The 72,089-nt window shown below is 31.9% G+C and overlaps 2 protein-coding genes and 1 long non-coding RNA gene across 3 annotated transcripts; all 3 read left to right on the top strand.

Annotated features, from left to right (window-relative positions):
- The first annotated feature begins 6,006 nt into the window (after positions 1-6,006).
- LOC143046843 (uncharacterized) lies at positions 6,007-20,729 on the top strand. The gene is made up of 6 exons (XM_076219906.1): positions 6,007-6,010; positions 7,055-7,201; positions 7,757-7,870; positions 9,998-10,114; positions 15,503-15,709; positions 20,389-20,729. The coding sequence occupies exons 1-6, from the start codon at positions 6,007-6,009 to the stop codon at positions 20,727-20,729; spliced, it is 930 nt and encodes a 309-aa protein (XP_076076021.1).
- Positions 20,730-30,646: 9,917 nt separating this feature from the next.
- On the top strand, positions 30,647-33,234 carry LOC143047070 (uncharacterized). The gene is made up of 3 exons (XR_012969393.1): positions 30,647-30,872; positions 31,299-31,439; positions 33,076-33,234. It is a non-coding gene; the product is annotated as an uncharacterized LOC143047070 (long non-coding RNA).
- A 4,593-nt stretch (positions 33,235-37,827) lies between these two features.
- On the top strand, positions 37,828-50,280 carry LOC143047072 (G-protein coupled receptor GRL101-like). The gene is made up of 5 exons (XM_076220043.1): positions 37,828-39,355; positions 45,880-46,001; positions 47,857-47,926; positions 48,281-48,510; positions 50,082-50,280. Exons 1-5 carry the CDS (start codon positions 38,119-38,121, stop codon positions 50,223-50,225), a joined length of 1,803 nt encoding a protein of 600 aa, XP_076076158.1. The 5' UTR covers positions 37,828-38,118; the 3' UTR covers positions 50,226-50,280.
- Positions 50,281-72,089: the final 21,809 nt, after the last annotated feature.

Raw genomic sequence — 72,089 nt, forward strand, 5'->3', positions numbered from 1 at the left:
TTAATTCCCCGAGGGTATCATAAGCCCAGTAGTCAGCACTGCTATGTTGACTTGAGTTATCATTGATATGTTCATTATTATAAAATAACTGTTAACAAAACTTTTAATTTTTGAAATACTAAGGCTTTTCCACCTCAGGAATAGATTACCTTAGCTGTTTTTAGCAAAACTTTTAGGAATTGTTTGTCCTCAATGCTCTTCAACTTCGTACTTTATTTTGACTTTTTAATATTTTTGATTCGAGCGTCACTGATGAGTCTTTTGTAGACGAAACGCGCTGATGTCGTGATAATAAAATTCCAATCCTTGTATCAATGATGAGTTTATTTACAACCACTGGGTCGATGCCACTGCTGGTGGAGTTTTAATTCCCCGAGGGTATCATAAGCCCAGTAGTCAGCACTGCTGTGTTGACTTGAGTTATCATTGATTTGTTCATAATTATAAATTAACTGTTAACAAAACTTTTCATTTTTGAAATACTAAGGCTTATCTACCTCAGGAATAGATTACCTTAGCTGTATTTGGCAAAACTTTTAGGAATTTTTGGTCCTCAATGCTCTTCAACTTCGTACTTTATTTGGAAATTTTAACATTTTTGATTCGAGCCTCACTGATGAGTCTTTTGTAGATGAAACGCGCGTATGGCGTAAGTATAAAATTTCAATCCTTGTATCTATGATGAGTTCATTTACAAACACTGGGTCAATGCCACTGCTGGTGGAGTTTTAATTCCCCGAGGGTATCATAAGCCCAGTAGTCAGCACTGCTGTGTTGACTTGAGTTATCATTGATATGTTTATAATTGTAAATTAACTGTTAACAAAACTTTTAATGTTTAAAATACTAAGGCTTTTCAACCTCAGGAATAGATTACCTTAGCTGTTTTTGGCAAAAGTTTTAGGAATTTTTGGTCCTCAATGCTCTTCAACTTCGTACTTTATTTGGACTTTTTAATATTTTTGATTCGAGCGTCACTGATGAGTCTTTTGTAGACGAAACGCGCTTATGTCGTGATAATAAAATTCCAATCCTTGTATCTATGATGAGTTTATTTACAACCACTGGGTCGATGCCACTGCTGGTGGAGTTTTAATTCCCCGAGGGTATCATAAGCCCAGTAGTCAGCACTGCTGTGTTGACTTGAGTTATCATTGATTTGTTCATAATTATAAATTAACTGTTAACAAAACTTTTCATTTTTGAAATACTAAGGCTTATCTACCTCAGGAATAGATTACCTTAGTTGTATTTGGCAAACCCTTTAGGAATTTTTGGTCCTCAATGCTCTTCAACTTCGTACTTTATTTGGAAATTTTAACATTTTTGATTCGAGCCTCATTGATGAGTCTTTTGTAGACGAAACGCGCGTATGGCGTAAGTATAAAATTTCAATCCTTGTATCTATAATGAGTTTATTTACAAACACTGGGTCGATGCCACTGCTGGTGGAGTTTTAATTCCCCGAGGGTATCATAAGCCCAGTAGTCAGCACTGCTGTGTTGACTTGAGTTATCATTGATATGTTTATAATTGTAAATTAACTGTTAACAAAACTTTTAATGTTTAAAATACTAAGGTTTTTCCACCTCAGGAATAGATTACCTTAGCTGTTTTTGGCAAAACTTTTAGGAATTTTTGGTCCTCAATGCTCTTCAACTTCGTACTTTATTTGGACTTTTTAACATTTTTGATTCGAGCGTCACTGATTAGTCTTATGTATACGAAACGCGCGTATGTCGTAAGTATAAAATTTCAATCCTTGTATCTATGATGAGTTTATTTACAACCACTGGGTCGATGCCACTGCTGGTGGAGTTTTAATTCCCCGAGGGTATCATAAGCCCAGTAGTCAGCACTGCTGTGTTGACTTGAGTTATCATTGATATGTTCATTATTATAAAATAACTGTTAACAAAACTTTTAATTTTTGAAATACTAAGGCTTTTCCACCTCAGGAATAGATTACCTTAGCTGTTTTTAGCAAAACTTTTAGGAATTGTTTGTCCTCAATGCTCTTCAACTTCGTACTTTATTTTGACTTTTTAATATTTTTGATTCGAGCGTCACTGATGAGTCTTTTGTAGACGAAACGCGCTTATGTCGTAAGTATAAAATTCCAATCCTTGTATCTATGATGAGTTTATTTACAACCACTGGGTCGATGCCACTGCTGGTGGAGTTTTCATTCCCCGAGGGTATCATAAGCCCAGTAGTCAGCACTGCTGTGTTGACTTGAGTTATCATTGATTTGTTCATAATTATAAATTAACTGTTAACAAAACTTTTCATTTTTGAAATACTAAGGCTTATCTACCTCAGGAATAGATTACCTTAGCTGTATTTGGCAAACCCTTTAGGAATTTTTGGTCCTCAATGCTCTTCAACTTCGTACTTTATTTGGAAATTTTAACATTTTTGATTCGAGCCTCATTGATGAGTCTTTTGTAGACGAAACGCGCGTATGGCGTAAGTATAAAATTTCAATCCTTGTATCTATAATGAGTTTATTTACAAACACTGGGTCGATGCCACTGCTGGTGGAGTTTTAATTCCCCGAGGGTATCATAAGCCCAGTAGTCAGCACTGCTGTGTTGACTTGAGTTATCATTGATATGTTTATAATTGTAAATTAACTGTTAACAAAACTTTTAATGTTTAAAATACTAAGGTTTTCCACCTCAGGAATAGATTACCTTAGCTGTTTTTGGCAAAACTTTTAGGAATTTTTGGTCCTCAATGCTCTTCAACTTCGTACTTTATTTGGACTTTTTAATATTTTTGATTCGAGCGTCACTGATGAGTCTTTTGTAGACGAAACGCGCTTATGTCGTAAGTATAAAATTTCAATCCTTGTATCTATGATGAGTTTATTTACAACCACTGGGTCGATGCCACTGCTGGTGGAGTTTTAATTCCCCGAGGGTATCATAAGCCCAGTAGTCAGCACTGCTGTGTTGACTTGAGTTATCATTGATTTGTTCATAATTATAAATTAACTGTTAACAAAACTTTTCATTTTTGAAATACTAAGGCTTATCTACCTCAGGAATAGATTACCTTAGCTGTATTTGGCAAAACTTTTAGGAATTTTTGGTCCTCAATGCTCTTCAACTTCGTACTTTATTTGGAAATTTTAACATTTTTGATTCGAGCCTCACTGATGAGTCTTTTGTAGATGAAACGCGCGTATGGCGTAAGTATAAAATTTCAATCCTTGTATCTATGATGAGTTCATTTACAAACACTGGGTCGATGCCACTGCTGGTGGAGTTTTAATTCCCCGAGGGTATCATAAGCCCAGTAGTCAGCACTGCTGTGTTGACTTGAGTTATCATTGATATGTTTATAATTGTAAATTAACTGTTAACAAAACTTTTAATGTTTAAAATACTAAGGCTTTTCAACCTCAGGAATAGATTACCTTAGCTGTTTTTGGCAAAAGTTTTAGGAATTTTTGGTCCTCAATGCTCTTCAACTTCGTACTTTATTTGGACTTTTTAATATTTTTGATTCGAGCGTCACTGATGAGTCTTTTGTAGACGAAACGCGCTTATGTCGTGATAATAAAATTCCAATCCTTGTATCTATGATGAGTTTATTTACAACCACTGGGTCGATGCCACTGCTGGTGGAGTTTTAATTCCCCGAGGGTATCATAAGCCCAGTAGTCAGCACTGCTGTGTTGACTTGAGTTATCATTGATTTGTTCATAATTATAAATTAACTGTTAACAAAACTTTTCATTTTTGAAATACTAAGGCTTATCTACCTCAGGAATAGATTACCTTAGCTGTATTTGGCAAACCCTTTAGGAATTTTTGGTCCTCAATGCTCTTCAACTTCGTACTTTATTTGGAAATTTTAACATTTTTGATTCGAGCCTCATTGATGAGTCTTTTGTAGACGAAACGCGCGTATGGCGTAAGTATAAAATTTCAATCCTTGTATCTATAATGAGTTTATTTACAAACACTGGGTCGATGCCACTGCTGGTGGAGTTTTAATTCCCCGAGGGTATCATAAGCCCAGTAGTCAGCACTGCTGTGTTGACTTGAGTTATCATTGATATGTTTATAATTGTAAATTAACTGTTAACAAAACTTTTAATGTTTAAAATACTAAGGTTTTTCCACCTCAGGAATAGATTACCTTAGCTGTTTTTGGCAAAACTTTTAGGAATTTTTGGTCCTCAATGCTCTTCAACTTCGTACTTTATTTGGACTTTTTAACATTTTTGATTCGAGCGTCACTGATTAGTCTTATGTATACGAAACGCGCGTATGTCGTAAGTATAAAATTTCAATCCTTGTATCTATGATGAGTTTATTTACAACCACTGGGTCGATGCCACTGCTGGTGGAGTTTTAATTCCCCGAGGGTATCATAAGCCCAGTAGTCAGCACTGCTGTGTTGACTTGAGTTATCATTGATATGTTCATTATTATAAAATAACTGTTAACAAAACTTTTAATTTTTGAAATACTAAGGCTTTTCCACCTCAGGAATAGATTACCTTAGCTGTTTTTAGCAAAACTTTTAGGAATTGTTTGTCCTCAATGCTCTTCAACTTCGTACTTTATTTTGACTTTTTAATATTTTTGATTCGAGCGTCACTGATGAGTCTTTTGTAGACGAAACGCGCTTATGTCGTAAGTATAAAATTCCAATCCTTGTATCTATGATGAGTTTATTTACAACCACTGGGTCGATGCCACTGCTGGTGGAGTTTTCATTCCCCGAGGGTATCATAAGCCCAGTAGTCAGCACTGCTGTGTTGACTTGAGTTATCATTGATTTGTTCATAATTATAAATTAACTGTTAACAAAACTTTTCATTTTTGAAATACTAAGGCTTATCTACCTCAGGAATAGATTACCTTAGCTGTATTTGGCAAACCCTTTAGGAATTTTTGGTCCTCAATGCTCTTCAACTTCGTACTTTATTTGGAAATTTTAACATTTTTGATTCGAGCCTCATTGATGAGTCTTTTGTAGACGAAACGCGCGTATGGCGTAAGTATAAAATTTCAATCCTTGTATCTATAATGAGTTTATTTACAAACACTGGGTCGATGCCACTGCTGGTGGAGTTTTAATTCCCCGAGGGTATCATAAGCCCAGTAGTCAGCACTGCTGTGTTGACTTGAGTTATCATTGATATGTTTATAATTGTAAATTAACTGTTAACAAAACTTTTAATGTTTAAAATACTAAGGTTTTCCACCTCAGGAATAGATTACCTTAGCTGTTTTTGGCAAAACTTTTAGGAATTTTTGGTCCTCAATGCTCTTCAACTTCGTACTTTATTTGGACTTTTTAACATTTTTGATTCGAGCGTCACTGATGAGTCTTTTGTAGACGAAACGCGCTTATGTCGTAAGTATAAAATTTCAATCCTTGTATCTATGATGAGTTTATTTACAACCACTGGGTCGATGCCACTGCTGGTGGAGTTTTAATTCCCCGATGATATCGTAAGCCCAGTATTAAGCACTGCTGTGTTGACTTGAGTTATCTTTGATTTGTTCATAATTATAAATTTACTGTTAACAAAACTTTTCATTTTTGAAATACTAAGGCTTATCTACCTAAGGAATAGATTACCTTAGCTGTATTTGGCAAAACTTTTAGGAATTTTTTGTCCTCAATGCTCTTCAACCTCGTACTTTATTTGGAGTGTTTAACATTTTTGATTCGAGCGTCATTGATGAGTCTTTTGTAGACGAAACGCGCGTCTGGCGTCTGGCTCAGTAGTCAGCATTGCTGTGTTGACTTGAGTTATCATTGATATGTCCATAATTATAAATTGACTGTTAACAAAACTTTCAGTTCAGTATTTGGCAAAACTTTAGGAATTATTGGTCCTCAATGCACTTCATCTTCGTACGTTATTTAGTAGCCTTTTTAACATTTTTGATTCGGGCGTCACTGATGAGTCTTTTGGCGTAAGTATAAAATTTATATTCGGTGTTTCTATAGAATATTTTTGAAACCTGAGGTTACATGGGTACTAAAGCTTGTCCACAGGAAAACAAGTGGTGAAAATTTAATTTGTTAAATTCCAGTGATGGTTATTTTCTTATATGGCATGAAATGTTATGTGAAATTTGTCTATAGTGCTGGACAAGATTAAACATGCCATGTTTGTGGGCGCTTAACACTCCCCTTAACCTTGAACGACAGTGCTGTAACCGTACAACATTAGAATAAACTATAAAAATCAGTTGCAAAGGCTTAAATCATCGGATTTGTACCAATAGAAATACATCTAACAAAAAACGCAGCCAGAGTGGACGTAGACGGGTACTTAAACATCCCAAAAACAGAAAGACACATCTGAGAGTAATTGCAGTTACTTAAACAATGAGATATTTTGTGAATTGACCCCATCAACTTTTTTTTACAATGAATAAACGTATTTGTTTTATATTATTTAATGATATCAGGTCTAAACATTTTTATTCTTAAAAAGGAAATTGTTGTATGTGATGGTATAACAAATATTTAAAACAAATTCCTTTTTCAAGTCTTGTGGTGAAAAGAAAGTTTCATTTTATGTATCGGAATGTGTAAAAATTGATTATTTAAATCCCCACTTAAAGGCCTCTGATAGACAGAGTGAGCATAAAATTATTGTTCACGATAGCCTATGACAAACGGACATGCATTAAGATCACCCTGTTTATTGTCAGTTGATAAGTTAAGAAATTGGTGTATAGGTTTGGCTGATTGTTGAAGATCGAAACGTGACATTTTGTCTTATTGGAAACAACGTTTTACTACTATATCTGCTCCTGCTTATATGGAATATAACCAAGCAACTGGTTTCATATTATAGCACTTCGGTTTTGTTTTTCTTGGATAATTCGTTATTATATGATTTTATCGAAATAGCAAAAAACCGTTAGTTATTATTATCCTGCAGAATGAAGGAAATATATAGTTAGATATATAATGATAACGTGTCATACCAACTTATCTCTTGGCCTTATCATTACTGTATATCTACCTTAAAATAATTTTTCCAGAGATTAAATATTTTCTGTTACAGATGGAGGAACAACAGTAATGGGCAATACAGGGATATCAATTCATAACCAATCTTTATTAACATGTGGAAATGGCGAGGTTATATCACAACTAGCAGTTTGTGATACTAATTATGATTGTTCTGACAGGTCTGACGAACAACATTGTGGTAAGAAATAATTTCTTTAATATATTCAAACTGAAACATTTGATACTGTAAATAACAATACCTTTTTTTTAAATTTAGATTAAAATAAGAGACCTGAATATACTAAATAATTTAAATGTGATCATTGTATATTCTACAGCTTATTATATCAACCAAATAACTAGATCGTCTCATGTTTACAACAAAAAAGATAGAATATAAAGGGAGAAAAAGAAAAATCTTGTAAACCACAGGAAGGCATAAACAAAACTACATATAAATGATTAAAAATTATCAAGCTTTCTTGTTATTACAAGTGAAAATTCCAAAATGTATAACCAAAATGCTAAATTTACGTATGTAGGTTCAAAGTTTTTATTTCTATTTGTAGGTGCTATATTTCATTAACACACGCACGGTAAAATAAATATATGTGGAGGTTGAAATGATGAAATGACCTAAATTGTCATTTTATGTATGAATATTCAAACGTTTTCTATGGTGCTTTTCTACTTTTTGAGAAAGTGATTCAATTCTATTTCTTTTAGAGATGAAACATTAAGTTTCTATTATCAGGTACAGAATGTTCAGGTTCCCAGTATCAATGTGCAGATGCTTCATGTATACATTTTACTTTCTACTGTGACCACATCAAACACTGCAAAGATGGATCAGACGAACAACACTGTCGTAAGTTGAATAATTATCCGAAACATAGCAAAATTGTATTAATATAAACACATGTATACATTTTACCTTCTACTGTGATCACTTTAAACACTGCATAGATGAAATGCATGGATCAGACGAAGAACACTACCGTAAGTTGGATAATTAAACAAAAATAGCAAAATAATATTGTGAACAACATATTTTGACACATAACATATCCTAATAAAAATGTATAAATAAATGTTTTTATTACATTGGTTGCAATGAATTACATTGATTTCCCAGTGAAATAAAAACCGATAATTTCACATGTGAAATAAACGTGGTTATTTCATTCTCTGACGTCATACAACAATAGGCGTTGTCAAGACGTCGATAATGGCGGATCAAAACAAATTGTGAATGCGTAGAAAAAAGATACAGTTCCTTACATGTTTTACTTTAATTTCTTTAAAAAAAAAAGCCATTTATCAATGTAATAAAAAGAATAACTAATTGAAGAATTCAAATATCGAATATAATAATTGGATAATTAAACAAAAATAGCAAAATAATATTGTGATCAACATATTTTGACGCATAACATATCCAAATAAAAATGTATAAATGAATAATTGTCTTAATGGAATATTATGAGAACATGTTACAATCTAACAAAATACCATGCTACATCTTTAGTTTGTTACCTTGGTTTGTCTCTTCATAATCGATTTATGAGATTTTGAAACCAACCAGTAAACCACTGTCAAACTAATTTCTTGGTAAAAAGGACGTAGATTGCATCCGTATCAGTTTCAAAAAGTGTAACCTTTTTTTTTTGTTACACCTCTGAGACATAGGAATGAAATAACTTGATAACTAAAGATTCTATACCGATGCTTAAAGGTCTAAAGTTTCATTCTGGACTAAATGTTGCCATTGACCTCATTTCTGAAGTTCATCGACTGCTTTAAAACCTGTATATGAACTACATAACAATTCTACCACAGCATCGAGTGAATTACTATATTTTCCCACTCGAGACAGTTACATTTCGAATTTAAACACGTGGCTAGCCGAGCCTTTTAAATATACAAAATTTAACTGTCGATAGTGGATTTACCGTATTGCCCGAAATTTGGTGGTAGAATTTTTTCTCTAATGATTTTTAGACGATATGCAGACAATCATTCTAATGCAATTATTTTGTATCAATGGTTCTGATTGGATGACAGTAAGCGTAATATTTTCTATCTCCTTGTCTGTAACTAAGGAAGCCGACATTTTGAATTGCAGAATGTATTGACATGTAATTTCTACAATAATAAGGGGGAAAAAATCTCATATGCTGCACCTTAAATCTTCTGTTTGTCAAATTTTATTACATTTTGAAGCAGCTAAGAAGCCAGAAAACGCCCGATGTAAACGTTTGACGCCGGAAGGATACTTATGACGTCACCAAGTTTAGGGACCAAAAAAGCTAACATCTGTTCGCGGAATTTTCTTAAATAAAATTTTACACTGAAAGAATGTTTGAAATTTAATTATGAAGTTGTTTTGCATCAGAAAAGAGATAACTGTATTGTATTTGAAGCTTTGCGGACGTCAACCGGTAGTTTTACTGTCGCAAATACCCGTTTACCCGTCTCCGCTCTCAGGTAAACTAAATATACGACAGTAAAACTACCGATGGACGTCTGCAAAGTTTCAAATACAATACAGTTATCTCTTAATTATCCTTTTTTTTCGAACATCTGCAAAAAGATGTGTTTGTTCTATGTGACGTCATCAGGCATGGTTGCCTTTGATGTGACAATAGAACTTTTTAAAGGAAAGCAAGTTTGAAGTCGAATTTTGACCAATGACAAATTAAGATCAAACGAACCACACGTATCAGGTCAGGAAAAGGATAATTCGGCGTAATTTGTGAAATTTTAATATAAATTCAATCATGGTTTAACGTAAAATGCGTAATTGACTCATTCCCAACTGCAAGTTGAAATTTTCTTGAATTCATTTCCCTACCTAATCAAAGGAAATGATAATCGTTGACAAATAGTAATATGATTGAGTTGAAATGAGTTTGTTCTTTGAAAATTTTCTACTAGATTCTGTTGATCAGTCGTCTCGAAAAATCTCAATATTCAAATCTTGATTTTTGTTTAGGATGGGGAAAATGTAAAGATGGTGAATGGCAGTGTGACAACAAACAGTGTGTTCCTTCAGCACAACGCTGTGACGTCACAATAAATTGTTTTGATGGATCGGATGAGAACAGTTGTGGTATATACACTTATATGCTTATTAAATTGCTACTGCACAAAAGGTTAAATGATCCACAAAAAACCGTTGAAGAATTAGGTTCAAATATTAACAGTCTGTAGAAAATTAAATATCATCATTTATCTCACATTTCTAGGGATACGATTGGTTAAAAGCAACCGTTTCGCTCTCTCCCTATATGGAATTACTGACCCCATATATATCGTATTAGGTCACAAGCACGCGATGTAACTCATAATATTGAGGAATTGATATGACCAGTGATTGCTTTCGGATAAAAAGATACCAAAGTCTAAGAGCAATCAAAAGTCAGAAAATAAAGAAAACATTGCAAAAATAATCATACTGAACAGACAAATAACAGTTCACAAAATTTTACCAGGAAAGCTAAAGATTGAGCAACAACAACATCATGTTATCTTTAAGCATATTTTTTCAAGATATTCCCTATATATACTATGTTATAAAATTAGGACTAGTATTATCTAAAATAAATTTTGTTTATCTATTTGTCGTCGTTTGGCATCAATTCTGTCAGTAATATTTTTATCACTGCTTGTTCTCTGAGTGTTCTATTTTAGGTACTGTAAATTAAGAAATTATTGCGTGCATTTATTATTGCAATTTTGTCAACTTAGAATAAAATGCGATTTTAATTTTTACGCTATTGAGAAAATCCTGTTTAATTCATATGAAAAATTTTAAAATGTGAGTTTAAATAATGCGATTATAACCCTGTCGGATTTTGCGCAATGATAAAAACAACGCAATAATTTCTGAATTTACAGTACATTATTTTTTAAAAATCATGGCACGAATTACACTTTATCTTATTTTGATATGAGTTATTAGGTTCAACCCACCATTATTTTTCTTAAATGACCTGTACCAAGTCAAGAATATGGCAGTTGTTATTAAATAGTCCGTTTCTATGTATTTTTGTGTTGGTTTTTGGAGCATTTCAGTGTTTCTGTTGTTCTGTTGTTTCCTCTTATAGTTGATGTGTTTCCCCCTCGGTTTTAGTTTGCAACTTAGATTTGTTTTCACTTAATCGACTTATGACTATTGAACAGCGGTATACTACTGTTGCCTTTATTCAATTCCCTTCTTAATGAACAGTACTGAATCGTTTTAATTCTAACCTTCACTGAGATTAACAATAAATTATATATAGCCTTATATTAAAACGTTTTGCTCGTGATTGCTCACACTTCATGGACCGTAGAATTTATATTTCGTTCTTATGTTGTACTGTTACACCACCCTCTCAGGTTACGGGATGGTTGGCATCCCGCTAACATGTATAACCCCGCCACATTGTGTATGCATGTCCCAAATCATGAGCCTATTATTCAGTGGTTGTCGTTTATTGCTGTGTTACATATTTGTTTTTCGTTCATCATTTTTTACATAAATAAGACCGTTAGTTTTCTCGTTTGAATTGTTTTCCATTGTCATTTCTGGGCTTTTATAGCTGGCTTACGGTATGGACTTGTTGAAGGCCGTACGGTTACCCATCGTTGTTAATTTCTGTGTCATTTGGTCTCTTGTGAAGAGTTTTATCATTGGCAATCAAACCACATCCTCTTTTTAATAATCATTATCAATGTGTGTCAATATTTTTTGTATTTTTTTCTTTTTTCTTTTTCTTTTTGTGTTTCTTGGTTTATGAGTGCTACTTCGTTTACTCCCTCTAAAATTTTCTATCAGGAAATAATAACAAAAATATTCTGCAAAAAATGTATACATGTCTTACAAATTCATTTTATGATTTAAAAAATGTATACAAAGATGACCAGCTTCTTTAAATTTTTAACCAAATCTTGATTTGGTCAATTATGTGTCTATTCTGTGTCTTTTGTGCTGTCCAATATGTTTGTCAATATTTTTTGGTATTTTTTTCTTTTTTCTTTTTCTTTTTGTGTTTGTTGGTTTATGAGTGCTACTTCATTTACTCCCTCTAAGATGTTCTATCAGGAAATAATATCAAAAATATTCTGCAAAAAATGTATACATGTCTTACAGATTCATTTTATGATTTAAAAAATGTATACAAAGATGACCAGCTTCTTTAAATGTTTAACCAAATCTTGATTTGGTCAATTATGTGTCTATTCTGTGTCTTTTGTGCTGTCCATTATCTTTGGTAGTTTTAATTTTCCTTTTTATGCATTTTAGTTTTTGAAACCTACTTTGAAAACCTCTACTGGAACACGAAACTAAATATCCATATTCTAAAGAAGAAAAATGTCTACAGGAAGTAATCTGTTCGTAATAAGCTACAAACCAATTGGCTCAAAAAAGCTCATAGTTCTCAACCTTTTTCACTATGCTATTCTATACTGTAGAGATAAACGATTCTTATATTTGTGAAGTATGATATATATATATATATATATATATATGCATGAATGATAAGTAAGTAATTCAAGGGACATTCAAATCACGAGTAAAATCACATGACTTTGTACACTAATGCATTATATCATTCAAATAGTTTAACATCTTTATTCAACAGAGAGAGATAAATCAGATTAATCTAAGTTTCATATAAGTATAATAGTGAAACTTTATAGTCCTATTTTCGCATAAAATGAGAGATCGTCCTATTTTTTTATTGTTTACTCTCCATGATTTACGTAAAAACATGTAACGCTGCATTTAGTAAACAAATGTGAACATGAACAACATTCAAACTAAAGTTATTTTAACCCATCGAATTCAGTGTTACTACCATCTCTCTTTGGGGTATATATTAACAAGATAGCGTCACAATGCTTCCATCGCACTTCAGCGTCAACCCATTGAAATTCAGTGTGACCATCACGGTTTAGAGTACCCTCGCGGTTCAAAAGTCCTACATATATAAAAATAAGAAGATAATGTATGATTGCCAAAACTTATTTGTGGAATTTCATGAATTTTCTATTGTGATTGTGTTCTCCTAAATATTGATAAATCAAACTTTTGAATTTCTCTGATTTTCGTAAGCGGTATAGATATTCCTGTGTTCTTAACAATTTCAGTCCTGTAGGTCCTACATATTGTCTACCACACTGTGACTTGGTTCTAATTACCAGATCTATGAAGCATTTGGTTTTAAATAATTGTCACGGAAAAAAGGAGAACGAAAGAGCTCCCCAGTTCAATATGTTCACTGTTCACCTTCCAGAATATTTGAAGATACAAAAATGTATATGCTGATAACGACGTTGATTTTATTTAGATACTCCGACTGTGAGGGGTTTTTCCATTGATGGCGGTTTAATCTATGTTAGAATTCGGGTTTAATAGCCAGTTGATATTCGTTAAGTTGTTATATAAAGTTTCTTTCCAGTTCTCAAAATCATTACTATTTAACGGATTTTGAGAAAATATGTTTCATTAATATTTTTTTCCCTAAAGAGCATAACATATAATACTGTCATTATATGATGTTTGACTCCTAAAGATGTACACCTCTCAGGAGCCAAACATTTCCACTTTTTTTCTTAACCTGATTTTTGGGTTTATAGGACTGTAGAAAAAAAATTGGTGAAGAAAAAAATCATATGGTGGTGCACTTCTTTTTTTGCTACGGCCATTTGAAAGTACCAAAATTTCTGATGATTTCCCGATTTTTCATCAATTTTTACCCATTTCTGGGCTATTATGATAAAAATATCAGTTTCCCAACTAAATCTTTTTATATTTTCAATAAAGATGAAGTTGACCAATCTGAAAAAAATTGACTTAAAAAAAAGACTATATGTAGGTGTAAATATAAGACAGTTTCATAACATTGTGTTGCTTTTTTGTGTCAAATTTACCATGCTGTCAATTTTGTTATTTTTGGATTTTTCTTTTTTTTAGAACAATAAGCATATTGTTTCAACTTCTTTGTTATAAATGATTGAAAAAATATATATCAATTTGAAAAGAACAAATTGATATGGGATGCACATGTTTCTGGTAAAATCATTTCTTGTACCCCTCATCCATTTTCTCAACATTGTGGCTAATGAGACTGATTTGATTGTTAATAAAATTTAAAAATTGTATTACCCCACAACTACTTGTTGAAAATACACAATTTTTCATAGAGTTCAGTTTGATTATAATGTTTCTTTAAATTCATTGATATTTCCACTTAGCTTATATCGCATGTTTTGGAAATAATTCCAGAACGAGATTTCAACGAGACTGAAACGTCAAAAGAATACATCCTTAAGATTCAATAACGAAAGTTTATCTTTTTTTTTCCAGTCAAGAATGAATTTTAACCGATGAATTAGTCGTCTATATTCTGCGGACAACTTAAACTAATGAGGAATTTTTGTTATCCGAAAAAAATAATTTTGTTAATATTCTTTATAATTATTGTTGGATTTGGTATCAATGATCAACGAAAGCGTCGTACATGTATAAGTTACAGATTTGTGTGTTCAGCAGTAAGAACGGATTAAAGTTTATGCATTTATTTCAGGCTGTAGATTTTTCAGGATCAATTTGTTTCAAATTGTAATATTTAGAAAAGGAAAATTTGACTGATGAGTGTCGATGGACGCAAAATGAAAACAAAGGTTTAAAAATTTTATAAAAAAAGCGACCAACCAATATAATAATATTATTATTTTATTAAAATATTTATATATATTTTTCGTTGCGTAATAAGAAACAATTCGGTTCAAAACCTTTAATATAATTCTTTTGGTGCCTTTTTCTAATTATCGACAAAACACCAAAACGAGTTATACAGTTATATTGTTATAAAAGTTCAGTCATGAGAGACAAAAAGCAAATTTTGCGTGAACCTTACGTACACGATATTAATATAACGAATTTTGTAGCATGTTGTGAATTTAACTTAGATTAAAGAAAATGCCTATACCAAGTCAAGAATATGACAGCTGTTATTCGTTCGTTTGATGTGTTTGAGCTTTTGATTTTTCCATTTGATTAGGAACTCTCCGTTTTGAATATGCTTTGAGTTCGGTATTTTTGTTATTTTACTTTTTAATTTCGTTCCTATTGTTTTAATATGTATTGTTGACAAATTTGATTTTAAATATAATCCTACTAAAAGGATATTTAAACCATAACAAGTAAATACCCCTTCAACTAGACAAAGGAGTAAAAAAGTCTTGTTTCAACAAACACAGAATTGAAATAGGGGCAACATTGCAAAGATGGAATCTTAAAGAATCGGCAATTCTACTTTCCTCTGAAAAATGAAACATATCTTACATATACATGTATTTAACATTTCGCAGTATTGTTAAGAACTCTGTACTAAAATTCATGATTTCAATAAAGATGAACAGATTGAAATATAACTCTTATTTTCCAATCAGATTAGCATCAATTGAAGAGCGACATGACGTGATTATATATATATTTATTTTTCAGAAACTTGTAGTTTTAACACTTTCCAATGTTATGATAAATCATGTATCAGTCAAGATCGTGTATGTGATACTATATCTGACTGCCCTGGAAAATATAATGAAGATGAGTATGGTTGCACATATAGTGCAATACAGACATCGTGTGAACAATGGTGGGTCATTGGAGCGAGATTAAATGGGATGTACTCTATAGATCAAGGAACAGAAGGTATATTATATAACCGCATTAAAATTTAGTTTTGATTCAAGTATTGATGACCTCAAGACACTTTATTATTGAGGCACAATTTACTAAGATGATGTTAAAAAAATAGATGAAATTGGATAAACATCAGTATAAAACGTATTCTACAAAATACCTAAGATTAAGAAAACCACATGGAGCTGATAACAGGGTTAGGGCTAGGGTGAGTGCTTATGCTTTATCGTTTTGTTTTTTCAATAACTATCTTTCTTTCATATACATGCAAACTAAAAAGGATGTCATAGCTAGGATATGTAACTTCGAATGTTCATTCCTAATAGAGGTAAATTAAAAAAAAATCAAAATGATTTAGAACTGAAAAGAATTACTTAACTTTCGAGATGTTTTTATCAAGTAGGGGGCTTCGAATTTGATGATAGTAAATAAAAAAATTACTTGGACACATCTGTTTGCTAAGATATTTCTATTATGGGTTCTCAATAAGTAGTCTAAGATATGTGCTTAGTGACATTTTTGTTGTTAGAAATGAGGGATGACAGTCACGTCCTCTCTGTGTTTTTTTATGTCTCTCTTTGCATCTATCTGACGAGTAAAGTCTTTTTCAACTGATTTTTATAGTTTGTTCTTATTTTGTGCTGTTACATCACTGTCCCAAGTAATGGGGAAGGTTGAGCGCTCACACAATTGTGTAACCATTCCATATTGATATTCATGTCATGATTAGAAAATACATGGAATAACACCAGTACAAACCCAAACCCAATTTGATATTCATATACGTTGCTATATATAAAACCAATCTCTTTTATTTTTAGAAATTTAACTATCTTATATTAACGTCACTTTGTGTAGCGTTGATTCATTCATGTGACGCGCATTTTTTACTTTTTTTGTGCTTTCAAACCCACCATTTTTTCATAAAATGTCCATTACCAAGTCAGGAATATGGTAGTTGTTATCAAATAGTCAGTTTCTGTGTATGTTGGCGTTTGTTTTTTGTGCAGCTCAAGTGTTTCTGTTGTTCCGTTGTTTTCTTTTATACTTGATGTGTTTCCCTCGGTTTTAGTTTGTAACCCGGATTTGTTTTCGCTTAATCGATTTATGACTACTGAACAGCGGTGTACTGCTGTTGCCTTTATTTAACCTCGTATTATTCTTTATCACATACGTTGGGTTTTGCATATGTAATAACCTCAAAGTTGCTATGGGCAATAAAGAGGTTATTGATTATTGCACCCTGATTCCAAATGACGTGTCGTCATTGTATCCTTAACGACAATTGATAACACTTTTGTAATAAAAAAAAATAAGATTTTACCTGTTATGTTTCATTTAATTGTTATAATTGAACTTGTTTTTTTCTTTTCCGCAGAACTTAAATATGTGATAAATATGTTATAACATGCCCTGGTATCATCCCTCGACCCAGATCAACCCTCGTCTAAAGCCTCGGGCCGATATGGGAGTCTTTGGACGATACAAGGGCCAATATGGAAAAGGGCATGTCATAATCTGTACTTATTTTGCCTGTCCGAAGTCAGGATCTGTCGTTAAGTGGTTGTCGTTGGTTCATGTCTTTCATGTTTGTTTTTCGTAAATTGTTTTGTTATAAATTAGCCATTCAGTTACCCAATTGAAATTATTTCGATTCTATAAGAATAGAAGTTCTGTAGTATTATTTCAATTTCAGTTTTTTAAACAAAATATCGGCATAGCTTTGTAAATAGGTTCTGATACATGTGGATCTACGTGGGAGGTATAGTGTAACATCCATTATTATGTATTTCTCTGAGTCTGCGCTAAATATAGATATGTAAACCTCAGATCTATGTACAACCTCAAATCTGTGTCCGTTTCTCAAATCCATGCCCATCATGACGTCAATCGCTAATCTATGTCCGTAATAAAGATTCGGCCTCAAATCGTGACGTCATTCTCAAATTTGTGTCCGTTAAAAAGATAAGGTCTCAAATCTGTGTAATATTTTTTTTCCAATTTGCTTCCCATGCGCAAATTTATGCCGTCTAATAAGTTCGGCCTTATAGGTTTTTTATTTTATTTAGTTAGACCCCATTCACACTAGCATTTTTTTTTTAATCGATCTAATTTGAATCGATCTAAATAAAACCAGTTAGCGTTCACATTATCTTTAATCATAACGATCTCTATCGGTTTAAACCGATCCACTAGCTGCGTTCACACTACAATTAAAAACGCAATCGATCTAACCTTTTTACCCGAAAAACTGTAAACATTGTGTATATATATAGAACTGATTTATAAAATTCATCTATTGAAACTCTGACACACACACTTGAAAAAAAATGGATAAAGTTATTGTTTCTCCTGAATCAGAAGTTAACATTTTGGTACAGGTGTTATTGCCGTTTTCTTTAATTTCGAAAAAAAATTATCTGTAGTAACGAAGTTATAACACGACGAAGTATTGCGTTTCCGAGAAAGAAAAAATAATAATCATAATAAAAGAAGACACAGATTTCGCAAATCTATGCGATGGCGAAGACAAAATGTTTTCAGTTTGTTTTATATAAATGTCTGTAAACAGAGAAATATGGGTTAAACAACGAACCTCTGAGATAGTTTTGGCGCTGTACATGCTCATACGTTATTTTCGATTCAGTCGTACTAGTTAAAACCGATCGCTGCGTTTTTATTTAAAGTAAGATCGGTTTACTTTAGATCGATTCAAACTTAACTACCTCTTTTGATGTTTTAGTTTAGACCGATTGAAGATCGATTCAAAGCGTTCACATTGGCCCTTAAATCGATCTAAAGTGAACCGGTATAAACACTGGACACTTTTAATTTGCAAAACACTCATTTGCAAATCCGCCGCCGCCTCAAACAAGAGCTACAATATCATGTATATAACCAAAATGTGCAGAATTACATGGGATTCAATAATTTCATTGGTTTTCTACAGTTACTTTCATATTTATTTTGCAATTTGAATTATAAAAACATGGGATTTTCAATATCCCATGGGACAGGGCAAAATCCCATGGGATTTACCATTATCCCATGGGATTTTGGTTAAATCCCATGGGATTTTTTTTTGTCCCATGGGATTATTGTAGTCCCATGGGATATTTGTTGTCCCATAGCAATTTGAATTATAAAAACATGGGATTTTCAATATCCCATGGGACCAAAAAAAATCCCATGGGATTTAACCAAAATCCCATGGGATAATGGTAAATCCCATGGGATTTTGCCCTGTCCCATGGGATATTGAAAATCCCATGTTTTTATAATTCAAATTGCAAAATAAATATGAAAGTAACAGTATAAAACCAATGAAATTATTGAATCCCATGTAATTCCGCACATTTTGGTTATATACATGATATTGTAGCTCTTGTTTGAGGCGGCGGCGGATTTGCAAATGAGTGTTTTGCAAATTAAAAGTGTCCAGTGTTTATAGTTTAAATCGATAAAAATGTCCTAGTGTGAACTGGGTCTAATTTCCCATAATTCAATATTATGTTGGTGTGTATTCTCCATGTATGTGCAAGAGCTGAAGTATAGTATGCGTTTAAGAAAATCCGACTTAATTATTTAGCTGATATTTATAATATTGTTTCAAGTACGGTCTTATATGCTTTTTGTTTTATTATGTCATTTTTCCATTTTTGCGTGGGTTATTATTGTATGCCGTCTTTATTTATTTTAATAAAAAAGACGGCGTACTTCGTTTTGTCTTATGAATTTGTTCATATCGCTGTTTCATTGACATTCACACCCCTTTATCTATGTTTTCCTTGAATACCAGTATCAAAGAATCATTATAAATTGATAAGAATAAAACGTTCTTTATATTTGAAATATTTGAGAATCACAATAGAACATACATCAATTGTTTGGTCTTAGCTGATATCTATTTAGTTCAAATGTAAAACTTGTAATAATGTCTTTAATAACGAAAATAATTCCCCGAGAAGATTCATTCTTTATGTTTTGGCACATTCCTTCCCTCCAGAAACCAGATATAAACACTGCAGCCCCTTTGATCATGGCTGGATTTGTTTTGAATTATAAATATTCCCCAATAGTAGAAGAAAGTAAAAATATCCCGATAATTGTCAGAAAACATTTCAAGAGGATAAATCTCTAGTTGACGTTTTTGAAAATATTCAATCAGTCCACTATTCATAACAGATTTTCCTCCAGTTTAAAAAACAAAACATAAAGCAGTTTTAAACCATGTATATTAAAAGATAAAATGTTAACCTTGCTTTTGACATATAAACCACTTGTTCAATGTTTGTTCGGTGTGAGTAAATGCTCCGTAATAAAGGCCGTACTTACACCTGTAATTGTTTAACTTTTCATCGTTTACTTGATGACGTTTTGTTATGTTTTACGTCAATGAAAGGACATAGATTTGAACCAAAAATGGCCATAGCTTTGAGTAAATAAAGGACATAGATGAGAGACAATACAGGACATAGATTTGGAACGTCTATGACGCAATATTAAAAAGAATATAGATTTTCGGAAAGGACATAGATTTGAGGCCGGACATAGATTTGAGGCTAACATATATATCGAGAATTTTAGCACGGTCACGGTTGTTTACATTTAGCAAAAGAAGCACGTCATATTAGAATAAAAAATAATTCAAACACGTTACGTTGTCATTACCTTTAATTTAATTTCAGATACATATTTGGTATACTGTGAATTCAACGATAAAGGCAATACACTACTGATCTCAACCTTCTTTTTTTATAACAATGTTGGTACTTCATTTGGCTATACTGGGTCGTCATCCTTCCATTATAATGAAGTTAGTTTTCCTGTGGATATGATAAAAGGTGTAATGAAGAAAAAATACCGGTGTTCACAAAATGTTAAAGTGACATGCTATTTCCATGACGCTTTCTCTTCTGATTTCTCAAGAACGTATCCAGAATATTTTGATGTGACCTACAATAAAAGGCAAGTACTTGAACGTTACTTAATTCTGACGTACAACGTACCACCATTCTCAAATTCATAAATGTCGCTTCCTTTATATGTTACCTATGAATTAACTCACTTTGACAAACTAAATTTATGACGCAATAGGCCATTTATTTTAAACAGCTTTTGCAATGGTTCTCGTCATTTATTGTTCGACACATGTCTACAAACAGTATGCTCTAACGGAATTATATGCAGAAATTGTTTCAACACACACGGATCCACTTTGATTGTGATAAATATTGGCTTTTTGGTGTTAAACGGTTAAGCGATAAATTGTATAGCATCTTTCAAAAAAATGTTTTATCCGATTTGAAAAAAATTATTTCACCTCTGGAATTTGTAAATCACCTTTAGGTAGAGTATATCTGTTGTTTCTGACTCTTCGAATTACATTTGATGCCTTTCATTAAGAACCTTGTTTTGACATTTTCCTTGTTTACTATTTAAAGGATTTTGTTTAATAAATCAACAAATATTAGTCTTGAAACATGTTTCCTACAATTTTGCTGGCCAAAACCTGATCATTTAGCTTTTTTCCTTGGTAAAAGAATCCAGCGCTTATGGTTTTTAATGAGATAACGGTAACAGTCATGACCGTGCTAACGTCACAAATAACAAGATGAGAAAATGTCTCAAACTGGACGATGTGGATTATTTTTCTGAACAATTACACGATGAATGGTATTGACAGTAGTTATTATATTCCGAAAGCTGACGAACTAAAGTCAATTGACCTAATTAATTTCATTCATTGAGTGTGGAACCAAGAAAAAGACGTTAATAGTCCATGTGAAGAGTCCATATTCGATTATTGTTCTCTCAATTCCAACCGACTTGTTTTATACAGATGGGTCCTTCTGATGAATAGATAACATAAAGCGCTTTCTACAGGGTTTTTAAAAAATCAACCTTCTATTAGTTTTGATCGAAAGTTTAAATTTCGAATTATTGATGATCCAAAGTTCGTTCTCGTCCATAAACAGTAACGTTTTAGATATACATGAGAAGCCGAAAAAAGAGTAAAAGTCCAATTAGGCGTTTGATTAGGATATTTTTTTCGTTTTTTTTTAGCTCACCTGGTCCGCAGGGCCAAGTGAGCTTCTCTCATCACTTTGCGTCCGGCGTCGTCGTCGTCGTCGTCCATCGTCGCTAACTTTTACAAAAATCTTCTCCTCTGAAACTACTGGGCCAAATTTAACCAAACTTGGCCACAATCATCATTGGGGTATTTAGTTTTTAAAATGTGTGACGTGAACCGGCCAATCAACCAAGATGGCCGCCATGGCTAAATAAAGCCAATAGTAGTATACCGCTGTTCAAACTCATAAATCCATGGACAAAAAACAAACCAAAACTGAGGGAAACGCATCAAACACAAGAGGAGAACAACGAAACAGCACTACAATGTAACACACACAGAAACGGACCAAACATCAGACAAAATCCCACGAGAATAACAAATATAACATCAAAACTAAATACATGAATTTGGGATAGACAAGTAACGTGACACGTGTTATCGCAATGTGAATTTACACTCAAAAATAAGAGAAAACAAACGACGAAACGTTAAAATGCAACACACACAGAAACGAACTATAATATAACAATGGCGATATTCCTGACTTGGTACAGGACATTTTTAAAGGAAAAAATGGTGGGTTGAACCTGGTTTTGTGGCATGCCAAACCTCCCTCTTTTATAGCCATGTGAAATATAACATTAAAATGACAACTCAACACCACAGGACTACAATATAAATAAATTGGAGAACACAATTGACAAAGAAACACACGAACGACAGCCAACAAAAGGCAACAAGTTCAAAATTTTAATACGGCAGAAGTGCATTTTGTCCACACAAGATCTACTAGTGACGCCCAGATACAAAAGTTTGAAAGCCGAAACAAGCACAAAGTCGAAAAGCATCGAGGACCAAAAGTCCAAAAAAGTTGTGCCAAAAACGGCCAGGGTCTTCTGTTAGTTACCAGAACATCCCTATTATTTAGAATAATTTATACTTTTGCAAACAGTAAATTTATAAAATTACTATACAGAAGATGTACATGATAAAACTGAAGTATTAACTAATTACAGGAAACAACTGAAATACATTACATAACCAGACATTTGCAACACAAAATGTAGACACATCCGAATAAGTTTAAACCTCAACGCCAAGTGACGTCATATTTGAAATCGTAAGAAATGACAAAAAAAATGACGTCATTTGAATTTGTAAAACAGATCATCAAAAAATTAAAATGACGTCACATTTGAATGAATAAGATAGAATTAGGATTGATTTAAGATTATATTTGAACTAAATACTGATATTGTATTTCATAACAATGCACATTTCAATACTTACATGTATTAATAGCATACTAAGGTAGCAATTAACTATATTATAAAGCTATGTCCGGTGTTTTAAATCTAACTTCAAACGTAAAATATTGTACTGATTACGTTGAAAAAATCAAATCTAATAAATGAATGCGGTGATTAATTTTCTTTACCATAACACATACATATAATAGAAAAGACGTCAAAACATTTGGCAAAATCCGATGAGAATTACAAATGTAAAATTAAACATTTAAACTAAATACATGAATTTGGGATAGACAAGTACCGTAACACGTCTTATAGTAATGCGAATTCACACTCAACAAAACAGTCACAATCGGGAATATGTCACGTTTGGTAATTAAAAGATTAGACGAAATAATGACAAACCACAATCTACCATGTGGTAAAAATTTAGTTTGGTCAAAGACACATCGTATGGATCCACCAATTCGTGATGGTGTCCATAAAATTTACGGAGTGTCAATTTTAATCTGTCCTCCTCATAACTTTGTTGGAGCAGTTTCTGCGTAAGGAGCACACTCCTGTATATGAAGTCCGTATAGTGTGAACAAGCACGAGAATAACGTATCAATTGTGATATGTAAACACCATACGAAGGGGCAGAGGGTATGTTACTGCTGAGAAATGGGAAATTGATAATTGGGAAGTTGAAATCGTCCCGTTATAGATAGATTTTGGCTTATAACTCTGAAACCACAGCATTTAGAGCAAATCTGACAGGAGAAATATTGTTTATCAAGTCAAGATCTAACTGCCCTGAAATTTTCAGACAAATCAGACAACCCGTTGTTGTCTTGCTGCCCCTGAATTGGTAGTTTTAAGGAAAATTTTGCAGTTTTGGGTTATTATCTTTAATATATTATGGATGGAGATAAACTGTAAACAGCAATAATGTTCAGCAAAGTAAGATCTACAAATAAGTCAGCATGACCAAAATGGTCAGTTGACACTTTAAGAAGTTATTGCCCTTTATAGTCAATTTTTAACCATTTTTCAAAAAGTTGAGTATTTTAAAAAAAAAATCTTCTTCTCTGAAACTACTGGGCCAAATTTAACCAAACTTGGCCACAATCATCATTGGGGTATCTAGTTTAAAAAATGTGTGGCGTGAATTGGCCAACCAACCAAGATGGCCGCCATGGCTAAAAATAGTACATAGGGACGATATGTAGATTTTGGCTTATATCTCTGAAGCCAAAGCATTTAGAGCAAATCTGACAAGGGATTTAATTGTTTATCAGATCAAGATCTATCTGCCCTGAAATTTTCAGAAAAATCAGACAACCCCTGTTGGGTTTCTGTCCCCAAATTAGTAATTTTAAATAAAATTTTGCAATTTTTTGGTTATTATCTTGAATATTATTATAGATAGAGATAAACTGTAAACAGCAGAAATGTTCAACAAAGAAAGATCCACAATTCAGTCAAAACATGACCAAAATTTTCAAATAACCCGTTGAGGAGTTATTGCCCTTAATAGTCAATTTTTATCAATTTTCATAAATTTTTGTAAATTTTTAGAAAATATGTTCCACTGTAATTACTGGGCCAATTTCATTATAGATAGAGATAATTGTATCAACAAGAATGTTCATTAAAGTAAGATCTACAAACACATCACCATCACCAAAACACAATTTGTCATGAATTTATCTGTGTCCATTGTTTGATATGTACATAGACCAAGGTGAGGGACACAGGCTCTTGACAGCCTCTAGGTTTTTTTTTTAATTTTTATTATTCATAACTTCCAATTTACAACATAATATACACAAATATAATAGCAATATATAATATATAAATCTAGATATTATCTAATTAATACATCTTTCTATTAGGAAGCATTTTTTTTTTATATACAAATATAAGATAGAGTAAAGCAATTTGAACACCGGAGAGAGAGAGAGAGATAGAAAGATAAAGAGAGTGAGAGAGAATAGTGTGGTGAGTTTTCAATATAATTCATTTAGAAATTGAATTCTATTTTAGTATAGTAAATACAGCATTTTCATTTATAATATGTATAATATGAAATGTAAAGTATATACATTTTTGTACTTAACTAAGTAATATATTAAAAACATTCCATTCTCTGAGAAACTGATGTTCACATTTGTTTTTCATAGCAATATTTTTGTCCATTGCATACACATATTTCATCTTTTCTTTTACTGAGTTTATTGACAGGTTTTTTTAAAAACATCTAGAATTATAAATGTATTGCTTTATGGTAAGAAAAAGATTATTTTCTGCATTGTCTTTTGATATTTTTGCAATGTTACCAAACAAAAAAACGTCTTTTGTAAAAAGTACACTAATTCCATTGGTCAGAAACCAATTTTCAATCTGTTCTTATAATAATTGTGTATGTTCACATTCCCAAAATAAATGTTCTAATGTTTCAATTTCTCTATTACAAAATGTACTATTTGGATTATCATAAATTTTAATTTTATGAAGAAATTTGTTTGTAGCTAAGATTCGATGATTGAATCTATACTGTAGCCAGTGTAACTTAGTATAATTTGTGACAACAAATTGCAGTTTATAAAAACATTTCCAATGATTTTGATCACAGCCAAACATTTCAGTCCATCTTAACTGACTAGTGGGAACACTTCCATTTTTATTTAAAACAATATACATATCTTTAGATCATTTTGAACTTTTAACAAGTCTTTTGATAGCAGATGGAATTAAAGGTAGTTCTAATTTGTGATGTTTTCCCACAAATGATTTTGATGCTTGATGTATAGCAGATATAATACTATTTTTTTATGAGAGAAAAAGGTCCCATCTTCATTTACAATATCATTTATAAATTTTATACCATTTTCAAACCAATCTTTATAAAAAAAAAATAGGTTTATTTGCTACCTTTATATTATTGTAAAGCCAGATTGGACTAGCAAGAAAGCATTCCCAGCTGTCATATTCATCTTTTTCTCTGAGAAGTTGCCATGCTTTCAGAACATCTTGCCAAAATTTATTTTTGATATTTTGTTGTAATGTTTGGATATAAACACTTCCACAACCATAAAATTTTTCAAGTTCTACATGAACATTTGACAAAAAAACATTCTGCTATTTGTTGTCTGTTTTAAATAATCTCCTTATCCATGTACACTTCTGTGCTAAAATAAATGCACTAAGATTTATCATTTTGAGTCCACCATCTTCAGTTTATATTTTGTAAAGTATCTCTCTTAATTCTATCAATTGGTGAACTCCATATAGAATTGTACATAAGCTGAGTAACATTTTTTTTAAATATCATCACTTGGATTTTGTAAGGATAAAACAAATGATTTAAAATAGGCAATATCAATGTCTTTTTAGTTTCACTTCATTTTTGAGTAAAAACGTTTTATTGGTATAAATTTATAAGGCTTGTTGATTTAGTTTAGGATAAAACCATATCTTATAAAGAAAAGGTTCTTATGTTGAAATAATTAATATATTCTTAAATACATTTTCTAAAGTGTGCAACCCATTCTGATCTTTATTAATTTGACTCCGAATTTTAGACAAAGTAAAATAATTTCACATATTTCCTATCTCTCTTTCTCCAAAATGATTTTTAGCATTTGATTCAATTATTGCTACCAGCAATATGCTTGAGTTCAGGAAAATATTGGCAACAAATGATTCTCTTTGTGTTACGTATGCCAAAAATATTTCTCCATATATGAGTCATTTAAATAAAATGTTAGATTTTAAATAAGTTACATTATGTATTTATTACCTGTTATTTGCTTCAGATTAGCTTTCAGTAACTATGAGTACTATTATTTTGGTGCTTTGTGTCTTTTCTTTTGAGGTCAGTGGCTTTTGTGCATCGTGCTGATCTTTTCTTATAAGCAAATTCCAACCAATTTAAAATCCTACAGTTGGTGCTGTTCACTATTGTCCATTAGGAAAGGGTTGAACGCTGACCCCGCCACATTATGAAGTGCAGCGATTGTTGTTTGTTCATGTCTTTCATATTTGTTCTTTGTAAGTCGTTTTGTTATAAATTAGGCCGTTAGTTTTCTTGTTTGAATTATTTAACATTTTCATGTTTGGTGCTTTTATAGACGACTATACAGTATGGGTTTTTTCTTATTTTTGAAAATCGTCTGGTTATACCTAATAAGTGATTCAAACGACACTTTCTTCATTATTATTACGTCTGGCGTACACAATTTAAATCTTAGTATCTATGGTGAGTTTATTTTCATTGTAAACACAAATGGATTTAATCATTGATTTTTTTCTATACTAACTGAACAATTCCTATCGTTTCTTGTATTTTAATATATCTACCAAATCCAGCTTAAGGTAGTATATGTATCTTTCGCCATCTTTATTTGTAAATAACAGAGAACCTAAGTTCCAGATTTTCAATCAAATTAGCAAAATTTGTTGCAGGAATGCAGATAAGTAATGTGAATTTTCATTTAAAAGCACATATTTATAAGATTTTAACTTATAAATATTAACATTTTTACATGCGAAAGTAATTTTACTTGATTTTTTAATGTTTTTAAATTGCATTTTAAGGGGAAGAAACTCTGAAATATCCATTTTCTAAAGGAATCTACATGAAATTTTGCTATTTAATATTTTAGCCGGAAAAAACGTACGGTGACCATATCTTTTCTTTTGATATTCTCAAAACATTTTCTTAAAGCTATCTTCTCGTATTTTATTATACAATTATATCATTTTGTTTAGCTTCTAATCACATAATGATGTTTTTTTTCCTTTATAATCCATACAAAATGTGTCATTTTGTTCCAAAAGAGGGACGAAAAAACCAAAGGGACATTCAAACTCATAAATCTAAAACAAACTGACAACGCCATGGCTAAAAATGAAAAGACAAACAAACAACAGCACACATGACATAACATAGAAAACCAAAGAATAAACAACACGAAGCCCACCAAAAAACTAGGGGTGATCTCAGGTGCTCTGGAAGGGTAAGCAGATCCTGCTCCACATGTGACACCCGTCACAACCTGTTACTTGAGAAAATGCTCGATGACATATCATTTTTATTATATTTTTAAACATATCACAATATATACTACGATTTGGAAAAGTATAAAAAAAAAATATACTCCTATACCATCCTAAAGTGCATTGGTGCTTTTTGTAGTCAAATAAATATATTCGATGTTAAATAGAACAATGTGATAAAATTAAATTAAATTCTATCATTTCCTTTGTAACTTATGTTATGGGTTTTTTTAATAAACAAATAATATGTGTTGGGGGCGGGGACTTAACAAGAGTGACTAGAAATAGTCTAGTTTTAATTTAGAAAAAATAATAACAATGGGAGTTGCGGCAAAATAAAATTGAGAATGGAAATGGGGAATGTTTCAAAGAGACAACAACCCGGTCAAATAGCAGAAACAGCCGAAGGTCACTAATGGGTCTTCAATACAGCGAGAAAATCTCGCACCGGAGGCGTGCTTAAGCTGGACCCTAAACAAATATTTACTAGTTTAGTGATAATGGACGTCATACTAAACTCCGAAATATATAAAAGAAACTAAAATTAAAAATCATACAAGACTAGGAAAGGCCAGAGGCTCTTGACCTGGGACAGGCGCAAAACATAGTTTTACCCTGCTAATTTCTAAAATGGGGGAGGATAAATTGCCCCCTTGCATCCGGACTCACAAGCAAGTTTTTGTTTATCTCTTCTGTTAATTTTTCCAAATTCATGCTTTACAGTTCTGTATGAAATAATAAAATTGCATGCATAAATGTCTTAAGGAAACAATGTATACAACATTGCAATACATGTTTCCGGCTGGCCACGTAATAACCGGTAATGACCTCAACATTGTCAATAACACTTCCCTGCAAAATGTGTTTATCGTGAGCCTAAATCCATCAGTTGGAAACACAAATTCAAACTATTGATGAGTTTAGTCGAGGATTATGCCAGGCAATTGGTTAAACGCGAGAAAGAAGACGTAGATACTCTTTCCAATTGGTTTAAGGCTGTGAGGTCGTTGATACAACTCAGAATTAAGAACTGAATGGGTCTAACAATACCAATACCCATGCTACGACAATCTTTAAAGACCCAAATTTTGCAAAACACTTGTCCTACCTCCATGACAAACATGTTGGAGTACCCGAAGATAACGCCCCAAACAATATCGTTTTTGTGTGTAAATCACATTAAAAAACTGCTTGATAGATGAATTAAGTATTGACAATTCACTTGGAAACTCAACATATACCCCCACGACACTTACTAAAGAGGAAATCCTGGATAATCATAGGTCTGTTCTATGTTCCTTTGGATTTCAACCAAAGCTGGGTCTTCCAAGTTCTCAACGAAACCTCTTACATTATAAACATCAATTTTATCAGCAATCAAGACCGGGCTTCAAAGTTATTGTGAAACTGCCTACTAGTATTCTAGAGATGGCGTGAATCAGATGTGGATACTAAAAAAATCCAAAGATATTTTAGAGTACATACAATCTAAGACTCTTTGATGTTGCAATAGTATTAAAACATTTGACTTTTCTGCACTTTACACAAGTATTCCCCATTCCAAACTAAAAGACAAATTAAAAGAGTTTGTATGGCTTTGTTCAAAAACAAGAATGGCAAACCAAACGTTGGTACAAGTATCTTGTCGGTAGGAGGGATAAATACTACTTTGTAAAAAATCACTCTAATTCAAACAAAAAATTCTCTGAAACTGACATTATCAAGATGCTTGGTTTCTTGATTGACACCATATTTGTTACGTTTGTTTAATAATTGTTATAAACAAATAAAGAGTAAGATATATGACCATACTACAGTTATGTTTAAAACAGCATGTAGTCATACCTTTAAGTTTATTGGTGTAACAATGATATACTCCCAACTGACCTGTGCCCTTTGGCAAGATATTCACCAAGGATGTACACTTTCAGACCATTAAACCATCTTTATCAATCACCCCATGTGGTGTTTCACCGGCGGCTTTCATCTTCAAATGACTCAAAATTGCGAATCAAGTGTATCGCACACCTGTAGTCCATGATGAATTCATGGTGAGCTCCCTAGACTTTTTCCCTAAACTTTGAAAAGTAGGCAGAACAAAGGGTGGTTAATTGTAGGTACAAAATCACATTTCCACGCTTTCTATATATAGCTAAGTCTGCAATTATTCGAAAACGGAAAATATTATCTCATTATACTTCTATAATTCTATTGTTGAATCCGTCGTAATCACACAAAATTGTTGTCTATCACTCCAATGCGTTTTGCTTGTAAATAATCGAAAATAAATTTGTGCTATTCTCTACTGTCAATATGACTGATCTTAAACAGTGACGTAGCAGTCCCATTCTGAGTGATATCGATGCATTTTTTGAGGAAAAAGTATGTATAAACAAATATTTTTAATCAAAAACTAAAAATCGTGTCATGCCTCCTTTTATTAACACTTCATAAGGAATAGAACATGCAAGTAAAACATTGATGTTTTTGATATAAGATATTCTGACAGTTCGTGTGGTACAGTTTAACACCTTCTAATTCATTTCTAATGGATGCCATATGGGACTGTTTCAAATAAAGTCCATTCTTTCATCATTACATTAGTTTCCTTGTTCTGTAGTTTCCATTGCTTGGGAGGTATGGACTGGAGTCAAGTAGATGTCAACAGAGTGTTTACTGATACTTTAGTTTTTTTCAAATCCTGATACACTTCCCTTTCATAGCTATCAGGTTCCAGATAAATCTTACAGTGACGAGGGGTTTTATGATGTGGCAGTTGGACCTGTTGTATGTCAGGCAGGTATATTATCAAATACAGACAGCATGATCATATGTAAAAATGGTCCAGATGGGGGAAAAATCAACCAATTATCTTCGTTTCTCGTGTTTGCGAAAAAAAACCACAATACTATTGATGTTTAAGTTACAATGCTCGCTGTTAAAGTTTTTGACGAAATCAAATAAATGAATTGTTGTACGACTTTTTTTGTAAGTTAGATATATGATTTTAACACAAATATTTCGTTTGTACCTCTACTTTTGGATAAATGCATCAAATAAGATTTAAGCTCAAACTTTAAAAAAAATGTCTGATGATGTAATTTTTGTTAACTCATTCCTGCAATTCCCAAAATTTGTTAGGTACATTCATTTGTCTTCTTATATAGATTTAGGATATTTGAACATGGGTTAACTACATGTACTGTTGCGCATATTTATTTGTCAGCAATTTCGAAAAATGTTTCCCGTAGCCAATCTCTTTGCTCTGATGGAAAGTTGTATAACTATACAGATCACTGCGTAATGCGTGTAAATGAGAGGAGCGATGTAAATGGTTGTTGGGATCTGACTCATCTTCAGCACTGTGGTAAGACAAACATATTGTATTATTAAAAAATAACAATTGGAGCAGGATTTGCCTAACCTCTGAAGCATCTGAGATCAGCCCGTATTTTGGTTGAGTTTGTGATGTTCAGCCATATGTTTTCTATGTTATATTTTGTAGACTGTTGTTTGACTATTCGTCGTTTTTTGTCATGACGCTTTCAGTTATTTGACGTAGGAATTTGAGTATCCCTTTTTTATCTTTAGTCTCTCTTCTTTAAAAGATTTAGAATATGGACCAAGTCAGCGCGTGCATTTTTCAATACTATCGACTAAATATCTATTGTTTTATTGTAATATTGTACAGAGTAATCTGTTAATTTTCTCAAAAGTATATTAATCAAACTTCCAACGTGAAATTAAATTTGTTCATCGTATGGTGACCTATAGTTGTTAATGTCTGTGTCATTTGGTCTCTTATTTTTCATAATTATAATTGTTTTCCGAAATGTCGAATAAAGCCTTTCAAAAATCATCTCACAAACAATAAAAAGTACTAAATATATTTATTTGATTTTTGTTTTGCACCTTTCTAAGGTATTTTTAAAATTCAATTTGCCTTAACATATTCGTTAATAGAGTCATATATTTTAATTGAACCATAAGGCATAACACGTTGGACGTCGTTAATCGTTAATACTGTACACACAGACATTTTGGAAGTTGATTACAGCTTGTTGATGGTTTAGCACTACTGTTTTACAAATGACTTTTTTATTACTGTTTATAGCAAATGTTATAGTTACTTTTTCTCATCATTCCGTTTTGTTGTTGAAAATATCAATTAACTCTTTCAAAATATTTCTAATATAAGACAAATAATAATATGTATATGATAATTTAATAACCGAAAATCAAATACGATAGATAAAGCAATAAATCAAATTCTTACCAATTCTTTTCTTTATTTTATTATATGAATTTAAGGTTTTGCACAGATCTTTGACATGCAAAAGGGGAAAATGACAGCCCATAAATCATCCCATGTTAAAATACCTTAGTGGATTCCTAGCAGATCAAAACGTAATTTTCCAAAGAGTTTAATTGGTAGATTTTTGGCCACAATGACAATATTCAATATTCGTATAACCTGATCATATAATAATGAGACAGGAACTAACTGACAAAACATTAACAGGTATCTAGAAATTCTACAAACAGTCATCACAAATAATGTCTATTACTAAATCACCTAGAGTTTAGATAGAAGGTAACAAAATTGATCTCATCACATTCTCTTAATGACAATTAGCATCAAGATAAACAAATGATACAGTTCTTGATTAAGAACGGACACAGGAATACGTGGAGTGGGACGGGAAGATAATACGATCCCAGTTCGCTTTTTTTAACCTGGATCATGGGATTAAAAATGTTTGATTTTATAACAAAACTTGGGGTGAATAAAATCTGTATTTCTGGTGTTGACACATGTCTATTATTTTATTTAAAAGACCATTAGCTGACCTGTACAAGTTGTTTGGTCATTTGTGTCGTTGTGTTGCTATCTCATTGACCCAATATCCCCTTTTGTTCATTCTGAAGTAACGGTACTGTGCGGTACCCAGTATAGCAGAAGTATATAATTCTTGTTTCAATACAAACTCTTTTTTTTGTAGAAAAACAGGTTTGCCAGTCAGGCTACTTCAAATGCAAAGAGGGTCACTGCATTGCATCAAGCTTACTTTGTGACGGCAGAAAACACTGTATCCATGGCGATGATGAATTATTTTGTGGTAAACAGTGATTAAATTTCTTTTTGACATATAAGTGTTATTCTCAACTTAATCTATAAACGTCTTTATAAATGATTATCACGTTTATTTTTTACAATTTTACATACATTCGGTAAAATAATTCAAACAAGAAAACTAACCGTCTAATTTTATACAAAATAATGAACGAAAAACAAATATTTAACACAGCAACAAACGACAACCACTGAATTTCAGGCCACTGACATGGGACATATAAAATGTGATTGGGTTAATTAGTTTGAAGGCGCCAACCTACATCTAACCTGGGACAGTGGTGTAACAGTTCAACATAAGAACAAACTATAAAAATCAGTTGAAAAAAGCTTAACTCATCAGATGGATACAAATAGAAATACATCTTACAAAAATACAGAGTTGACGTGGAGGGAAACTTATACATCCCAACAACAAAAAGACACTAAGTATGGATCTGCTAGAACTCTCAGTTACTGACAACTAGTTTAAAGCCAATTATAACTAATAAGCGAAATCATGCATGATTAAATTATCAATTAGTACACTTCCAGCATCTAATTGATTTAGTGTGAAGGTGTCATAAACAGTCGGAGAAAATATAACCTTGTGCAATGCAAAGGTACAGGTATCGAAATATTGTAGAGCCATGAATGTACGTACTAATTTGTAAATTACAATAATATTTAGTTTGATTTTAATTTACTGCTAACAAAATCAATATTAATACCAATAACAACAATATTCAAAGATCTAATAACAGTGTTGAATTGGTAACATTTTAGTATAAGTTTTTTCAAAAGATCGATAAGTTTATCCGGATCGTTTCTAAATTCAACATCTCCGTAAAAATGAGGATGTGCTATCCCGTTTGAAATAATTTTTCTACTGGAACAACTATCCTCCAAAACCCAATCTTTATATCTATGGAAGAATTTAGTAGAGGTTTTAAGTAAACCCTGACTTAATAATTTACCAGAAATACATAGATTACGTTCATTAAAATCCAAAACGTCACAACATACACGGGCATAACGAACTAGTTGTGACACATAAACACCGTAAGATGGTGCATAAGGAACCTTACCGTCCAAAAAAAGGAAATTGTCCCTTTTGATGTAAATTTTAGTGAAAATTTTGCTGTGTTAAACTGAAATAGCTAAATCTAGGAAAGGACATTTATAACCGTTTATATTTGATTTATTAAAAGTAAGTTCCTTTGGGTACATTTCGGCGGTATATTTAGAAAATTCCTGATTATTTAACAAAAAAAGTATCATCAAAATAACTGTAAGTGTTGTTGAATTTATCAGTTAAATGGAATTTATAGGGGGTCTTCACTTAGTTTGGTCATAAACTGCGATTCATAACAGTTCAAGAAGAAGTCTGCGATTAAAGGGGCACAGTTGGTGTCCATAGGAATGCATACAATCTGTCAATACACTTTATTGCCGAAACGTACATAAATATTATCAAGGAAAAAATTAACTGTTTCAATCATCTCATTACACCTCCAGTAAGTATATCTAGTATTTTCACCTTTCTCATTAGAGGAGAAGGCTTTAAACAAGATGCAGCAAATATATTTGCATTCACATTTACCAAACGACCATTCCATTAAATAGGAAAACTATTGTTTGATAAGATTGTGTGGAAGTGTAGTGTAAATAAAGGCAACAAATCCGGGTTACAACTAAAACTGAGGGAAACACATCAAATATAAGAGGAGAACTACGACACAACAGAAACACAACACTAAAATGTAACACACACAGAAACGAACTATAATATAACAATGGCCATTTTCCTAACTGTGTACAGGACATTTTAAGACGAAAAAAATGGTGGGTTGAACCTGGTTTTGCGGCTAGCCAAACCTCGCGTGTTTATGGCAATGTTAAATATAACATTCAAATGACAACATTACATGACAGGACTACAGTACAAATAAATGCAAGAACATTCAGGACAAAGAAATACACAAATAATCATTGCAATAGGACATTTCGACATGCTAATAGTTATCAAAAGTAAAGAGTTGGATAGACAAAACTGTCAACAGAATCGAAAGGACCATCAAAAGCACGTAATCTATCTGAAACATGCAAAGAATTTTTACACTCCAAAAAAAATTATTTCCACTATTTTCATATATTTTATTACAAAAGTGAATGATAACTTCCACGATAGTAGTTAAGGAACTAGTTAAAATTAATAAACGATTAGTTGTAGAACACTTACAAGAGGCTAAGATGAAACAATATTTTACAATAGCTTTTTGTATAGTTTAGGTAAACAGTACATAGTAGGGACCTTCAAAAGTTCAGAAGAGGCCTTAAGACGTGCTGTGTTTATGATTTGATTATTAACTATATGATATTCTGTGGAACGCACTTAGAATTTCATTCTTTATGAACGTCCGTGTAGTATTTGCGGCATATCACCACCACATCGTAGGCTGCTTTGTCGGTCATTACAAACGCAAACCTCTTTGAAAGTACCTGAAGTTCGTTTCTTATTCTAAAAATAGGCGTATTATGTACTTTTTTTTTATTTATTTCTAAATTATTTTGAAAATGTAATATTCGAATATCCGCAACATTCATACAATATTTAAGTAAGAATCAAGAGATTTGTTATGAGATTTTCCCGTTTACACTAATTTTTACAATACGATGAAAGAGCGTCTTTTGTGACCTGATGACACTGTTTCAAGTCTATTTTAGATGGAGGACGATATTTTCATCCATTTTACAAACAGTTTTAAACCCCTCGGTCTTGAACGATATTGATGTTCCCCGTATAAAACATGGTCATAGGTCCGATCATATATAAAATTCGACGATTCACAGTTTAAAGTTAGAGGAGATTATTTTCTACATTGAAATCTGATGTTACTGACTTATAATTAAAAATTTAACTTCTGCTGGGGTTTTGTTTGTGTATGTTTACGAAATAATAGGTGCTTCTGTGTTACAAAATAGGGAGATATGAAATGTTGAATGGTAGAGTCATTAAATAGATAAGTTGATGAAATCAATACCTCTGTTAATATATCTAATTTTTAGAAGGTGCCGAGTATAATTAACAGGTTTATCGATATGCAGGAACAGCCTATGATGGCAACAGTCTGTAATTATACGCGAATATTAATAGAGTGGGCTGAAGAACGAGATAGTGTCATACTCCTTGAAAATATTATGTAATTTACTTATTGGTATTTGACCCAGTGTCATAATGATTGATGCCTACTATTGTTTTTAATATAGATAGGAGATCATCAAGAGTATAATTTACACAATGTTTTTATTTGTTGCCATGAGACTTATTATTACGTTGTCTTTTATTAACAATATTCATGATATCAATAGAAGAAGTTTTAGATATGTTCCTTTGTCCCATTTACAATACTATGCCATACTCCTAATGAGCTTTGAGCATAAGCTATATAATAAAATAGATTTTGGAATCTAATCACTATAATGTCGTTATCAATTGTGATGCGCACTTTGACAATTAATGTCACTTCAGTGATTCTCGAGGTAAAAATATTTTAACAAACATTTAAGAGTTGACAAAATAAAAAAATAAAATGTTTAACCGAAAAGACAAAAGATCAACGTTGTAACTCAGGAACGATATTGACAGTCGGTCTCCCTAACCGACCCGCAATTTAAGTCGGTAACTGAAATACTTCCTATTTTCAGAACTAATGGATTTATTTACCATCGCTCCGATGTGAGAAGTAAACTGCTGAACCTTCGTTCGTTCATTTATCATTTGTCCGTCTGTCCATGAAAAGTTCATCATATTTCTAAAACTTAAATAAGATTTTTTAGAAAATTACTAATTTACGTTTTCGTATCTATCGCTCATCAACCTCCGATAAATGAATATACTGTTGACCCTCTTCCAAAATGTAGTATCACTATTCCGTTTCAAAAGATACTTTATATTTTTATTATTGGGTAATCATTTTAGAAAACAACATTTTTCTTCTTAATATCTACATTAAGCTTGTTTTAATGATAATATGAAAAACTTATGATATCAATTTCAGTAGGAAGATACAAAAAATTCTCAGAGAAACTTTTATTCAGTACACTAAAGACGAAAAACTTGCGGAGCATCGAACTATAAGTTAATTTAAACTGAAACAAACATTTCTAATATCAGCTCTGCTCAAACTTAAGATTGAAAGATTTCTTTAGAAAAAAAATGAAAATTTTCAATCATAGTTTAACATAAATATCGTTAATTGAGGATAGTTTACATAATTTTGATTTGTTTTAATTCATGATTGCTTACAGCGGTATTCTTAACATTGTCATAAAAGCGGGAGGTTTGGCTAGCCATAAAACCAGGTTCAACCTACAATTTTTTTTCTAAAAACGTTCTGTACCAAGTCAGGAATATGACAGGTGTTATCTAATAGTTCGTTTCTATGTATGTTTGTTTTTGTTGCACTTCAGTGTTTCTGTTGTCCCGTTGTTTTCCTCTTATAGTTGATGTGTTTCCTTCGGTTTAAGTTTGTAACACGAATTTGTTTTCTCTCAATCGATTTATGACTTTTGAACAGCGGTATACCACTATTGCCTTTATTTTTTAGGAAATTTAACTTGTCCTGGATTATATAGATGTCAACAGTCAACCACTTGTTTGTTATTCGATGAGGTTTGTGATAACATAAGACAATGTCCTCATGGGGATGATGAAGTTGGTTGTGGTGTCACGTGTCCTATTGGATGTTCATGTGAAGGTTTTGTATTTATATGTCATCAAGAAGAGACAGAGACAATTTTCAGAGATTTGTCTGTTGAAGCTAGAAAAATAGATTTGAGCAGCTCAGTATTTCCGAATAACAATTTGGTTGTTCCTGCGTTTACATACCTGGCTGATTTCAAACTATTCAACTGCAGCATTCACAAGATTATGCCATACTCATTTGAGAAATTAATGAACCTCCTTCATTTAGATTTGAGTAACAACAAATTAAAGGTTCTGCAAAGTTACACGTTCTATGGTCTCACCAAACTAGTAACCTTAATCTTAAAAGACAATCTGATGTTGGTATTAATCGAACCAAATGCGTTCATGTCATTACCTAATGTTAAAGATTTGGAACTGTCTGGAACTAGAATAAAAACACTTTTCAATGGGACATTTAATGGTTTAGACAACCTTGAAACGTTTAACATAACAGGAAATGGACTAACAACTGTAGAAGAAAACGTATTTGATGGACTTGTATCTCTTCTGACAATTGATTTGACACAAAACGATGTGACAAAATTTTCTCATGGTATATTTTCCCGTCTTTCACGTTTAAAAAAAATGAAAACTGATTCCTATATATTTTGTTGTTTAAAACCAGAATCTGTTTCTGCAGAGAATTGTTTCCCCAAAATGGACGAATTCTCCTCGTGTAGCAATTTGATGAGAAATGGTGTATTACGTGTGTGCTTATGGGTTATTACTATAAATGCTTTGATTGGAAATATTGGAGTTATAATTTATCGTATCATTAACAAGAATAAGACGCTTTACATGGCAAACTGGTTATTTATTATGAATCTTGGTGTATCAGACATGTTGATGGGTGTGTATCTCGGGATTATTGCTGTAGCCGATATGTACTACTCTGGAAACTATATTTTACATGACCGTGAGTGGCGAGATAGTCTTGTTTGCAAATTTGCAGGTATCCTTGCGGCTATTTCATGTGAGGCATCTGTTAATTTCATTATGTTAACGACTCTTGATTGTTATTTAATGGTTATTTTCCCATTTGGTGAAAGAAGGATAACATACAAAACAGCGAAAGTTTCTACTTTAGCTTGCTGGATATCTATAATCATCATGGCTGTGTTCCCGATATCTAATACGTCATATTTTTCAACTATGTTTTATTCAAAAACAGCAGTTTGTTTGGCTCTTCCATTTTCCCGACAGAAAGTCAGCGGATGGGAATATGCAACAGCTATTTTTGTGTTTTACAACAGCATTGCGTTCATTGTTATAGCTTGGTGTCAGTTTTCGATTTTCAATGCAGCAAAAAGCATAAATAGAATAATGGCAAAAAAGACAAAACAGGACCTAAAAATGGCTAGAAGATTATTCTTAATTGTTTTAACTGACTTTCTGTGTTGGTTTCCTGTTGGAATGATGGGTAAGTGATCCATAAACCAAGCTAAGAATTATGGTAAGTAAAATAAATATTGTTATTAATACCATTATGGAACTTCATCAGCTCAGTAGTCATTGAATCGATACTGATATGTTTCATAGAATGTTTGTTGTTAATTTTATTATGTAATGTTCCCTCAAGCAAGGTTGATCTTAAATGGATTTGGATATTATTTATAGATATTATACAAATATAGCCTTTGTATGAGGTCGATACAAGGATATATTGACCTGAAAAAAGTATATTGACTGAGGACGAAGTCCGAGGTCGATATACTTCTTTGGGTCGATATATCCTGTATTGACCTCATACAAAGGCTAGTACATTAATTATATTATTTGTTTCCGACCATATTTGTATCAAAATAGTCATTTAGGTTTGTTGGAATTTTATAGATATAACACTGTCTCCTTGACAATAACAACATATTAGTTGTTATTTCATTTACTTTTTTTTGTGGACATCTTATGTATTTGAAGATTTTTTTCTTTAAATAATCAATCACAGATATCCAAGGGGTACAATCAAAATCACGTGATGGATATACACACACCGGAAGTTACAGTCGAACTCGCCGCTTGAAAGGTTAGTAGTTGCATTTTCTTGTTTATATCAATTAAATTTTGATTAATAAGTTGGCACACCGAATGTCGGTAATTCTAGGACATACAATGACCAGAAAAAAAATCAAAGCTTGATTTAAACAAAAAGAAAAGAAAGAGGGATAAATCAAAATCTTCTGAAGCGGTATGCTTTGCCGCATATCTTGCAAATGTTGGATTTTATCCCTGTGTGCATATCCATGTGGTCTTTCAGATGGGATGCACGACTAAATGTAGCTTCACATTGGGTACATTTGTGATCGCCTCCCTTGTCCTCATACAGGCAGTGGTTCTTCAGATAGGCATCTGTTGCAAATGACTTGCCACACGTTTTACATATGAATGGCTTATGGTTTTGGTGTTTTTTGCTTGCCAAATGGGAAGTAAAGTTTGACTTGCTGAAAAAAACAAGCTTGCATTCATTACATGAATATGACCCCTGTCCATCATGCCTCATCTCATGTTGTCGTAAACCACTTCGACCTTTAAATTTCTTTCCACAGTGCTTGCACAAATGTGACATATTCTATAAATAAATAGAAAGAAAATTGATTTTTTTTAAATGAATATAAGAAAAATATAAATAATCTAACAATAGATATAATCTATTTAAAAACTTACCTCTCATCGTTTCTGTTTTAAGATATGTTGGTGTCATGCATGAGTTACTACTACGGGAGAGGTTAACGACTATGACTGGCTATAAAGCCCTTTTACGGTAGGAAAACTGAAATTTATGTATTTATATTGATATGCAAATGAGATGATTTCGGCTCTGTATGTTAATCAAACCTGTTCATCAAACCTGTTCACACTTCGTTATACAAATGCGTTAAGTCCCTTTGATTAACATTCAATAAACAATCAAGGTCGTGAAAGTTGCAAAATGATTTGTCGAACAGAACACCATTCCGAGTTCACTTGTATAATACCTCTAACCAGGTTTTCAATTTGTAAGATACACCACGCGACATATAAGAAAATTAAAGCGATGAGAGATTGCTTTTCAATTAAAAGGTTATATAGGTTAAGGCTTATATTAAATTGTTCTTATGTTTTTAGTATAATGTAGTAAAATACATCATTTGACTTTGCGTGAAACTTTGTACATACCTTCAGTTTCGGTTTGTGTGTGTGTGTGTTATCCGTTAAATTAATGGGGTGTGTGTGGTATCATTTGTGAAAATCGGCTATTCTCCTGTCAAACGACCATTTATCGTAATTATTTGATTGATTAAATCAAAATTAAAGATGATGAATTAAAAAATGCATTCTTTTTCCACTAAAAACTCCCATAACATTGACTTTTCAGAAATTTTGTTATAAAAACATATGAGGTGTGTGTGCTATCTGGTGAAATTTTGGAACTGTGTCGAAGTGTTAGCATTAACTGCACGCTTTCCAGCAAGGATAATTGTGTATTTCAAAACTAGACAGTATCCGACATTCGGTGCACTACCTTATTTATTAAATGTTATTGATATAAACAAGTAAATACGACTACTTACCTTTCAAGCGGTCTGCTCGACTGTTACTTCCGGTGTGTGTATATCCATCACGTGATTTTGATTGTACCCTTAGGCCTTGATATCATGTGTTTCAAAACGTTAATCAATATCCGGAAATTCATTACACGACGTCACAAAGTATATTGGTTTTTAGATATTCTAAAAATAACCGTGCAATATACTTTTTGCTGGTCAATATGCTTTTTGCTATCCGCCGTTTTCTCTCTACCTTCGAAAATATAGTTTAACATGTGACTATCACTAAACGAATCAAATTTGTTAAAATATACGAATTAATAATATTATTAGATATAGGTCCTGTTGGTCATATCGGTGTTCAAAATAATTTGGCCCTATTAAACCTTTAGCTTACAAATTATTGAGTCTTATTAGGTCTTTCCATTTTTCTGTGGACAGACCTATTGTAATTGTTCTGATAATTAGGTCTTTCCACTTTTCTGTGGAAAGACTTATTGTATTTGTTCTGATTATTATTAGGTCTTTCCACTTTTCTGTGGAAAGACCTATCATGTATTTGTTCTGATTATTATTAGGTCTTTCCATTTTTCTGTGGAAAGAACTATTGTATTTGTTCTGATAATTTTTTTAATTTTTTTTTCTTCCGCCTTATTTTGTTTCGCAAGATGTCGCTTAGATATTTCTCATATTGTATTGTATAGTTCATGCGCTTTTAAATTCCATCCTGCTTAAACAAACAATTTTTTTAAAGAGTTATCTCCCCGAACACTGTTTTCCTTGTGACTACATCTCCTTCGTAACAGTAAAAGAAAGCGACAAATTTATTTTATAAAATTGCTCGTTAATATCCTTCGCATGATTTGTCCTATTTTGACCGAAGCGATATGAACACTCCATATGAGAGGTATTTACCCTTATGCATGTGATATAAGTGATAAGCATTTTTATCTTGTGAACCATAAGTGATAAAAACCTAGGATCTTTTGATTTGAGGTTCTTGAACCAAAAATAGGAAAATTATGCTAAGGTCAGAGGTCAAGGTCATATTTTAAATTTTGATTTTGGCTTATTTTCAATTCAAAAAAGACCGTATAAAATATCGACGACAACATATTTTTACTAAATTGTAAGTTGCGACATGTCGTAACACATGAATTTTGGTTGAAAAAGTACGCTAACATTAAATTAGAGTTTTCTCCCCTCTTAAATTGAAAATTAGGTATATAGTGATATAACTAATAAACCATATATAATTAAGACCTATGGTCTTTTGATTTGAAGCCCTTGGTATATGACCTTGAAATTGAACTCAAGGTCATAGGTTAAATTGACGATCTACAAATTTGTCCTTTGCTTTTACATCATATGTATACATGATAAAGCCATGGGACTTTTTGCATAACGTTACAAGACCCTTGACTATGGAAAAGCCAACCGGAAGTGACCTTGTGTAAACCGGAAGTAGCTTTTTTTGTACTTATTTAATGTAAAAGTATATTAAACAATATATTTTTGGAATCAGTATCAAGTAAACTATCAAATAAAACCGGAAGTGACATATTTCAAACCGACAGTAATAATTTATCTCCCTTATTTAGAAAAAAATTATAGAAACCATATACTTTTGGCATCAGTGTACAATAAGCTATCATTTGACGCTGGATATGATATTTCAAACTGTATTTTCATAGTTCTATATCAAAATTGATCTTTATGGGTGGAAAGACCTCATTAATTATCATTGTTTTTTTGGGGTTTTTTTCCGCCAAATTTTGTTCTTGCGATAAATGTTTGTATAGCAATATGTCGCTTACATATTTCTTATATTGTATTCTTTAGTTTATGCATTTTTCAAATTTCACCCTGCTAAGTCGAACCATTTTCTTTGTACGAGTAATATCCCTATTCACTTTTTATCATATGTTTGCATTCCTTGGAAACAAAAAAAGATATCGACAAAATTTCTTTTACAAATTATTTGTTACATCCTCAGGAATTTTTTGGCTAATTTAAATTGTAGCGATTCGATGAAATTTTATATGAGTTATCTACCTTTACGAAATAGATTTGTCAGTATGTGTTTATTTGATTAATTATATTCTTAAAAATATCAATACTATTTTTTTCATGATGTGACATACTAACCTTATTTTAAGTAACGTCACAACTTTTTCCCATATCCACTTACATGACTTAACGATAGCCTTTTTTTCAATTGAGCATAAATTCATAAAAAAAAAAATAGAAAATTGTACTGTCCAATATTCCAATGACAAACTTGGCATTTAGCATCCCCTAGTCTTTCAACCCAGAGCCTTTCGGAACAAGAAAATTGCACCTTTTCTGTCTAGGCAAATCAAACCTTTTTGCCAAACAAAAACAAAACAAAACCTAAGAACAAGGGAAGACTTGCAAAACAATTTGAAAAATAAAAACTTTTGATATCGGAACTGTTTTCTGATATGTATACAATGAAAATCAAGAGGAATTAATTGTTGTCTTTGATTATTCCCCTTTTTAACGTGAAAAATGTGATATTTGTATTCTGTTATTTTAGACCTACATGCAATTTATTTGTTTTGTTCACACATTGTTGTCAATAATATGAAATTGTATGCGACCTTCATACAAGTGAGAGGTTAGCTAGATATAAAACCAGGTTTAATCGACCATTTTCTAAGGAAATGCCTTTACCAAGTCAGGTATATAACAGCTGTTTTCCATTCGTTTAATGTGTTTAAGCTTTTGATTTTGTCATTTAATAAGGGACTTTTCGTTTTTACCTTGGAGTTGGTATTTTCAGTAACAGTCCTTATACACATGTGAAAGATTTCGATGATTGCATTTTATAGTATAATGCATGTGCACGACAGAAAGCACACAATTTGAAGAATAACAGCATTGATATTTGAACTACTAAAAATGTATCCACTACTGTATGGTCTTGCATAAGAGAGTACGCGTGTCATGAAGATAAAATCTCAATTTTTAACTGTAATATTCAATAATTGAATATCAATCAACTTGTGTTAATCTTTCAAGTACCTGTTCATAGTAAATGGGCAAAATACACCAAAAGATACTTAATAAAAGTCAGGAATTTTGAGAAAATATTGTTATCAATGGCAAAATTATACATGTTGCCGTAACAAGAGATATGCAGTTTTGGAACATACTAATTGAGGTCTGGAGCAGGCATTTCAGTTACGGCTAGTTGTCCTTTGATGATTTATGGATCCTTGTCATTTTACTTACCAGTTTCTTTTGTTGCCTGTTCTGACATCAGACTCGGACTTCTTTCAAACTGATTTTTTTTTATTCTATATTGGCTAGAGGTATAGAGAAGGGTGGCGATCTCACAAAACATGTATTACACTAGTTATTCTAGGGGCCCTTTATAGCTTGCTGTTCGGTGTGAGCCAAGATTCCGTGTTGATGGCCGTACCTTGACCTATAATGGTTTACTTTTATGAGTTGTTACTTGGATGGATAGTTGTCTCATTGCTACGCATACCACACATTGTTATTTACCCCCGATGCATTTTTGCACCTGTTCAAAGTCAGGAATCTCTAGCCTTTGTTTGTCTTGTATGTTTTTGATTTTAGTACATTTATATGTTTTGGAGTTTGACGTATGACGTTCATTTTCACTGAATCAGTACACATTTTATTTAAGGACCAGCTGAAACTCGCCTCCGGATGTGAGATTTTCTCGCTGCGTTGAAGACCAATCTGTGGCCTTTGGCTGTTTTCTGCTCTTTGGTCGGGTTGTTTTCTCTTTGACATATTCCCCATTTCCATTCACAGTTTTATTATGTTTAAAAAAGTTAGAGGAATACGGTCCGTTTGTTCTACTTTCTTTAAATAACACAATTGTGAACAGAACTTTTGTTACAGCCGATTGTATTGAGTGTGTCGGGAAAGGTAGAATTCTTGGTTAGCTTGCTTGTTTGCTGAACCGTGAAGTCATTATTAAGTCAGATATACTACCCTCCTTTCGAAGCAGTCTAGTCCCACAGACCGATAAATTGGCTATCTGTCGGACTAGTCTTCTCTTAAAAGACATGTGTTGGTGATGACGTTTCTAGGATGCTTTTACGTTACGCAGAATATACGATACTCCGCAGATAAGGAAAAAATTATGAAAGTCTAAAGATTTGCGAAACTGTATTAATATAAGATGGTAATATACGAAGATTATGTTATAAAATCGTGTTGACAAATATTTCGGCTTAACAAATAGCCTTCGTCATTGTCAATAATTTTAACTATATATATTGGTCAAGACATCCTGGTAACAAAATGCATGATATTAAGATAACTTTCTTAGCTTTTACAAGGAACTGTTCGTACTTTCAGTCAAATGTAACTTACAGTAAGTTATCTATCAATGTAAAATAAAGGTTTTCTTTTTCAGGTGTTCTAGCAATGACTGGTCAAGTATTTCCGTCAGAAGTTTATTCTTGGGTAGCTGTATTTGTGATGCCAATAAATGCAGCATTAAACCCATTTCTGTATACGTATTCAACAATAAAGCAGGTACGTATGCTTAGCAATAATCACATTTGCGCAAAGTAAAAACTTTATTAGCGGTGATTGATAAGGTATTCTTTGAAAAAACATATAATTATAATTAAGCTTAAGTCAGTCGTCACAGAAAGGAATACTGTTTAAACAGAAAGAATACTTTATCAATGTTTGTTTTTTTTTGTTTTGTTTTTTGTTTTTTGTTTTTTTAACAATCTATTTTCAGATTTAATCCACCATTGTGTACATACGAAAATGGCTGTTCCAAGTAAGGAATATGACAGTTGTTTTTGATTTTTCCATTTTATAAGGGACTTTCCATTTTGAATTTTCCTTGGAGTTCTGTATTTTTGTTATTTTAATATTTTTTTTGTTTAGGGTATTTGAATTTCCATCACATTTACCTTGATTATCGGTCGCATGATACAATGTCCTGTTTGATATTTGTATCTTAGCTATTTTATAAAACATTTCAAACACAAGTTGTTGCCTGTATCATCGTAAACTGATTATATTCCAAACCTCTCCGTCATGATATTATTTTTATGTTTATACACTGTAGGAATCGTGTCAGTTTTTTTCTATTGAATAATTGAATGACTGCAGGAAGAAATCTCAAATTATTATAGAAAAATTAAAAGAAATTATATGCATTCCTGTTACAAAACACCTCCTACGTAAATTTGTCAAAACAAAAGAAACGGTTGTGTTCTTCTTCATTACAATGTTCCAGTAAACATTCAATATGAGATAAAAGCGTTACTTACGTATATCCATTATTCTTGTTATAGGAAAAGATATTTTACATTTTTATTATTGAATTAACGAATTTGTTGTTAAAAAAGTTTAGCTTCGATGTTTTTTCAACAAATTGGCAAGAGCGATGAACAAACCCAACAAATTGAAGCCTCAATCGAACAACCCTATATTATTCCCCGGTCACTTAACTATATTCAGAATACGGTTACACACGGAGTCTGGCTTATCCGAAAAGCACTTATTCTCTACAAGGTAACACTGTCAAGCTTCCGATTGGAGGTATTCTGTTAAGTGTTGTACTTGATACATGTGAAACGATTGTTAAATATTGTTGTTTTAATATTTTATTGCTTTGGGTCGATACCGCTGGTGGTGGACTACCAGAACTCGAGGGTATGTATCATCAGCTCGGAAGTTAGTACGTCGATATTGACAGGATTAAAACAAACTTTTCTTAAACGCTACGTTTTTAAATTCAGTAATTATTAAGGTGGAATAGGAGTCTAAATTAAAAATGATAGAACTTGTTCATACTTTGCCAAAACGTAGTCTATATTGTGATACAATGTATGTTCAAAAATATAATATAAATGATAGGTCACCGAGCATTTTATCAAGCTACAAGTTTTGAAAAATTACATATTTTGTATTGATTATACAGGAAAAAGCATCAGTATGTGATTAGACGCTAAACTTAATGACAGAATTGGATATAAAATAGTTACCACCCCTTAAAATGCCAATTTAATAACATTTAAAATCAAGCAATAATAATTTATGCTTGTAAAAATATTAGTATTTATAAGTTTAAATCTTATGAATGTGTTCTTTAAATGAAAATTCACATTAATTATCTGCATTACTCATCAAATTTTGCTAATTTTATTGAAAAACTGGACTTAAGGTTCTCTGTTATTTATAATCCAAGATGGCGAAAAACACACATACTTCCTTAAGAAATTAAGGTTTCAATTCCCTCAAACAAAGTTGACTTAATGTCCTTGAATATTCATGATGAATGTAGAATGTAACCCCTCAAAAAAGAGTTTTGGTCACAAGACTTAAGTGTACAAAGTATTGTTTTTATGTTGTTCATAATTTTTTGTAGAAGCCTGATTTCCTGGCTAAAATGTCTGACAAAATATTTATTATGTCTAGAGTTAAAGATCGAAGTAAAGGTAAGAACATTAAAGTAATGTCAGACACTCGTTTCGTCTACCTAAAAATCTCCAGTGCCACTCGAATAAAACAACTGGCAGCCAAATCAATAACGAACTGACGGAAATTCTAAACAAAAATGTTTCCTTACCAGGAGTATAAAATTCTTATTGAAGGACTTTTTTTAATTATCAATGATATTTCATGTTAGCACTGGAATATTTCTAGCACGCTTCTACATTTAAGTGGTAAGTTTTAAAAGATAGAGAAAATAAGGATTTACCGTATTTTTCTTGTGTATGCTATATGATTTTATCTTTTATATTAAAACATACACATTTGTTTATGTCAACTTTCATGATATACTATTTCAGATGCGACTGATGAAATGTTCATGGCTTCTGTATTTATTAACGACGGAAAGATGCTTGAGATGAAGCACATAACACTGAGAGAACTGTTTGCTACGAGGAAACTTACCATTAAGGAGAGTATTCGTCTGGTCTCACAAATTACCGTTGGAATAGCATACTTACATCGTCGTTATTTAACACTTTGTCAACCAGTTTCCTTAGATAATATAGTTATCTTCACGAATAGTAAGGTAATTTTGAATGTTATCCGTGAGGATTGTTTATGTCTTCTATATAGTCTTATTATAAAGTCTTAGGTGTCAACATGAATGCATATTACAGAATGTCTTTTATAATGATCAAATTGGTCTTGATAACAAAATTGTGTGTTATTTTAAAAGATTATGAAAAACTAGCAAACTCTCATTGAATTTCGATCTACTGCGTACTGATTTACCTTGAAATTGCAGTATTTCAAACCTTTCGCTACTTTCAAAAGCATACTTTCAAAACGACGATACGGCAAGTCATATAAAACGTATTGTAAATAATATATGTAAAGCTTTACTGAACGTCGACCTTTTTTTAATGAATTCGACATAGTTTTAAAAGATATACCACTTGGATATTCAAACTGAAAAGTCGAACATAAACTGGCATCGAGATGGCTAAAAAAGGAAAAGACAAACAGATAAACAACAGTACAAAAAACACAACATAGAAAACTAAATATCTTGCAACACGAACAATAATCAAACACTTGGGGTAATCTCAGGTTCTATGGAAGCGAAATCTTTTCGATAGCCAAAAAAGGGGCAGTCGTTGAATTTCAGGAATATTTTTATCATAAAAGGCTGATTTATGATACCGTTTAATGTGAGAAATCTAACTTCGTCACTATGACCCTATATTTTCGATATAAACTTTTTTTTAGAAATTTTCTTTCGAAAATCGACATGGGTATATCCAAGATGTAATACCTAATTTGTGTCAATCACATTTGTGGAATAATTTCAAGCACAGATTATTAAAACTAATTCTAACAACTACAATATTGTTCCTTTTTCTTGAATGTGACCCGAATTAGACTATTTACCGGGTTTCTAATAACATGAGCAACACGACAGCTGTCACGTGTAAAGCAGGATATGCTTACCCTTCCGGAGCACCTGAGATTCCTCCCAGGTTTTGGTGGGGTTCGTGTTGCTTAGTCTTTAGCTTTCTATGTTGTGTATAGAGTACTATAATTTGTCTGTTTGTCTGTTTCTTTTTTTAACAAAGGCGTTATCAGTTTATTTTCGATCTATCAGTTTGAATGTCCGTCGTGTTATTTTCGCTCCTTTTTTAATTAATCACATGGTAGTCATTGAACCGGATATACGATAATGAGTATGTATTACGATGATACTTGTCAGGAAAAACAGTTGTTCTTGTTATTTTGATACATATATGAAAAACTATTGGAGTTTAAACTCGTTTGATTTTTTTTCTAGTCAAGTGAGGCTGTTAGAAATACAAGGGTCCCTTAGTATGGGACCTGGGATACTAAGGTACTTATATACCAGAAATGTTTGAAAACAACAACTAACGCAAAATACTCTGTTGTGCTTTATTATTCATTCTAGAACAGTTGTTTATGTCACACCAACCTAAAAAGATTTTAAGTTAAAATCTTTAGGTAAAGAATGCCAGCGATATTTTTGAAAACAATTGATGATTATTTTGATGGCAAAAGAAAGCCATTATTACATTTCGTTACCGTTTTTAACATTTTTTTGTGCGGAATTGTTTTAACTTCACGCTTATCATATTTTTAATTCAGACCATTGAACGAGTAAAGGTGATTTCTGAAATAAAAGACATTAGAAATGAACTTGATACTACTGAGGATGTTGAACATATCGGTCAGATAACTAAATTGGTACTAAGGAATACCAGAAAACTCAAAGAAGAGGGACATAAGTAGCAACAATGATTTAACAGATTTTAAAGATTGTGTTCATAGTTATGTTTGTGTTACAACCTTTCAGTTTCTATTAATATTAATAAATATTGTTTCGGATTCGAGAGTCTCATGATTGATGCTCGTATTAACAAGAACAAATTTAATAAAGATGGCCTATTTTATTTAATATCTTGAATTCATTTGCATCAGTTACTTGCTACGTCTGGCAGATAATTCATCACTGGCTTGTATGCCTTTCAATTGTAATTCAATCTAAATACAATAATAAATATCTGATTTCGTTATGCTCATTTTGGTATGTTACGATGGATCTGAATGTTTAAAGACTGATAATGGTAAGTGTTAAACGTTATCTAGAAGAGAGTTTTCAAAATTAAATAGTACTGTATGGCAATAATATTTCGCGCAAAAGATTTTTATGCCTTTCTGTACCTTTGATATTATTATCAGTTGATGTAAGCCACTGTCATGAAATACCAATAGTTATAGCAATCATTTTGTCGGATATACACTGTAAAGACGCAATGTTTCTTGTTAGTAAAATCTTTAACATATTAAAACTTGTATGTTCAACTTATCATACGGAAATCCAGACAAGAACCAGTAGCCCTTTTTACCAAAAATCGCAAGTGTAAAATGTATCGTTAGTCTAAAATATTCCTTAACAATTCAACTTAATATTTTTATCGTAAAATAAATTTTACGCTTAAGGATTATTTGTGAAAAGGGCTACAGGAAAGATCTTAAAATGGCATTGAAGTCATAAATAGAAACACACATACTGACATGATAATTTTAACAAAATATCATTGATGGTTCTTTAGAATAAAAGAAAAAAAACATTATATTTTTATGGTAATACAACTAAACATTTATCCCAAGGTTCAAAACAATTTTAACTAAATAAAATATCTCATACAAGACCTTGACAAAAGAGTCCTTTCTAAAAAGGTACAAGAATTTATAGAATTTTACCATTAGGCATTTTCAAAAAATGTAGTTTATAAGGTGCATAAATATAAAGTTGATTTTTTAAAATGAATGAGTAAATCATGTTATGAAGTTTTCATGGAAAAGATAGGTCGTACTCCATTGTATATTGACATTTTTTGAAAATTTGTTTTTATTTTTACAAAGAATTAATGGTTTTCAGGAGAATCATGTATCAAAACAAGCCCTGGTCATAAGTAATGACACTCATAAATATAATAAATCATTTTGGTATTCAACAATATATATATATTAAGAAGTACTGACGTTAATATGAAAAGTTTTGACATTGAAATGGTTTACACTATTTAGATGAGTAAATACAGGATTTACTTGGAAAATATTAACGGTGATTACATGTATGCAAATTTAAAAAAAAAAAGGAAATTGCGTACTTATTATAAATTTAAAAACATCTTCAAAATGGAAGCATGTGTATGTCAAGTTAATAAATTTCAGTACCGAAAAAGCTTTACTCAATTTAGAATCAGTGCTCATCAGTAAGCTATTCAGAAAGGTCGATATAAAAAATATATAAAAATAAAGAAATTTTTCTTCTTATTGAAACGTGCAAACAATTTAAAAACTACAAGCAGTTGATTTGGTTTATTTCCTGTGAGTTTGAAAATGTAACAGTGTCAAGATTTATTATTACTTGTTTTGAAATAAGACAAAAAATGCATTCCAGAAACTAAATATACATATAGTAGTGATGTCGGTTATTTATTATTTATAACATAGTGATATACTATTTATTTTTTCAAACACCAATTGGTATTGTCAAAAGTTATTTAATCGATGAAATGTAATATATATTAAAAAATACTGTTTAATAAATAACATATCTCTATATATGTATTTGCTCGGAAACATGCCTTTAATTGGATTCAATAAATGTTTCTTTTTCGTATTCTTATTCTTTTTCTTATATCAAAAACACTTTCTTTGATTCTTTCGTATATTCAGAAATAGTGCATATTATGGGAGATTCGTGGCACACACCAGTTTTTGGTAATCTTAAATCAGCTGGCAAAGACTTGTTCTCTGATAAAACTTTGAACTTCAGTTTCTTATATACTTATATGGAGTTATTTTCTTTCAGAACGATAGGTCATTCTTTCAATAAATCAACCCGGACGGTACCATGTTTCAATGAAACATGCTTCAAGGCATAAAATAATGGCCTGTGTGATAAAAAGGCAAACTATAATTTACTTCAACATTTAATTCGTATGATAGTTGCAAATTGGAGAATTAATTTTTTTTAAAGTTCCATCTTTGATAGGTTGAACAAAAAATCGTCATTGACGCGCATTTTAACTTTAAAAACAAATAATGTAATGTTTTGTCAAATTATCACTACAATAAATGGACATTATCATATATGTTAGATGCATTTAAATGTTTCATAACACTTTTAAAACAACGCATATTCGTGTGTAAGATTTGAAATTGGTTTTGACTCACACCGAAAAGGAAATCATGATGTGACCTTCATGTATTGATATTCGTTTTCGTGTTACGTGTACATGTATCACGATTTCGTGGTCTCTTCGTGTCAGTTCTTAACTTTTTACATCTATATATACTTTTTACTCTATCAATAGTTATCAAAAGTACCAGGATTATAATTTTATACGCCAGACGCGCGTTTCGTCTACATAAGACTCATCAGTGACGCTCAGATCAAAATAGTTAAAAAGCCAAACAAATACAAAGTTGAAGAGCATTGAAGACTCAAAATTCCAAAAAGTTGTGCCAAATACGGCTAAGGTAATCTACTCCTGGGGTAAGAAAATCCTTAGTTTTTCGAAAAATTCACATTTTTGTAAACAGAAAATTTATAAAAATGACCATATAATTGATATTCATGTCAACACCGAAGTGCTGACTACTGGGCTGGTGATACCCTCGGGGACGAAACGTCCACCAGCAGTGGCATCGACCCAGTGGTGTAAATAGTTATCAAAAGTACCAGGATTATAATTTTATACGCCAGACGCGCGTTTCGTCTACATAAGACTCATCAGTGACGCTCAGATCAAAATAGTTAAAAAGCCAAACAAATACAAAGTTGAAGAGCATTGAAGACCCAAAATTCCAAAAAGTTGTGCCAAATACGGCTAAGGTAATCTACTCCTGGGGTAAGAAAATCCTTAGTTTTTCGAAAAATTCACATTTTTGTAAACAGAAAATTTATAAAAATGACCATATAATTGATATTCATGTCAACACCGAAGTGCTGACTACTGGGCTGGTATTACCCTCGGGACGAAACGTCCACCAGCAGTGGCATCGACCCAGTGGTGTAAATAGTTATCAAAAGTACCAGGATTATAATTTTATACGCCAGACGCGCGTTTCGTCTACATAAGACTCATCAGTGACGCTCAGATCAAAATAGTTAAAAAGCCAAACAAATACAAATGTGAAGAGCATTGAAGACCCAAAATTCCAAAAAGTTGTGCCAAATACGGCTAAGGTAATCTACTCCTGGGGTAAGAAAATCCTTAGTTTTTCGAAAAATTCACATTTTTGTAAACAGAAAATTTATAAAAAAGACCATATAATTGATATTCATGTCAACACCGAAGTGCTGACTACTGGGCTGGTGATACCCTCGGAGACGAAACGTCCACCAGCAGTGGCATCGACCCAGTGGTGTAAATAGTTATCAAAAGTACCAGGATTATAATTTTATACGCCAGACGCGCGTTTCGTCTACATAAGACTCATCAGTGACGCTCTGATCAAAATAGTTAAAAAGCCAAACAAATACAAAGTTGAAGAGCAATGATCAACAGATAAAATATTATTATATTCGACTATATAACAGTCACGTACCTCACAATGGGGTCGGGGAGTATAGAATTATATCCAGATTCTATGTTTTAAAACATGTATTTCCATTCAAAAGATCATTATTCTGAAAAGTTCATTTGTTAAAAATTGTTTAAAAACAATCACTTTTCCGTGATAAAAATGTCATTACAAATTGAAAAAAAATAGCACCCCTCCCATAAACTAAATTGGTACAATAAATTACTTGCAAAGTGACTTGTATTTTTCAAAAACTGTTATCGGATGGTAACAATTCATTCGTGTCTTTCTTTTCTTCATGTAGTTACAGTAATATTTTTATTGTCTGGATATTGATTTCTATCGTTTATATCTAGATTAATTAGTGAGTTTTATTTCACATTCTAAATGAGTAGAAGGGCGTATTAAAATCTGAACGCACCAGAAAGGAATATCCCACTTTAATGTGGTCGGTAAAATACGATAATAATTCTGCAAATCTTTATAGAAAAAAAACATTTTTGTGACGGTATATAAGTTAGATAATGCTATTTTAAGGTTTTTCCTTTCGAAGAACACACCTCGGTGAGTCAGGATTGCCCATAGAAAGACCTCATTTGTCTAGATAGTATTGCTAGAAATTAATACCGGTTTATTTCGACGAAAAATTATAGACAAGAATACATAAATTGACCATAGTACAATAACACAATGACGGGATCTATAAGTAAAGGGTCAAGTCTTATATGGTCATATATGTATCAAAGAAACATAAAAAGGCATATAGACAAAACACATTAGCAAAAATGAAAGACAAGAATACAAAAATGTTCTACAATAGCACAATAACGGGATGTATAAGTATAGAGCCACGTCATATATACCACAGAAACACCAAAAGGCATATAGACAAAGCACATAAGAAAAATTAAAGACAAGAATACTAGAATTATGTTAGATCAATAACACAATGACTTGATGTTCAAGTATCGAGCCATTTCAAATCCATGATATCTTTTTTTTCTTATGATTATATGATTACGTATATTTTGGGGTCTTTTATTCATCATGATGTGAATTTGTGATTATGTTGCTGTAGTATTCCTTCCTATAATTTACTAGGTGGATCTGTTGCCTACTTTCAAAATAGGTAAGACTGTTACATTACTACATGTTTTATCGAACGCGTACGTTGTTTTCCTTTTTTTTTTGCCAGGTTGGGGAGGTAGCGTTAGAATTTATATTTATATTCAAATATATATGTTCTGTACATAGCCTTGCTTTATTGTTTCTTTTCTTATCTCGCCAATATTAGCTTGTAAAATGTTCCAGACAGATTGAAATTTACCAATGTTTAGATTGGGGATACAAAGAATGCTAGTGCTTATGTGTTACTGACGTCTCTTTCAAGAGTACTGTTCTAAAAGATATTGTCTCTCTATCTTAATTTTTCCATTATAGTTTGTTAATAAATGATCCTTCAGATTTGTCAATAATTGAAGATCATGCATGTAAAGTATATTTGCTACTCGGTTAAAGGGATTTAGTTCATGAGTCTGTAGGACATATTGACTTCGAGAGCTTTTTTGAGATTCACTTTTTTCATGCGTATATTTAGTGAAACTTTATTAAATTCTGCCTCTATTCGAGTACCGAAGATTAAATTTACTGCTGAAATTCTGTTTGGTGAAGGTTGCATATGTTTTAGAAAAAGTACGTAGAGGTGTCCGAGTAAATAAACTCATCATAGATACCAGGACTAAATTTTGTATATACGCCAGACGCGCGTTTCGTCTACAAAAGACTCATCAGTGACGCTCGAATCCAAAAAAGTTAAAAAGGCCAAACTTGATGCCACAATCAGTTAACATGAGTAGTTCTAAACTGTATAAGAACCTTCGCATAGAAAGCGAAGGACACCAAATTAAAGGGATATTCAAGTCAAAAATAAACTGACAAACCCATTGCTAAAAAAGAAAAATACAACCAAAACACAGTACACAAACAACATATACACCTAGTATCATACATTATGGTTTTGGGTCAATTTGTTTGTTCCATGTGCTCCAACGTTTATGAGGGAGTAAGTCAGCTGTACTTCTGGTTAAACTCACTTGGTCTTGGATGTTTGTCTCATTTTGGTTCTTTTTTTGCTTCCATAATACTTTGGTTATTGTTCGTATGGTTTAAACATTCATACTAAATAAAGAAACTTATATACAATAATACATAAACCGATTGAGATTTCTTTACTAGCCAAAATAGAATTGAACAGGAAAAACAAATGCGTAATAAGGTCCTTTCTAGCTTAAACATGCAATGCAATCAATATAACCACTTTTATGAAAATATAATTTTGTTTGATTGTGTGTGGTCTTTTATTCATCATGATGTGGAGTTATGAGTATGTTGCTTTACTTTTCTTACAGATATTTTACCAGGTGGCTCTATAACCTAATCTCAAAATAGATAAGACTGTTAACACATAAACGGTACCAATGTTAAATTATTCTACATGCATATGCATGTGTATTGAACTTAAATCATATCATGTGATGCTCTGCTTATACATAGATGAAAGGAAAGTATTAACAAAAAGTCAAAGGTTAATTCCAAAAGGGAATTTCATAAAACATGAAAAATTAAAATGTCTCACCATATCAACCTATAGCTAGTACATGTATTTTTCGAAAATAATAGTGGATTTAATCTGGTTGTAAATCTAAGTAAACCTACCCTTTCCTGACAGTTGTATATAGTTCCGTACAAAATTGGTAAAACATCTCAAACATACAAACGTCATCAATATAGAACATAAACATATTAGATAATAAAACAAAACAAATAATCTGAGAAAAACGCCATCAAAAAAGCTGTTGGTAGATAATAGTCAATTGGATCTAGTCCAGTATCACTACAAACCATTAAAAGTCTGAAATGGCCTATATCTGTACTCGACTGTACTGATTTTTACTCGACCAGTCTGAATTGGTCTGAAATTTACTTGATAATACTCGACTATAGTCTGAACCATACTTAACAGTCTGAATGTGTACTTGACCAGTACTTAACCATTTTAGACGAGTCTGAACCATGCTCGACTGTACTGATTTTTACTCGACCAGTCTGAATTGGTCTGAAATTTACTTGATAATACTCGACTATAGTCTGAACCATACTTAACAGTCTGAATGTGTACTTGACCAGTACTTAACCATTTTAGACGAGTCTGAACCATGCTCGATCTAGTCTGAACTGTACTTGACCTAGTCTGAACCGTACTCGACCTAGTCTGAACCATACTCGACCTAGTCTGAACCATACTCGACTATGTCTTAATCAACCTAGTCTGAATTTTATCAATTTAGGAAATATTTTTGATTAAAATGAAATTTGAACAACAACTTGAAATTAAAAATGTATTCAATACAGTATTGAAATTAAAATTTCACAATAATCAATCATAAAATATAACTTCAACACAATATTAATCAACACTTACATAACAATATATATCAACTTTTAAAATATGAAAAAACAAGCTGATCAAATAATCTAAAAAATGAATTGTGACTAATATTTTCCATATTATTCAAAATTTTATGAATATGTCAGAAGTATTTTATGATAACTGGACTATTTTCACCATTAACTTAAGCCTAGTATAGATTTATTGTGTCAGTTGAGTTTAGTTAATAATGCAGTGAATGTTTTTTTTTATTAATATATATATGAAATAGTATATAAAACAACTTAATAAATTTTAAAAAAATGAGACCTTAATTGTTTTGTTTTATTAAACCAAGAATTTAATATAATCATAATAATAGAATTCCTATAGCAATCCTTGATAACCATCTTTAAAAAAGGAAATGTATTCCAAAGTAACAGTAACAATTTATTTCAATTAATTTAAGTATTTTTTGTCAAATGAACATGGCACACATAAAGCACTTTAATATGGTCTAATTACCTCAGTATACATGTGTGTTTTACAGGTAAAAAGAAAGCCCTATTTTCTTAAATTCGTGTTTTACTTATCTAGTACATACATGTATATTTGAAAGGCCTTGTTATTTAATTTAAACAGGATGTTGCAATTTTGAATCAATGTTATTTAGAATTTAAAACTTCTGACCAGGTGTGATCTTATTTATGAGTTTGCCCCCAAGCAGAGGTTATACTTTATATTTCACCACTAATCAGAAAAACAATTTTATTTATTTCTTTAATTTTATCCCTTTTTGATATAAATTATATATAATATGTTTTTTTTTTTTATCCTAAATATAATCATAGATATATTTCTAATATAAGGTTTAAAAATTTATAAATTTTGTTGACTGTTGTTATATATGTCAGTTAAAAAGAAATTTATTTTAACAGTTAAAAAAGTAGAGGTTTTTTGGTCTAGTATGGTTCAGACTGGTCGAGTATTGTTCAGACCTTTGGTTAAGTATGGTTTAGACTGGAAAAATAGGTCGAGTACAGGTCGAGAATGGGTTAAGACTGTTTCAGACTGGTCGAGTAATAGTACAGACTATTTTCAACGGCAAAGATAAGGGTCTAGTACGATTCAGTACAGTCAAGTATGGTTCAGACTGGGGTCGAGTAATGTCAAGTAAAAGTCAGACCAATTCAGACTGGTCGAGTAAAAATCAGTACAGTCGAGTACAGATATAGGTCATTTCAGACTTTAATGGTTTGTAGTGTATGGAAAAAAGTAATGACAAATACACATTTTCATGATCAATATAATTTTTTATAAAATATGAACATCAGGGTACACATGATTAAGAATTACACATTGAAATTTTCATGCGTTCAAAACGCCCAAATGCAAAAAAAAAATGAAACCAGATTCCGAGTAACGAGTCACGACAAGAATTTTCACTTGGTTATCAATTTTAACGAGTTGGTTACCCTTTCATCGCGTTGTTTTTCACTTTCATTGCTTTGTTTTCCCTTTCAACGTATTAGTTATTACTTTCAACGCGTTGGTTGTAAAAACTAATACGTTGATTCGTCATTCATACGATATAAAATACCACCGCGTCAGTTTTCAATTCCATACGTCTAGTATACATATATAGGTTCGTGTTATCTGTACATCTGTATAAGTATAGTAGAAAGGTCGATTGAACGATAAACTACAAATACACTTTCTCATGACAACTTTGTCCTTTCATACTCATATACAAATTTCCATAAATAATCACCATATTTGTCTTAATCATGAGCTAACGAATTCCAAATGCGAAACAAACTCTGATTTTTTTTGGTTATCGGGTACATTCTAATTGGCAGCTGTCCCTGATTAAAAATAAGGTGAATGTTTTCAAAAGCTGTCTTTTTCACAAATCTCCTTGACAAATTAACTGATTCAAACAGAAACATTAACAACACAGAAAAGGAATCGTATGCCAATATGTTTATTCTAAGTTTTAGTCTTTGAATACTTTTTTACAAGTGGGAAATTGTCATCCATGGTGGAATTGATTGTTACAGTAGAATAGGAACATTCTTAAAAGCAAGCAATAACAACAAATCAATAACAGTCTTTAATGAGTTAATTAGATTAATTTATAGTGCTTGCCCAGATTCCATGTTGAAGTCTGTACTATGACTTATTATTTTCAACTGGTCTTTGTGTCTGCTCTACCAGTCAGTTTAACCCAGGTGATTTGGTTTAAGAAGAGATAAAGAATCAGGTGCTGACTTTTATTCTAGTACCAATCCAAAAGCGGTAAAAAATGAAAATACAAAATAAAGCACAACCTTCGTTGTGGAATGACGACGTAGTCCGGAATGTAGCAATTCAATATGCTCCGGTACAGCATAGTCTAGAATGTAGCAATGAACTACTTCCTCTATTGTGTCTTTTGTCCACACTTTTAATACTGGTATCTATGATTAGTTTATTTGGTTGTATACGATTTTTAAAAGCATTTACAATAATTTTAAAGTTGTTACACACACAATGATATGAATATCACTTAAGGATGTATTCTTCTGACTTTTCAGTCTCGTTCAGTCTCGTTGAAATCTCATTCTTGAATTATTTCCAAAACATGTGATGCAAGTGGAAAATATCAACGAATTTTGAAAATATTATAATCAAACATAACTCTGTGAAAAATTGTGTATTTACAATGAACGGTTTTTGAGAAACCCAGTTTTCAAATTTTACGCCCAATCAAGTCAGTATTTTTAGCCAAAATTTTGAGAAAATGGGTGAGGGATACAAAAAGAATCATGTACATCCCATTTCATTTTGGTCTTTACAAATTTCTTAGATATGTATTTTTTCAATCAATTATAACAAAAAAGTTGAAATAATATGCATTTTGTTCTTTAAACTGAGAAAAATCAAAAAAATAGAAAGTTGACAGCATGGTAAATTTTAAACAAAAAAGCGTCAAAATATGATAAAACTTTCTTATATTAACACCTACCTATAGTTTTTTTAAGTAAAATTTATTCAGATTGGTCCACTTCATCTTTATAGAAAGTATGAAAAAAAGTTTAATTGTGGAACTGTGATTTTTTACCAGATAATAGCCCAAAAATAGGTAAAAATCGATGAAAAATGGGAAATTCATCAAAATTGAGCATTTTCAAAGGGCCGTAGCAAAAAAAGAAGTGCACAACCATATGATTTTTTCTTCGCCAATTATTTTGTTACAGTCTTATAAACCCAAAAATTAGGTTAAGAAAAAAAGTTTAATTCTAGAAATTTTTGGCTCCTCAGAGGTGTACATCCTTAATAATATAACTTGAACAATCTGTTAAATCATTGTGTATATCCCTCATCTTGCATTTTCTGGTATTCCTAAGGACCAGTTTAGTTATATGTCCGATATTATCTACATCCTGCGCAGTATCACGTTCATTTCTAATCTATACTATTAAACGAGAAGACCTCATTTTGTGTGTCGCTTCTCTTCCTTCCACAATAAATCAATCATCATGCCTCTGTGTCCTATAGGTAACATGCATAGTCGCATTTGTCATCCATTCTTATGATTATTCAGATTGAGTTATTTTGGGAGAAAAACGACAAAAAAGGAGTCCGGATACGATTCCGTTATCAGACTGACTTTTAGTCATAGATAAGACTTCTGGTTTGAAACATGCTAAATACAACCAATCGTATGATAGATAACAAAAAATGAAAAATAAATAAGCCAATCAGAGCGTTCTCCATATCATGGTGATTAGATCGCAAGAACCACAACTATTATACCTCCTTATAAAGGACAATTATTTTTCGCGTGTATCTACATGTAAACTACGATTATACTATTTTAATATATAGAGACTCTCTGTATTCTGTCTACTGTTTTCTTTGAAATGTTTACTATTTAAGGGTTCATACCAGTTGCATATATAGTAAAATAAGTAAAACATATGACACATTTACAACAAATCGTATGATAGATAACAAAAATGAAAAATAAATAAGCCGTTCAGAGCGTTGTCCATATCATGGTGTTTAGATAGCAAGAATCACAACTATTATACCCCTTAGAGAGGACAATTATTTTTCGCGTTTCATATCATGGTGTTTAGATTGCAATAACCACAACTATTATACCTCCTTAGAGAGGACAATTATTTTTCGCGTTTATCTACATGTAAACTACGATTATACTACTTTAGACTCTCTGTATTCTGCCAGAGACTTTCTTTGTTAGTATAGAAAGTCCCTGATTTTGTCTACTGTTTACTTTGAAATGTTTACTATTTAAGGGGTCATACAACTTGCATATATATTAAAATAAGTAAAACATGCTCAACTTCATCTAACACTACCTCGACCAAAAACTTTAACCTGAAGCGGGACAGACGGACGGACCGACGAACGAACGAACGAACGAACGAACGAACGCACGGATGCACAGACTAGAAAACATAATGCTCATAAATGGGGCATAAAAAGTTATTCAGTGTGGAAAGGGAACATAGTGATTTGGCAAAAATGAAAGTAAGGTTGAGATTAGAGGGAGGCAGGATCTTTTTCGGGGCGTCGGGATCGGGTGTTTTTAAACTCGGGATTTGGGGATTGATCCGTACGGGATCCGGGATTGTATTTTTCGATTTCGGGATTTCGGGATATGAATTACTTTAAATTCTGCATCTCGGGATTTCGGGATCAGGACCCCTCCGACCACAACTTCAAATTAGCCTTAGTCGGTCTTAGTCCTTTATACAAGATTCATATCCTACCATTGGCATGTTAATAAGGCTCTCAAAAGAAAAAGCACTGATGGATTGTCCTTGAAGCATATTTTATTAGACTAATAATTGTCTATATATAAGCAGTTACATTTATTTGATGTTTGAAACGGTGCACATTTTTAATTTGATTTGACTTTTACTAAAAGAAGCATTGTAGCAAAGGAGAAGAATAATTGTGGTCTGAGGCCAGAAACATGAAAATAATTGAATTTAACAGAAAGGAAACAAATATCGGACTTTGGAAAAAAGGAGAGGGCTTTTGATACCTTTTATGAAATTCTCCATACATAATATATTTTACAAAAAATCATCCTACAACAGTTCACAAGCTGTATATGCCCGCGATTTCGCGGGTGTGTTCTAGTATCTTTTATTTCAGAAATCACCTTTATTCGTCCGATGGTCTGAATTATAAATATGTTTGTTAAAAAAGTTACATTATTCACATTATCTGAATTGGATAAGATATAAGAAATATATGCAAGCCTTGGAGTACCATAAGCAAACCTTGAAGTCTAGAAGAATTCTACACAATATAATGAACACAACATACTAAAGTTAATAGTGACATCATCAACATCATATTTTTTTTCTCATTGTGCAGGCATTCTTTAGATTTTACTTAAAAAAACAAACAAAAAAACTTTTTAAATTGGAATCACATGGACGACTATTTAAGGAATGACTTTAATATTTTTTCTGTCTATGAAGAGATAACATACAAAAAGTGGTGCACACTGAATTACGAGGGTTAGTTAAAATTCATTCCTTGTAATTTAATTCTAAATTCCATATCTAAGGAGTAAATGAAGAAAAAAAAACCGTTGAAGACGCCACGATCACATGACAAAATTTAAAAATTTAAATCAGACAATCTGAAGACCAAAATAAATTCATATTAAATTTGCCATGATACCCGTTGTGATACAATCCATGGAACCATGTTGAACTACGTTTGAATTTAATCAAAACAATCAGAGGATGTGGTATGATTTACAATGAGACAACTCTCTTCAATGACCCCATATGACAGAGAAGTAAACAAACATAGGTCACCGAAATGACAAGTATAATAAAATTCAAACGAGAAAAACGCAAGAGCCTGATTTATGTACAAAAAGAAGTATCTACATCACGAATTTATGACCCCTTCGCTTTTTTATAATAAATTCCTCAATTTCAAGCAAGCACAGCTCTTTTGTGGTATGTTCAAAAAGTGATAATGATCGCATGTCAAATTAACATCTTATGGTGTCTTGAACTGAAAAAAATCAACACATCTTTAATTGCATACAAAAGAGAACTGGTTACAGGAACTTCAGGCAAAATTTACCCCTTTTAAACACTTATGCAAATTTGTTTAACAGGTGTAATACCACCAGTGATTTTCCCATATTCGTCTTAATATATTTGCACTTTTCAAAATATTGTCCAAAATGTATCTCTATTTAGAATAAAGAAATACATGGCACGAGAAAGTTTTTATCTTGTTCAGTACTATAGACAAAATTTCACATAACATTTCAATGCATATAAGAAAATAACAATAACTGGTAGTTGACCAATCTAATTTTCACTTCTTTTTTTACCTGTGTACAAGCTTAAGTAACCATGTAACTTCACTTCAAGTTTCCAAAAAATTCTATTGAAACACCAAATAAAAAAGGAATGGTGCTTTGAAACACCAAAGATATGTGTTTATGACCAAGTATTGTTTTTACTGTTATGAAATGTATGTTTAATTTTCTTCAACTGTCAAGTTCAAGGGAATAATTTTTTTCGACCTTTTTTTCGTATGCAACCGGATGGGACGTACTATGACTTTGTGGTATTACACCTACAATGATCGCCATTCATTCAATTTATTTTAATACCAAAATAACCAAAATATTCTCCATTTATTACAAGTTACACCCATGCGTAGAAACTACGTTGTTTCGATTATGTTCTAATTTCTGATCGGTCCCGAATTAGTGGTTTTTCACCTGTAGGTTGCACTTCGTTAGTGCAGCTGTTTCAGAAACAACGCCTGTTTTTGGGAGATACATGCTACTCATAGATATTTAATGTTGTTACGTCCTGGATTCCAGATATGATCTTTATGTTTCATCTCATAAAGAGATAACTTTATTTGGAATTAAATGATGAGGAAGACCCCAATTGAAGGGAGAGGTAGTTAAGAATTTTAGTATAAGTTTAAACTCTTAGAAGTTAGGGGCATAAAAGTGTTGAAAATATGTCATACAGCCATACATTTTGACCTTTAAAAGAGATAAAAGAGGATATGATCTTCCCATTCAAGGATATATTTATTTTACGAAACTTCATAGTAAATGTTGCACAGTTATAGCCGTAAAAGTGGTTCCTATGGAAAATTGCATTGTCTATATTAACAGATGCGCATCCTATAATAAATCAAACGTGCAATATTGACCTCTGCATTACGAAATTTCAGCCTATGATCTATTTCTAGTAAAAACAACTTATAAAATTTTAGACCACACACTATTTTAATGATTTTAAACTCAAATTAGATTTGTAATTATTATTGGATCATACAAATAAAAACTGCATATGCATATTACCAATGACCAAAATGGGTTTTATTTCAATTTTACCATTTCTAATTTATCAATTTCTACTAAGAAAATAACATTCTTAACAAAAGTTATTAGTCAAAACATAAGATGAAATTGTGAGTTTTGTTCCCTATCCCTTTTTTGAGGGGTGAAATTGCAAAAGGGAATTTTTTTTATATTTTAACCATAGTGTTGTGGCATAACTCGATAAAAACGATTAATCTTATATACCCCTAACCTAGACAACTTGCTAAGCCGGTGTACAATAGCATATTAAGGAAGTTTACGAATACTTAAATAAATAAAAATCAATTGCCTAAATTAGAAACGGCTACATATGAAAACCAAGAAAACTTTAAAAAATAATCATTTCACAATTGGAATCACGTGTTTTTGTTTTACTTTGAAAAAGTCATACATGTAATAATATACATGCTTCATTTATTCCAATCAAAAATACATTAACTACATGCATGTTGTATGACTAAAAAGGCTAAAACACCTTTTTGATACAATTAAAGAGCTTGAATGTCCTCTTAAACAGAATTGTTCATCCGAAAAGTAAGATTAAACATGATTTCTATGTAATATTCCTCAATTCAAAACAGGGACAGCTATCTCGTCTTTAGTTCAAATATAAAATGACAAATCATTGCATGTCAAAGCAACAAGTGAGAACTGGTTGAATAGAAACACTATATAACTAAATGATAAGTTGCAAATTTTACAAAATCTGTGAATATATTTAATGAATTATAGCAATAAAGTCGATAAATATTTTGACATGTACAACAATCATTTTTATCAATAATTTATATAAACAATAATACTCAAATGTTAATTTCATGACAGTCCATTTTAAAGGGAAGTAATACTGTTACAAAACATAGGCTCTCCGCTACATTCCTCCCACCTTAAAAACTGAAGCCATGAAGTTTAAAACAAGGCTGGTCTGAATGTATCTAAATTCTTCATTATACACGGCGGTAATTTTCCATATATACTATTGCATGGTATTCTTCGTTATATTGCACATGTAACACAGTTAAATTCCTTCAACATTCGAACATTAGAAATGCTGGCCAGATCATCTCCAATATCAGTTCTATCACATGTATATTTTGTCATATCATCATCATGCTGAAAAATTGAACAACAAAATTAAACAAATAGTTACACTGAATTGTCACCAGTAAACTGTTGTGTCAACTGCTATGGAAATAATGTACCTGTCCAGGATGCAGATATTCTGTATGTGTATAAGAGATATTTACTATAGAATAAAACAATCATGCCGCGACCAGCTCTTTTAAACAGGCCATAGCGATGACGTGAATCAGAGCCTCATATTTGCGTTTTAAAACACGTCAATCGTGCCGAAACAATCATGTTCGCAACCCAGCTTATATACACATATACAAAGTAATGTTGAAGGAAATTAGCATAAAATAAAATGATGTAAGCGACAGCCCTTTTAATGGGTCTAAAGGATACAACGATGTTGTTCCTGACGATTCATACACATTCATCTTAAACTATGTATAATTACTGAATGTAATCAGACAATATGACCAAAATATACCATTCTAACTTAACAAACTAAGCTTTGCTTTTATTCAAATCGTTTAAAACTTCATCATCTATGCAATATATACAGTCTATAAATATCAATACATACTTAATCTCTGCCATTCTATAAATATTAGTTTCTGTAAAATAAAACTGAAATTATTAATACTCATCATTATTTCATGCATAAAACATGACAATATTTTTTTCAAATAAAAATCAACTTGCTTACTTGAAACATCAGTATACTGTGTTCCTATATATATGAACTCTGTTATATAAGAAGTGATATAAACATAATCACATAAAATAAGCATAATGAAATACATTGTAAAAGATTTAAATTTGTCAATTTTAACGTACATATGTAATTGTATTAATATGTATTTGTATTAATAGTGTTTCGCCTGATGAGAGGATCAGATGTTCCACCTCAGGATCCCACCGCTGCCACCAAAATGTAACAGGAGGGTTTTTTAACGTTGTGTATTTTCAGTGTCATTGTCGACATATTTTATCCAACTTTTTACCCCTGTCTGCATAAAGAGTTCAAACCTAGAACCCGAGTCTTTGATCCTTCATATTTGGCCTTGTAGAACTTAACACCAGCAAGTTTTCATAGTTTATTTGTAAACTATAATTTGACAAATATCAACAATTTTGTAAAGAAAAAAGTATTCAATTGTAAAGTAATTAAAACTCACATAAAAGTGATAAAATACAATTCGTCATTCGAAGGTCTATTTGCATCATAATGCAAGACATAAGAGTGACTTTTTGTTCTTGATGCATAGAAATGCAAAAAATCCCCTTCCTCTGAGAAGTGAGATCTTTGCAAGACCAACAAGCTTTCCATTAATAACTTTTAAATGTCTTTTCATCTTTTTATATAGAAGCAGACTGGAAGTGGCTCTCTTAATGATTAATCCATGTTACAAATATTAATCTCAAAATGTATCTAACGAAAGGTAGATGAATGGAAACACTATATAACTAAATGATAAATTACAAATTTAACAAAATCTGTGAATGTATTCAATGAATTATAGCACAATAAAGTCACTACATATTTTGACATGTAAAACAATCATTTTTATCAATAATTTATATCAACAATAATACACAAATGTTAATTTCATGACAGTCCATTTTAAGGGAAAGTAATACTGTTACAAAACATAAGCTCTCCGCTACATGTGTACTGTGCATACAAATTCCTCATCAATGACATCATAGCCATTTATTTATCGTGTATAACAAATTGAAGATATGTTCATGGTTACACGTTAAATACAAAGATATTGCAAATACAGATAATTCATAATTATTAAATGGTTTATAGATATTCAAATCAGAGAAAAATGTCAGTGACCCATATCGTCAAGGTTCACATTTTAGTCCATTGTCTACATTTGTAAGAAATGGGATTGTTACGAACCTCTCTCAATGACAAAGGTGAAGAGCACCTATACAAATGAATTGTCAAAACGTCGAAGTAGTCTCATTCATAGATTTTTTATGGCGGGATAGATCCTTACTCTCTATCTGATTTTATGTAACAACATTATATATACGTTCATTTAACAATTTGTCAGTGTCTTCTCTTCTTCTGATATATAGTTTCAATTTAAAACTAAGATTACATCAGGATTAATATATTACCTTTAGATCTAGAGTAGCTGCACTGAGGAATTACATTTCAGCGAGGGGAACTGTATTTACAGTTAAGTTGTGTGAATCATAGGGATCACCTCAGTAATTCCACCTATCAGCGAAATTTTAACTTTGGGAACATTTATATTTAATGCAGTCTTTTTGAACAATTAAATAGCAATTATTAAAAAAACGGAATGTTGTTAGTAGATACAAAACAGAAAATGCTGAATACTTTTAGCAAAAGATGAATCTGGTCGGGGTTATGTGTACTCACATTATTTGTACAACTCTCCTTACTGATGGGATATTTTGTAATTTCTGTGACCTAAATGGTTCGCGAAAATTTATATCTTTATATATAGTATAGTAATAATTTGTCTAAATAACAGCCCAACAATGTTGGATCTGTAAATTTGGGGAAGCAAATGTTTGTTCTTCCCTGGCAGGGATTCGAACTCATGCTACTGAGATATCGTGGCACAAAATCGCCTTGCACTATGCCCGCGCGATAGACCACTCGACCATCTAGGCTCGACAAAAATCAAGCTTTTCGTGGCCAGGTGTTCTCTTTCTTCGTCAGTTTTTATCTAGCGTCGTAACACAGTACATGATATATAAGGCATGAACATGGAATATTACAGATCACCTGAATTATCTATCGAAGAGGATCTTACAAATTAATTTAAACCATTGTGGTGACGTCAGCCTATTCATTTACCGTGGATTCTTTTTCTAGAATCAACGCTTCCTAAATCCATCGCTGAAATAGACTCACCAGATTATATTCTATTGTTTCCTTTGTGTGCCTAATATCATTAAGTTAGAATTGACAAAATTCCTGATTTCTGTTCACTAATGGAATTATTTTCAAAAACATACCTTTAATTTTTGTAATTTCTATATGACTTCACTGGGAATCGAACCCGTCCATAAATTTTGTAACTTGTTACTGACATTAACATATCGACGAAACCTCTGGGCTACCAATCGGTGACGATTTAATAGTCTATTTTATATATATAAATGAATATATGATATACATCGGTACAACGGACACACATGACTTGTACCTTTATATATACATAATAGGTAATCGTATAGTATGAGTTGGTAGCCACGAGGTTTCGTAGTTAAGATATATGAATTAAAGCTAAGGACTTGTCTGTTTAGGTTCGAATCCCTGAATTCTCTTGTTGTTCCAATAGTCTAGATTTCCAGTTTTTGTTTTTGTTTTGAATGTTATTGAGGATATTTTGTGTAAAAAAAGCGATTTTGGTCGTTCAATTTGGATAATGGTTGGCTATTCCATATGTTTGAAACAAAACAAAAATGGATTGCATACTATTGGTCCATTTTTGTTTTATAAATTAATATTATATGATTTCATATGAAGTTCGAATATATCTTATTTTGTAAAAACAGATAACATTTGGATGCCTGGTGATATGAAGATCTTTAAGGGCAGACGTGTTGTGTAATGATATATTTGTATTTTTTAACCATTAAATTGTGATATCTAACTGATTGTAATGGATCATTTGACACAATATCATGGTTAATTAAACTCACTTACAATACCTTCTAATTAAGAATATGCGTTAATTTTCAAAAGACATTATCACAATAGTTTAAGTGAAAGATACAATGGATAAGCGTTGATTCATGAAAAACAAACCATTCGCCCTGCGGGCTCATGGTTTCTTTTTCAAGAATCAACGCTTATCCATTGTATCTATATCACGTAGAATGCAGTCACAGCAATAATTATATTATAAGTATTACATGCACACGTATAAAAATTGCGGTTTTTATCCAACGCAATCATAGGTTTGAACGTAGTTTTCAATTTAGACTCGTTTATATATATAAACGAGTCTAAATTGAAAACTACGTTCAAACCTATGATTGCGTTGGATATATATATATATGTAATGTCTAAAAATAGCAACAATCAACATTCAATCTATTTAAGCGTGGATCAGCTTGTGAAAATAAACTGATACAGTTACTGAATTAAAATTATATAAATGTCTAAGAATTTAACTTAAACACGCTTATTTTCTAATAGATTTTAAATAGAAATACGCAATATTTCGCTAAACAAATTAGCTTCATCAGGCGTGTGCATCTCTCAAGGTGAAATTGGATGCATGACAAAAAAGATTTTTTTGTAGCCTCATCTCAACAAGAGTTGAGGAAAAGTGTAACATATTGATTGATGTTGCATATAATATGTTTGTAGCTATAACTACATGAAGTTGGAATAAAAGTTTAACACATTAATAGATGTTCGATTAATTGTATGAATTTCTATAAATTAATTTGTACGATTTCAAGATAATTATGGTTTTGATTTGCTTTTAAATTTTTTTCGTCTCTCTCATTGAGTCAATCAGGTTCAAGAGTTCGTAACTGGTGCATCCAAAATTTCTCTCTTTTTTGTCTTCCTTGTGTATCCCAATTTTGATTTTTCTCAATTATTTGAAATGTGACGTTTTCAAAATCATGTCCTGCTCTTAAAAGGTGTCTTGTAATTGGGTAGTTCCTTTCTTTTGTATAAAATGACCGATGGTTATTTAGTCGGATGTTACATGGTGTTACTGTTTCACCAACATATTGTAATTTGCAAGTTCCACATATTAGAACATAAATGCAATTTTCCGTTTTGCAATTTGATGTTATAAATATGTTGTATTTTTTCTTTGTGACTGTGCTGACGAATTGGGTTTCGATGTTGGCGACTTTGCAGCACTTACAATTGCCCCTTCCGCATGGTTTATAACCTCCGATTGTTGATATCTCCTGTTTAGATACTTTGGATGTTACTAGAATATCTTTGAGGTTTTTGGGTCTGCGGTAAGCCATAACAGGAGGTGATGGAAAAATCTATTTTAAGGAAGGATCATTTTCAATAAGACGCCAGTGTTTCTGGACAATTGATGAAAGATTTGTCAGGTGAGGATGAAAGCTAACAACAAACGGGATTTTATTTGTATTCAAGTAGGTTTGTTTGGTCTTTTTCTTTTGCTTTACCGAAAGCTTCTGAAATATTTTTGTTCTTATAACCTCTTGATTTGAGTTGCTGTCTGAGTTGCCCAAAACGATGGTTTAATTTTGATTCCGATGAACAAATCCGTTTTAACCTGATGGCTTGGCTGTACGGAATGCTCCGGGAGTAGTTTTTCGGGTGACAACTCTTCGGAGAGAGAAATTGGTGTTTATCAGTTTTTTTGGTGTGAAGGTCGGTTGTCATGACTCCGTTTTCTAAAGTTATGGTGGTGTCGAGAAACGCAATTTTCTCATTTGAAACTTCAGATGTGAACTGTATCGATTGATGAAAGCTGTTACAGAAATCGAAAAATTCTTGCAGACGTTCTGCAGTTTCGTTCCATTTGATGTCGATGTCATCAATATAACGGAGCCAAGACAAGGGTTTGTATGGTACATTCGAAAGGATGCGTTCTTCGAGACTCCCCATGAAAATGTTGGCAAAAGAAGGTGCCATTTTGGTTCCCATACTGGTACCGTCAACCTGCAAGTAATGCTGGTCGTTGAATACAAAATTGTTGTTTTCAAGCACTAGTCGCAGCAACGGAACCAGACAGTCTGTTGGGGGATGTTTATCCTTACGATTGTTCCATACTTGTTCACAAGCGACTATTCCTTCATTTTTGGGAATATTTGTGTATAAAGAGGACACATCCATCGATACCAAAATTGTGTTGTTTGGTAAGGGATTTAATGAATCCATTTTTTTCAAATAATCTGTAGTATCTTGAAAGTAAGATGGCATTGTTCTAACATGTGGTCTAAGATGGTAATCCACGAATTCAGATATTTTTTCGGTTGGATGGCCATTTGCAGATACTATCGGTCTTCCCGGAATCCCTTCTTTATGAAGTTTTGGGAGCAAGTAAAAATCTTTCAACTTCATGTAGTTGTAGCTACAAATATATTTTATGCAACATCAATCAATATGTTACACTTTTCCTCAACTCTTGTAGATATGAAACTACAAAAATATTTCTTT

This window comes from Mytilus galloprovincialis, chromosome 9 (genome assembly GCF_965363235.1).
Source record: "Mytilus galloprovincialis chromosome 9, xbMytGall1.hap1.1, whole genome shotgun sequence".
Lineage (NCBI taxonomy): Eukaryota > Metazoa > Mollusca > Bivalvia > Mytilida > Mytilidae > Mytilus > Mytilus galloprovincialis.

What these genes read in the sequence shown, in the direction of transcription:
- LOC143046843 (XM_076219906.1), top strand. An exon ending in GTCTGACGAACAACATTGTG is followed by an intron (nt 7,202 to 7,756) that starts GTAAGAAATAAT and finishes TTCTATTATCAG; the next exon opens with GTACAGAATGTTCAGGTTCC. An exon ending in TATAGATCAAGGAACAGAAG is followed by an intron (nt 15,710 to 20,388) that starts GTATATTATATA and finishes ATTTAATTTCAG; the next exon opens with ATACATATTTGGTATACTGT.
- LOC143047072 (XM_076220043.1), top strand. Translation starts at nt 38,119, where the DNA reads ATGCCATACTCATTTGAGAAATTAATGAACCTCCTTCATTTAGATTTG. An exon ending in GTTTCCTGTTGGAATGATGG is followed by an intron (nt 39,356 to 45,879) that starts GTAAGTGATCCA and finishes TTTCTTTTTCAG; the next exon opens with GTGTTCTAGCAATGACTGGT. An exon ending in AGTTAAAGATCGAAGTAAAG is followed by an intron (nt 47,927 to 48,280) that starts GTAAGAACATTA and finishes ATACTATTTCAG; the next exon opens with ATGCGACTGATGAAATGTTC.